This window comes from Ipomoea nil, unplaced genomic scaffold (assembly GCF_001879475.1).
Source record: "Ipomoea nil cultivar Tokyo-kokei standard unplaced genomic scaffold, Asagao_1.1 scaffold1596, whole genome shotgun sequence".
NCBI classification, from domain to species: Eukaryota; Viridiplantae; Streptophyta; class Magnoliopsida; order Solanales; family Convolvulaceae; genus Ipomoea; species Ipomoea nil.
The window spans coordinates 1,134,033-1,206,121 of NW_017618024.1; the positions used below are offsets into that span (position 1 = coordinate 1,134,033).

The window sequence follows — 72,089 nt, forward strand, 5'->3', positions numbered from 1 at the left end:
TCGATCCCGGGCATATCTTTAGGCCCCCATGCAAAAATATCGGTATACTCCCGGAGCACGGCCAGAACTTCCGCTCGGAGCTCGGGAGTGAGGGCTCGGCCAATCTTAATCTTCCTGTCAGGGCGGTCCTCGGACAGGGGAACTTCTTCAACTTTTTCGGAAGGCTCAGGCTGCTCCTTCCGTTCCTTAGCCTCCTCCTTGGCTATGGTGTTCACCCGGGAAGACGGACCTGAGTCACGTCTATTGACCGCTCGGGTGTAACACTTCCGGGCGGATTGGACATCGCCACGGACCACGCCGACCCCGTTGGGGGTGGGGAATTTCATGCATAGGTGAGGCATAGAAATTATCCCACCGATCTTCATAATGGCGGGTCGGCCTAAGATAATGTTGTGGACGCAATGGAGGTTGACCACAACAAATTCCAGCTCCGTTTGGATCGACTTTGGAGGCGTGCCGATCTCGACCGGGAGCGTTATTTTTCCCTCGGGGTAAATAAGAGCCCCGGTAAATCCTGACAGTGGTACACCGACCGGAGTCAGCTCCTTCCTGTCAAGGCCAAGCTTCTCAAACACGTCCAAGTATAGGACGTTCACGCTACTGCCCGTGTCAACCATAACCCTTTGGACATCCGTCCCCTTGACGTCAATCGTGACCACGAGCGCCTCCATGCCGTGATCACTGCTGGTGGGTTGGTCCTCGAGGGTGAAGGTTATGGGCTCCATCTTCTGCCTCTTCCCGGTCTCCCGGGAATCCACTACTGCGACCGGGCAATTTGTCCTTGGTCGGGAAGCGTCTTCCAGCCCACCAAAAATGACATGGATGGTAGGTTTTTCGGACGGGCGGCTACCGGATGGAGGGTCAGGGTCCCGTCGGTCGTCATGACGATCGTCCCTTCGATCGTCTCTTCGGTCCTGGCCCGACCGATCAGAGCGGTGATGAGATCGTCTGTGATCCCTCCGATCGGTATTCCTCTTGTTTTCCTCTCTCTTTCCCACACACTTGTCCAATTTTCCCAAATTGAGCAAATCTTCCAATAATTGGCGCAAGTGGGTACACTCCTCGGTGTCATGCCCGGCGCATCGATGGTAAGCACAATGCTTACTCTTGTCAGGGCCGTCTCGATCGGGATGGGGGAGTTTGATGAGATTGCAGGACTGAGCGTACTGCATGGCCTCCGCCGCGGACCGGTTTAAGGCCGTAAACTCGCCAGGCCTGGTGCGGGATCGGGGATGGTCATCTCCCGACCGATGTTCCGCCCGGCCGGCCGGTTTACGGGACGAAGAGCCGACCTCCTGCAAGCGCTTGACCGCATTCGCCTCACCTGCGTTGGCGTAATCAGTGACCCTTCGGAGGGCCTCCTCATATGTGGTCGGGGGGTGGAGGATAAAATCCTGGTAAAGATACCCCGCCCGGAGGGAGATGTGAAGCATGTGAGTGGCGGTCGCATCATCCATGGGCTCGACCTCCCCAACTGCTGCCTTCCACTTGACGAGGAAGTCGGTCAAGCTTTCCCCTTCGAGCTGCTTGGCCTTTTCGAGGTACATATAGGACTTCCTCACCACTTTGGAAGTAATGAACTTCCGTACAAACTTGATCGCCAGGGTCTCAAATTTGTCGATTGACCCCGGCTGAAGGGTTCGGAACCATTCTGCCGCCCGACCGGTAAGCGTTGAGTAGAAGGCCCTGCACATCACGGCGTCTGAAACGCCCTTCAGCATCATATTGCTGAAGAAATCATTCACGTGAGCCTCAGGATCTGTCCGACCGTCGTAACTCTTCTCTCCCGAGACCTTTAAGTCGAGCGGGTAAGGCTGAGCCATTACCGCTGCTGTGAAAGGCGTCTGGTGTAGAGTCGATCGGTCGGCCGGGGGTGCTGTGGGATACGCACTCCTGAGCTGCGCAACTTCAGCCTGGAGGTTGTAGAGCAATCCTCGGGTTTCGTTGAGCTCGGCGGCCTGAACGGCTTGGGCTGTATCCCGAGCGCGTCGTCGCCGGTGAGATCTCGACCCGCTATACCCGGATGAAGCCTCATGGCTAGCTTCCTGCATTTGTACGTCTTCTTGCCCGCGGTTCGGGTCTTGGGGTCCCAAACGCTGGCGCATCTCTGGTCGGAGACGATCGAAAGCTACCGCTCGGGCAACCTCTTCAGGGTCCTCCGCTTGAACGGCCTGAGCTGGTGCCTCCATCGCATCAGCACCCCCCGACCCCAACCGCGAATGAGCCGAGCGTCGAGCCTGGGAAGTGGACTGACGCTGCGGCTCTACTTGTGCGGTCGGTTGTACTGGAGGGGCGGCGGCTGGAGCTGTATATGCAGGCGTATATGGTGGATAACCAACCGGGGAAGTGTAGCACATCGGTTGGCCTGGCCAGTACCCATACGGTGGAGGTGGGACCGGGTACGGATACTGAGCGGGATACATCATCGGCTGCTGCTGGTATGGCAGACCGGGTGGTGGGTATCCCGGCTGTATGTAATTCACCGGCTGCTGGGCGGCCGGGTACGTATTTGACGGATGCGGTGGTGAGTGGTTGAGGTTGAGGTCCATCGTCTGACCCTGCTGTTGGGTAGCGTAGTGGTCGGAGGAGCTCGCCGCGTCCGCCTGGTCGTCGGCGAAGTTGTTGTGTGCCCACGGATACATGTCGATATGGTGATCGGGTGCTCGTCAAGACGTTGGTTTCTTGGACGGGCCCCCACAGACGGCGCCAAAATGATACTGCTAATTCTACGTAAGCAATATAAAATATCACGAGACCAATTAAAGCAAGTAAAATCTTTATTGATCCCGGGAAAGGCCCTAAGTACAATCTACTTGGTTGTTCTGAGTACCGACTGACTGCGGTCGGGATTCTCTAACAACAACCTATCGATCGTCCAAAAGTCCTCTACACTGTAGCTACTGTGGGCATTTATAGCCGCTATGCCGGGGACAAGATTCCTGCCGCTCGGCATGTCTTCCACGTAGCCACCACGTGTCATCTTCCCGGGTGCCCTGTCTGTCGCCATGAAGAGCCGCCATGCGTCCTCTCGCGTCCTTGTACCAGCTCTTTCGTCGAAGGGCTACCGCTCGGTGGTTGACATCAGCGCTCGGGCAACTCCCGGCCATTCCCGACCGGGGTCTTCATGGAAAAAGCCCGACCTGCCACCTGAAAAGATCATAAGAGAAAGAAAAAGGCAAGTCGGTCGTGGTGGAGCTTATGTCGGTCGGGATATTCCCTACCAGAATATATATTTGATATATAGAATCCCTATAGATTAGGCAGTCTTAGGGATTTAGGGGATTTAGGAAGGTAGGGTATATGGAAACGTGTTTCCTATATGTAGTCTTCTAGTACCTATTTATAGAGCTTTGTATTCTCTACTCCAAATGAGAGTTTGAGACAATATACGGCATGACATTAGAATATTCTCTCATTCACTTTTGTAACATGGTACCAAAGCCAAAACCCTAATATAAACCCTAGTTACCGCCGTCGCCGTCGCCACCGCAGTTCGTCGTCAGAGTTCGCAGCCGCGTCTGTCTACCTCAGATCCGACATATCTTTGTGGTTTTCTTCCATTTTTTGCACCACAGACCTTCTCAGATCATCTTCGCGAGTCTACGCCTAAAATTCGGTCGCCGTCTGCCGCCGCACGCGCCAATGCAGTCGCCGAGATCTGGGTTTGTTTTCCGGCCAGATCTCCCTCCTCCGATCTCCGATCGAGACGCCGTTGCCACCATTGGACTCGTCTCGAGGAGACACACTTCTGGCAGTGTTGTTTGTTTTCAGATCCGCCGTCGGTCACCGGTCAACGGTCAGTCAACACCGATCAACGGTCAGTCAACGCCGGTCAAACAGTCAGGTTGTATCGTACACCTTCCAGCTCCCTATTTGTGTGTTTTCTGATCTATTTGGGTTTAATTTTTGGTGGATATGACTGAGAATAAGTCTGTGGTTGTAACTGATATCGTTCCTGTGAATTCTAGAATCACGAGTTGTAAGCTTAATGACTAATTACTTGGATTGGATTCACTTCATTAAACTTTATCTCACTAGTTTGGATAGGAATGACCACCTATCCAAATCTTTGGCTGACCAAGAGGGTGCTTGGGTACGGGATGATGCCAGTTTGTTTCTACAAATCCGTAATTCCATTGATGAGGGTATTGTTGGGTTCATTAGTCATTGTGCATTCGTTAAGGAGTTGATGGAGTATTTGGAATACTTGTACTCTGGGAAGGGGAATATCACTCGTGTTTATGATGTTTGCAAATCTTTTTTCCGTGCCGAAAAACATGATTTGTCTCTCCCTGCATACTTTATGGAATTTAAGAAGACTTTTTAGGCACTTAATCAGCTTATGTCATTCACTGCTGACATTAAAGAGCAGCAAAACCAACGTGAACAATTGGCTGTTCTGAGTTTTTGGCAGGTCTCCCTTCTGAGTTTGACACGGCTAGGTCTGCAATTCTTAGTAGCTCTACAATCTCTTCTCTTGCTGATGTTTTCCCATGTCTGAGTCGATCGGCGTAATCACACCCAAGTATGCATGAGGTGATGGTCCCACTGGACAGTGCTCTCGTTGGTCAAATTTGCACAATGGAACCAGTCGCAACTCTAGGCACACTTTAAGCGGTATTGTGTGTAACTATTGCCATAAGTCTGGGCACCTGAAGAAGGATTGTAGGAAGCTTTTGAATAAGAACCGGGGGAACAATTCTACACATGTTGCATCTACATTTGATACGTCTGCCAAGACGGTTGGTTCTTATTCGTCTACCAAGATGGTCTCAATCTCAGCTGATGAGTTTGCTAAGTTTTCTCAATACCAAGAGTCTCTAAAACATTCATCCGCACCGGTCACTACGATTTCTTAGTAACACCCCCGATTTTTCACAACTTTTTAAAACCAATTAAAGCTTAGTAAAGAGATAAAGTCTATGCATCAAGATAAAAGTAAAGCGGAAGCTACAAGATAAGTACGGGAGGTTATGCCACACCTATACATCTATAGGTGCACATGCTAAGCTAAACCAACGTATAAGTCAAGTTTATACAAAACCATGGCTCAAAGGCCGAAAGTATAATAGAAACAGTCATAGGGAGCTACACTATCAAACAAACTGCTAGCGCGCTCTCCAAAGGCTACTCATAACCTGTAAAGCAACATAAAGATAGGGGATGACACCCGGTCAGTGAACATTGCTGGTAACCCATCAATATGCGTAGCATATTTAGATAGTATAAGTCAAAACCATTTTCGAAACGGAATACAGTATATTATCATTTCAAAAGCCAAGAGAGAAGTCAACTTCAAAGACTCTTTCACACTCTCAAAGGAAAAAGGGAAATCAACATCCCATGACAACAACAAGACAAGAATAACAACTGTAAACAATACAACTTGAGATGTATTCTACTGATCACAAAGTAGAATACATCAAGACATGCTCATAACAAAGAATACACATTCACACATTGGCAACTACATGCCACAGTGACAACTACATGTCACAAGATTCACACGGTTCCAACCTTATGCCCGGTTCCAACCTTATGACTACCCCCGGCCTTATTACAGTTCCAACCATTACCTCCGAGTAACCCCTATACTTCTGAGTCCAACCTTATGCCTCCGGGAATCGTCGTTCACCCACCAACAACCACCAACATTTCCACCAACATATCAGTACACGAGGATACAGTTCATATCACACAACCACCAACATATGAGCCTTTGCTCAGGTAACAACCACCAACATATAAATCATGGCCACACGAGGACTGCAATAGTACCTTGAAGATTAAGGCCCCACAACCTAAATCGTGCAGTCAAGGTACAATGACTACATACGTTTTCATATAACAAGAATCAATCAATGGATCAGAACAAAGATATGAAACCATACTCAACAAGGAAGGATCACAATCCGACACCAAAACGATGGTCAACACAAGTTGCCAATCTCAGAAGGAAAGGACAAACCACACACACTAACATTTCAACATCAAACTAGCATGCTCGTCAAACGGGTAAACCAAAAGTAGTTCCTTAGAACATACACGACTCACATCAATCCAACGAATCACAAAGTTGGACCACAAGCACGATTCAAGACACCAAATCCTACATGGATTCCTAACATACCGTTCTAGACATACGAAACATCAAGAAGACACTCAAATAGCCCAATAAAACAACATCCGGAGGTTAAAACATCTATACCGAGTCAAAAGAATCACGGGGAACAAATCCCCAACAACATCAATATGTGTTCCCCGCGGGTGGGGCCACTGGTGGACAACCACCCGTGGTTCCGCCTGTGGGTACGAGCTCACATACCACTTGTACCCCGCGGGTGGGGCGGCGGGTGGAGCTCTGCCCGCCGTTCCGCCCGCGGGTACCGACCTGAACCCAAAATAATCCCTTCGGGGATTTTCAACAACAAGTCCAAATTCAAGTCCAAAACACCCAAAATATCACACAATACAACAATATGACTTGAACCCAAGAAATAGCCAAGCAATGGCATACAAGAACCCTAAGAACAAGCTCTAAACATGCATTACCACAAGACAATGCATCAAATCTCACATTTCAACACAAGAATCACAAGTAGAAGCCAAGAAATCATCATATAAGTAAGAAAATAGGTTTTGTAAAGCATTGGTTACCTCATTCGCTTAACATCCAAAAACAACGCCAACTTAGGCTCAACTCATAAAGCCAAGCCACCGGAAACCTGTGGATTAAACCGGATCTTCACTTTATCAAAAGTACTAATCAAAAAGGGATTTGGACTCTAGTTCCTCCCTAAATTACCCACAAGTCTAACCATCCTATTATTAATTAATCACACTAGTGCACTAATAGATAAACCCCAAAACCAAGTATTAAGGTAAAACAAAAGGTAACTTAGTGTCTTAAATAAGAATTGAACATTGGCCACACACTAACACAAGCACCCATCTTACCACTAGACTAATACTACACTTAAAAACCTTACTTAACAAAAACTAATCTAATACTAAACTAAACAACAAAAACAAAGAAAGAAGCTCACCATCTGCCATCTTCTGCTTCTTCTTCTTCACGTAACAGAACCCGCGGGTGGAACACAGGTGCTACCACCATCCTAGCCAACTGCCCGCAAGGTACACCATGTTGCCGGAGTTCGATCCAAATCTACACCTTCGTCGTCGCTGGAAGAAGATGAAGACCGGAGGAGGAGGGAGCTGCTGTGTCAACCGTCCGTCGAACCCGCCGCCGAAGATGCTCTGCCCACTGAAACAGAGGACGTCGGAAAACTAGAAGAAGGAGAAGAGAAGCTCGCCGGAGCTGTTGCTTGCTTGACCCGCCGCCGTCCACCGTCGGAGCTCTACGCAGCCAACACGTCTGACCACCGCCACCAAACCGTTGGTTACATGGGCTTTGTTCGACACAAAACTGACCCCAAGGTTGTCGCCGGTGGTCTTGTAAAGGAGCGAGGAAGTCACCCAACACCATCGTCGTAGCTGCTCCAACTGTTTTTCTTTCCGGTTGACGCCTGGGCGAGAAGAAGAACGTGAAGGGTTTGTCTCGCTGCTGAGGTTCGAAGGAGGTAAGGGAGGCAATGATACAATACACACATACACACTATAGGTAGGGTTGTTAACACTAGGTTGGGCTTAGGCTAGACTTGGGTTGGGTTAGGGCTCAAGACCACAATTTGGGTTGGGTCACTCTTTTGAGTCAAGGGTCATTATTAGGCTTTTAGGAATAAAATCATTTTGGGGCTTGACATATTTTGTACAAAAATAGGTAGACCCGAGCACGTTTTCAAATAATTAGGCATATATAAATATTTTTATTAAAATATTTAATATTGGGACTATAGTTTATTTTTAGGAAAATACGGGGTGTCACATCCTCACCCCCTTAAAAGAAGCTTTGTCCCCAAAGCTGGAAAATCATTTTGGGGATAAGAGTGTCACAAAAATACGATAATATATAGAGAAAATATTTTATGGGCAACTATATATGCTAAGTTTTGGAAAGGTTCAGTTTGGTAAGGAAAGGACGATGAAAGTTTTAGGTTCCTAACTTGAGGACGACGTTAAATAGGATTAGGATCAAAGTCATCAAAGTTGCAACTTAGGAAATAAGATTGCCACCTTGCACAGAATCGTTTGGAGTGAGGGATCAAGAACGAGGTTTGAAAGAATTTGAAAGGATTTCCTAAGGAAAGGGTACTAGGTTTAGGCTCAAGGATAGCATAGATTAGAAAGGAAATCAAGATTTTCAAGGTTACAACTTAGGAAAACGAGGTTGTCACCCTATACAGAATCAAATTAAGAAGGTAACAAGAACGGGATTCGAAGAGATAGGAAGGATTTCTCGAGAAGAGGCAAAGATTTGACGAGGGAAAAAGATGAAGATCGGCCTAAAGAGGGTTAAGGATTCTCGGCTTCAGGCGAAAACTTTGGCTTAACGCTTCGATCACTGCACTTTTGACAAACTAAAGGTTCCTTACCTTGATTCTGACACGTTCTAACGCTAAGGTCTCTATCGGACTTCTTCATAAACTGAGATCACAAACATCTTCACCCCAAACCCTTCTTCAAACACTGGTTTCTTCTTCAACTTTGTTACAGTCGAGCGAAATCCACACGGTGCACCACAAAAGTACTCCTCCAAAGTACTCCAAGACTTTGTCCAACTCGGTGGCTAAACCAAGCTTTAGGCTACTTTTCCCAACTCTTCCCAAGATCTCACACGGACTAGGCAACTGTGAGTTGACTTGCTTCCCTTATTGGTTTTCATCATTGCGTCAGAAACAAAACTCTTAGCAAACTGCCTTGATCTTTTTAGAGATTCGACTTGTTGTCCGTCCTTGTTAAGACCATTATCGGTTAGAGCGCTGACCAACGCTTTCCTCTTTCTTTAAGCGCACTAGGTTGTCTGTTCTTGTCACCCTAAGACTTTGATGATTTTACAAACCAAACTTCCTTCTTTATTGTACCTGAAGATCATCGAGGTCTAAGCACCCACGTATTCCTTGCACCTTCCTTAGCGTCATGAACTTTGGCACTCTAAGTCTCACAAAATCTTGTAAGGAGTCTTGGGTAAACCCAATTGATAACTATCACTGTAAGAAGCTTGCCTTGACCTTGGGGCACATTCCACGGCCTTTGTAGTTCCACAGCGCATGTCCCCAACTTGCCTTCTTGGTTTGTACGATCCTTTTCCGTTAACCATTTCTTAGCAGATTGAATTATAGAGCTCAACTGCAACCTTAAGCCAAACGCAAACGATAGAACTTTTTCGTAAACTGAAGTCTTTACCAAGGTCAACATCTGGAGGCCTTACATGGTTCCTTGCCCAACGATTTGCTCATGTCCTTACTAGAGGCTCAGTAGGTCGAGTCTTGTTCACCGTTGATAACCTTGCAATCTTCGTAAGGTAGTCGGCTACAAACGCACTTGTCTTTACTTGTCTTGTTTAACGGTAAGTCTTCCCTGAAAACTTTGTTGCCGCACGAACCTGTCTTACCTATGAAGATCCAACATTAGAACTCGTCATTGAGTTCATTCCTGTGAGTATTATCCTTTTACTGTTCAATCTTCCCATACAAGATTAGCTACTTCCCGTTCTTTCCTTACTTTAGTCAAGGATATGTCTCTTACTAAAAATCATCAGCACAGAGTCTTACTTGCAACTTAGGGACACCCGGTGATCAAATCCGTCTTTGCTTCGCTTTTGTCGGTTTGAGTTTTCTGGCTGCCCTAACGTTTGGTTGCAACACAGTTACGTCTTCTTTTCTTCTTATGTCAAACTCCTTCCTTTAAGTCTTCACGTTAACCACCACTTTCAGGGAGTGTCGGCTGGGTACAAGCTACCCTCCTTTACCAACTACTACTCAACATCTTCACGTTTCGCAGGGTCAGACGACTTGCCAACAACGATGTTCTTCCCTTCCATGTACCTTAAAGGTCCAAGCTTTCCCTTCCTAGTCATCTTGTTCCTTACTGATCCCTATATCATTGCTTCGAACTTGCCCCTTCTTTATTTCTTCGAAGGTAGGTAGAACTACTTCCTTGTTGAACGCCTAGAACTTACACTTCAACTCTGGAAGGCTTCTAACACGTTGGCCCATGAACAACGACCTCTTGGCGTGGGTTGACTTCTTCTTAGAGCGTCTGCGACCGCTCTTGACCCCCCCCCCCCCCCCCTCGTGCGTGAGGGTCTTCAAGTCTTGATCTTCAAACTCTAATCAGCGTTTTGTTTCTTAACGGACTTCTGCCGCACAGAACTTAGACTTCAACTCTAGGATTAGCGTAGAACGGATGACGATGTCGTAAGAGAGACGACGCCACTTGCTCGAACGAGGATTGATGTAGTTGACTCCAGGTTGCGAGTAGAGTAATCCATTTTCTTTGTGTTGCCCACGTGCCCGGCTGCAATCACCACGACTTGACTACCTTGTAACAGCAAACCTTCGAGTCTTCTTTCTCTTAGCCACAGTCTTCGTCAAGACTTCAACGAACCCAGAACGAGGAGACTTACCGAGAAGGTTCACACCAACCAAGAACAACGGCCACAACTACTAGAGCTAACAACAGAACAAGATAAAAGAACTACACAGATAACAAAAGATAGCTCACAACCTCACCGCAAGTCCTAAGAGTCCTACACTTAGGTACTTAAACACTTAGAGTCTTCACTAAGAAACTTAAAGTCTCAACTTACAAGTACTAACCTAAGCTCAACTCAGGTTCTTAAGGTCCAACTCTTAACATCCTAGGTTCAAACCTAGGCTCTGATACCAACTGTAACACACCTGATTTTTCACACATTTTTAAAACCAATTAAAGCTTATTAAAGAGATAAAGTCTATGCATCAAGATAAAAGTAAAGCGGAAGCTACAAGATAAGTACGGGAAGTTATGCCACACCTATACATCTATAGGTGCACAGGCTAAGTCTAAACCAACGTATAAGTCAAGTTTATACAAAACCATGGCTCACAGGCCGAAAGTCTAATAGAAACAGTCATAGGGAGCTACACTATCTAACAAACTGCTAGCGCGCTCTCCAAAGGCTACTCATAACCTGTAAAGCAACATAAAGATAGGGGATGACACCCAGTCAGTGAACATTGCTGGTAACCCATCAATACGCGTTAAATAGCATATTTAGATAGTATAAGTCAAAACCATTTTCGAAACGGAATACAGTATATATCATTTCAAAAGCCAAGAGAGAAGTCAACTTCAAAGACTCTTTCACACTCTCAAAGGAAAAAGGAAATCAACATCCCATGACAACAACAAGACAAGAATAACAATTGTAAACAATACAACTCGAGATTTATTCTACTAATCACAAAGTAGAATACATCAAGACATGCTCATAACAAAGAATACACATTCACACATTGGCAACTACATGCCACAGTGACAACTACATGTCACAAGATCACACGGTTCCAACCTTATGCCTGGTTTCAACCTTATGGCTACCCCTGACCTTATTACAGTTCCAACCATTACCTCCGAGTAACCCATATATTTCTGAGTCCAACCTTATGCCTCTGGGAACTGTCGTTCCCCCACCAACATTTCCACCAACATATCAGTACACGAGGGTACAGTTCATATCACACAACCACCAACATATGAGCCTTTTGCTCAGGTAACAACCACCAACATATAAATCATGGCCACACGAGGAACGCAACAGTACCTTTAAGATTAAGGCCCCATAACCTTAATTGTGCAGTCAAGGTACAACGACTACAAACGCTTTCATATCACAGGAATCAATAAATGGATCACAACAAAGATATGAAACCATACTCAACAAGGAAGGATCACAATCCGACACCAAAACGATGGTCAACACAAGTTGCCAATCTCACAAGGAAAGGAAAAACCACACACTCTAGCATTTCAACATCAAACTGGCATGCTCGTCAAACGGGTAAACCAAAAGTAGTTCCTTAGAATATACACGACTCACATCAATCCAACGAATCACAAAGTTGGAACACAAGCACGATTCAAGACACCAAATCCTACATGGATTCCTATCATACCGTTCTAGACATACGAAATATCAAGAAGACACTCAAATAGCCCAATAAAACAACATCCGGAGGTCAAAACATCAATACCGAGTCAAAAGAATCACAGGGAACAAATCCCCAACAACATCAATGTGTGTTCCCCGCGGGTGCGGCCAAGGGTAGACAACCACCTGTGGTTCCGCCTGTGGGTACGAGCCCACATACCACTTGTACCCCGCGGGTGGGGCGGCGGGTGGAGCTTTGCCCCCCGTTCCGCCCGCGGGTACCGACCTGAACCCAAAATAATCCCTTCGGGGATTTTCAACAACAAGTCCAAATTCAAGTCCAAAACACCCAAAATCTCACACAATACAACAATATGACTTGAACCCAAGAAATAGCCAAGCAATGGCATACAAGAACCCTAAGAACAAGCTCTAAACATGCATTACCACAAGACAATGCATCAAATCTCACATTTCAACACAAGAATCACAAGTAGAAGCCAAGAAATCATCATATAAGTAAGAAAATAGGTTTTGTAAAGCATTGGTTACCTCATTCGCTTAACATCCAAAAACAACGCTAACTTAGGCTCAACTCATAAAGCCAAGCCACCGGAAACCTGTGGATTAAACCGGATCTTCACTTTATCAAAAGTATTAATTAAAACTAATTATGCACATAGGGGGATTTGAACTCTAGTTCTTCCTTAAATTACCCACAAGTTTAACCATTTAAACTAGGCATCCTATTGTTAATTAATCACACTAGTGCACTAGTAGATAAACCCCAAAACCAAGTATTAAGGTAAAACAAAATATAACTTAGTGTCTTAAACAAGAATTGAAAATTAGCCACTCACTAACACAACCACTCATTTTACCACTAGACTAATACTACACTAAAAAACCTTACTTAACAAAAACTAATCTAATACTAAACTACACAACAAAAACAAAGAAAGAAGCTCACCATCTGCCATCTTCTTCTTCATCTTCACGTAACAGAACCCGCGGGTGGAACACGGGTGCTACCACCATCCTAACCAACTGCCCGCGAGGTACACCACGTCGCCGGAGTTCGATCCGAAGCTACACCCTCGTCGTCGCCAGAAGAATATGAAGACCGGAGGAGGAGGGAGCTGCTGTGTCAACCGTCCGTCGAACCCGCTGTCGGAGATGTTCTGCCCATTGAAACAGAGGACGCCGGAAAACTAGAGGAAGGAGAAGAGAAGCTCCCCGGAGCTGTTGCTTGGTTGACCCGCCGCTGTCCACCGTCGGAGCTCTGCGCAGCCAATACGTCCGACCACCGCCACCAAACCGCTGGTTACAAGGGCTTCGTTCGACACAAAACTGACCCCAAGGTTGTCGCTGGTGGTCTTGTAAAGGAGTGAGGAAGTCACCCAACACCATTGCCGTAGCTGCTCCAACTGTTTCTCTTTCCGATTGACGCCTGGGCGAGAAGAAGAATGTGAAGGGTTTGTCTCGCTGTTGTGGTTCGAAGGAGGTAAGGGAGGCAAGGATACAGTACACACATACACACTATAGGTAGGGTTGTTAACACTAGGTTGGGCTTAGGCTAGACTTGGGTTGGGTTAGCGCTCAAGACCACAATTTGGGTTGGGTCACTCTTTTGGGTCAAGGGTCATTATTAGGCTTTTAGGAATAAAATCATTTTGGGGCTTGGAATATTTTGTATAGAAATATTGGTTCACAAAAATAGGTAGACCCGAGCCCGTTTTCAAATAATTAGGCATATATAAATATTTTTATTAAAATATTTAATATTGGGACTATAGTTTATTTTTAGGAAAATACGGGGTGTCACAGGGGGAGTATGCGTATCCAATCTCAAGCTTGTTCTGTCACTTTGCATTCACCCGTTGTTCTTGGGATTCGTGGCGTTCGAAGCTTTCGTTTCAAAGGAGTGTCCTAAATGGACTTGAGCTATTTGTTATTTAGTTATTTTGGGTTATCACTCATTTGTGTAACAAGTTGGGCATTATTAAAATATATGCTCCAACTTGAGGGGGAGTGTTATGGAATATAGAATATATATTTGATATATAGAATCCCTATAGATTATGGACAATATACGACATCACTTTCGTAACAGTTGGCATAACATAGCCCGCAAGGCCTGTCAATTTCCGGACGACATTCGTGCCCGCGTACACGAGTTTAGGCTTGGATCAAGCCTTTTCGATCTCAGTTTGGGATTTGATTTGCACCCCCCCCCCCCCCCGCCCCTCCTGCGCGCGAGAGAGAGCCTCTATGCTATACAATTCAATAAGCCTTAAAAGAGCTCTTGTATAAATAGTGGGGCAAATCCACTTCCAAAACCAACGTGGGACAAAGGCTTCACTTTTTCCCTTCATTTTTCCAACTCAAATGGGTCTACTTTGAGAATCAATATCTCATTCACCCATTATCCGTTTTGAGCGTACAATATATCAATCTCTTCGTCTCACTACGAAGAACCTGAATCCACTTTAACCCGACCCAAATCGGGAGTGGACCCCACTGATATTTGTACCACAAAATGGCTACTTAAAATGTCATTTTATGCCAATTTATGCTATTTTTTCCAACAAACATTTGATTAACCAATAGTTGATCTTTAGTTATTATCTTAGTTTTTTTTTTTTCTAAAATTTGATTGAGGTTGAGGACACATGTTGTTGTCACTATCTACACATATGTTGTAGCTTGTGACGGCAACTATTCATCTATTATTGTTATATTATGTTTAATTTTTTATTTTTATTTTACAATAGACTTAAAACATATTCAAAGCCTATAATAGAGTTTTTTTTTAAACTACATGTGTAACACCCCGTATTGTTGGTTTAGCTTCCGCATTATAAGAAATTTTCCTTTTATTTCTTTGGTTTTCTGTATTTAGAATTTGGGGGTGTTACAGTTGGTATCAGAGTCTAGGTCGAGCCTAGGATGTTAAGAGTTGGACCTTAAGACCCTAGGATAGAACCTTAAGATTGGAACTTTAAGACATTAAGGATTGACCTTAAGAGCTTAAGCTAATCAGGATGTTTAAGTTGTGAGATTTCTAGGATCCGTGGTGACGTTGTGCGTTTGTTCGCTCGTTTGAATTGTGTTTTAAGTATCTTGTTGCTTCTAAGTTGTGCATGTGGCTATTGCACCCAGATGGTGTGCATCTCGTGTTAAGTGCTTTATTTTGGATTTAATAAGGACTTGGCTAAAAATAAGAGAAGTAGAAGATGTCTATTGATACAAAGAAGTGAGGTAGTGATGTATGCATCTAGACAATTGGACAACCTGAAGAAGAAGATTGATCGTCTATTCGCGGTTTGGAGTCAGCTGTAGCAGTATCCATTCAAGTGAAGTAGAGTCATACCTCGTGCGGTATCCTTTATCAGATCTACACTAACCTCAGGAGTTGAAGTGTATCTCCACGCAACTGAAGTCAGATACGAGATGAAGAAAGCAATTGGAGCTTGAAGATTTAAGACGTGTCAGAATGAAGGAAGAGGACCATCAGTTTGTCAAAGTGTTGTGATCAAATCGTCAAACCGAAGAAATCGCTTGAAGTTGAGATTCCTTATTCCTCTTGAAACCGAATTTATTTCTTTTCCTTGAAGAACCAAATACCCTTTTGTTGAGAAATCATTTCTATCTTTTCAACCCCCGTTCTTGATACCTCATCTCAAATGATTCCGTGCAAGGTGGCAACCTTATTTCCTAAGTTGTAGCCTTGATAACCTTGATTTTATTCCTGACCAACGTTGTCCTTGAGTTTAAAACTTAAACCCTTCATTCTCTTTTCCTATTGGACTGAATCTTTTCCAAAATTAAGCGTATTTTACCCTAATGGTCCGTTTGGAAAGCAGGAAAATGACTTCTGAAAAATGTTTTCTGGAAAATGAGTCATTTTTCGGAAAACATTTTCCTTTCCAGTGTTTGGTTGCATTCTGGAAAACTATTTTTGTGTGTTTGGTTCATTTTCTGAAAAATGAGTAGAATTGTATAATTAAACATTTTAATTATTTTATTTAGAATATTACAACATGTATAGTAATATATAATAATATAATAATATTTTTAAATATAATAAAGAAATAACTAATAATATATCGAAAATATTATGGTGGTGGTGGTGGTGGTGGTGTAGTGGTAGTGTGTTATTTGTTATATAATAATAATAATAATAATAATAATAATAATAATAATAATAATAATAATAATAATAATAACAACTGGTGGTGGTATGATGGTGGTGGCAGTGGTGGTAGTGGTGGTGGCGGCGACGGTGGTTGTGGTGGTATGGTGGTGGTGGTGGCGGCGATGGTTGCGGTGGTATTGTCGTGGTGGTGGCGGCGATGGTAGTGTGGTGGTGGTGGCGGTGGTTGCGGTGGTATGGTGGTGGTGGTGGTGATGGTGGCGACGACGATGGTTGCGGTGGTATGGTGGTGGTGGCAGCGGTGGTGGTGGTGGTGGTATGGTGTTGATGGTGTTGGTGGTGGTAGTGGTTGCAGTGGTATGGTGTTGGTGGTGGTAGTGGTAGTGGTTGCAGTGGTATGGTGTTGGTGGTGGTAGTGGTTGCGGTGGTATGGTGTTGGTGGTGTGGTCGTGGTCGTGTTGTGGCGGTGGTATGGTGGTGGTGGTGTGGTGGTGGTGGTGGCGATGTGGCGGTGGTATGGTGGTGGTGGTGGTGGTGATGATGATGGTTGTGGTGATATAGTTGTGGTGGTGGTGGTATGGTGTTGGTGGTGGTAGTGGTTGTGGTGGTATGGTGTTGATGGTGGTAGTGGTGGTGGTGTGATGGTGGTGGTGTGGTGGCGGTGGTTGCGGTGGTATATTGGTGGTGGCGACGGCAGTAGTGGTGGTGGTATGGTGTTGATGATGTTGGTGGTGGTGTGATGTTGGTGTAAAAGTTGGAAAATGACTTCCCCCAAAAAAATGGGAAGTCATTTTCCTCCAAAACAAGCCTATTTTCCAAAGTCAACGAAAAATGGTTTCCATTGACTTGATTTTCGAAGCACATCCAAACAATGGAAACTTGGAAAATGATTTCCAGAACTCATTCCAGGTTTCCAAACACACTCTAAATGTTTTTCCTCTATTTACTACCATACCAGTTTTGACTCTTTATCCCAAAATGATTTTTAGCTTCGGGGACGAAGCTCCTTTTAAGGGGGTAGAGTATAACACTCCGTGTTGTTGGTTTAGTTTCCTCATTATAAGAAACTTCCCTTTTTATTTCTTTGATTTTCTGTATTTAGAATTTGGGGGTGTTACCATAATAGAGTCTCTTTAATGACATGCATATTAAATACAATCGTTATACCCTACACCACGGCGCGCGTAGCACTGTGCGCCGCGCGCCTCCCAAAACAACGTTGTTTTGGGTCGTTTTGGGAGGCGCGGTAGGAAGTTGCTGTGATTATGTATATTTGTTCACACAATTATGTATATTTGTTCATACAATTATGTATATTTGTTCATACAGTTATGTATATTTTTTATACAATTATGTACATTCCTTTTTATACAATTATGTACATCCGAATCAGAAAATTTGTGTGTATTATGTTAAGAGTTGATGTGTATTATGTTAAAAGTTTAGGTTTATTATGTATTATGTTAGATTATGTGTATTATCTTTTAAAAAGAGTATGTATATTTTGTTATATAATTATGTACATTCATGTATACAATTATGTGTATTCTAGTATAACATTATGTACATTTTTTAACAGGGTTTTTTTTTAAAGAAAAAATAACTGTCATACACTGGGGCGAGAAATTTCAAAAAAATAAAATTAAATTAAAACGACGTCGTTTTGCATCTGGACGCACAGTGCAATGCGCGCCGTGGTGTAGGATATAAATTGCCTATTAAATAGGCCTATAAAATATTTCATGTCATGTAGGCCTATTTTACAATCATCATTATTGAGCCTACAAAAATCTTACTTACAGAATCAAGTTTAAGTTTTTAGGCTCAGACTTAATTTGTCAAAACTTGGTCAAACCTAACCTATTTCCATCCCTATATCCATCCCTATTAAATAAACCACCAAACTACTTTTAAAAAATTCAATTACACCTTCAAATTAAAATTTAAAAAAGACCATATTGGCCCTTGGTGCCATTTGTGAATATCTCAATGAATTGAGTGCAACTAATGTGTATTATGCAATAATTTTCGATAACTTTGGGTTTCTATCCCCTACTTTAGTCTGATTTCATTTACCCACCCTTCTTTCGAGTTCTTGCTTATGACACAATCTCAAACGTCGGTCCTCTTTGGTAAAATAGTTAGCTTAGACCAATTTTAGCTTATTTGACTACTATTAATTGTTTGACTTGATTTAAAAATCAATATAAGTGTTTGGTTAATTAGTTTTTTGTACTCCAAAATGCTAAAATTCAAAATGCTACTTAAAGTAATTTTTTCAATTAGTTTTTTGAAAAAAAGAAATTATACCAAATAACTATCAGCTAACAGCTAATTTAGCAAACACCTTTCTATGATTAGATAATATTATTAACTAGTTATACCTTCTAATTAACCCAATCAGTCAATAACCTTTTACCAAACTGGGTCGTCATGCAATAAATGCTCACATCTAAAATCTAATGCGCTATGCGCACGTTTAATAGCTTTAACGTGGTTAAAATAGCTTGCAATTAACCACTCCAACAAACCAACCGGCCAAGTGGTCAATATCTATTAAGAGATGTCCGCACTTCATTTGGTTATCCATCTTACCCACCTAACAACCACTAAATTATTATACTATGGACAATGATTAACTTACCAGGTAACCTCCTGATAATCCTAGCCCTCTGGTACAGACTGATATGCCTGTAGAGCTCAGACATGCAAGTGGTGGGTTTAATAGATGAACAAACTGCTACTTGGGACTCACATATTTTAGCAGATTTATTTAATGAGGAGGATGTGAGTAGGATACTGAGGATACCTGTCAGTCCAGGATACGAGGACTCATGGTATTGGCCCGATGACCCCAATGGGGTATATACGGTTAAGAATGCCTACAGAAACATTATGGGTATTTATGATCACTCACCCGGGATTTTGAGAAGTGGACTAAAATGTGGGGAATGAAGATACCCCAAAATGGAAGACTTTTTTTATGGAGAGCAATTTGTGATGTTCTTTCAACAACTAACAACTTGATTATAAAGAGGGTGGAAGTGAATCCCACATGCCAAATGTGTGGGCTGGCACATGAGAATGTTATGCATACATTCATCAATTGTGATTATTCTAAACATGTTTGGAATATTTTAGGATTGCCAATAACAAATATTGTTATCAACTCATTCCCCGAGTGGCTAACGATTGTGCTTACAATGTTCACAGAGGATCAAAGTGCAGCCGTAGTAGCATTGCTTTATCGCTTATGGAGGTGCAGAAATTCAGCCGTATGGGACGGCACATTGCCACACCTTACGGCGGCTTGGAGGCAGGCCACGGCGGCACTACACTCCTACCAGCAAGTAGCGCGCCGCGGCTCGTCAGCTCCCACGGCAGCAACGGCGGCACTATCCCATGATGCTATGTGGATGCGGGATACCGGGAAGACACGGGGGAGGCTGCATACGGTACTGTGTTGCTGTCTCCAGAAGGATCTTTCTTAGCGGCAAAAAATGGAAGACTACCGAATTACTTGTCGCCGTTTATGGCGGAGACTTTGGCATGTAAGGAAGCTCTATCCTGGCTATTAGAGAAGAATATAACAACAGTATCCCTTCAAACAGACTGTTTACAGCTCAGGAATGCTATACGACAGAAATCAACTATCATAATGTCCTATGTTGGAGTAATAGTAGACCAATGTAGGAATTTAATTTCATCTTTTAATTATGTCTTGTTAAATCATGTTTCTAGACAGATTAATGCGCATGCGCATACGTTAGCTTCGTTAGCTTTTATTCAGGATCAAGCTATGTATTGGGATTATATCCCCCTGACTGCATTGTAGCTTTGATTCATTAATATAATCATTCATTGGTTGGTTTTCAAAAAACTTACCAGTTAATCTAAATTATTATTTTTCAACTAAAGTTTACTTTCTTGTTTTCTTTTTTATACAAATAAAATTAATATATAAAATATATATCGTTAAAAATCTCTAATTAATTTCTTTTAAATATCACATATTAATATTTTTAGTTTAATGTTTTAAATTAACATACAATTATAGTAAATCACTACATTAGATTCATTTTCAATAAATACTACTTTATTTTGAAAATACTCTAAGTTCATTTTTAGAATACTAATGCAAATATATTATTATACTAATAGACATTAAATAATTTCATTAAGCAAATTCAATATCCTCTTCACAAGACTACAAGTTCATTTTCAAAATACCACATTTCACAATTTTAATGCAACCTCATTATAATGATGTGAATCTCGAATAGATTCATCAATGAAACGCTGCAACTTTATTTTCAAAATATTGAAGGAAATAGACCAGACTTACCTTGAACCTCTGTCTCTCTTTCGGCGAAGTTGATGATGATGCTTTCCGGCGGCGTGGCGGCTACAATGGATCCAGCGAAGGCAGCTTCATCCTCTGGTTCCCTCTCGATGTTGTAGCAGTGGTTAGTGATGACGGTAACCAACAGTGGCGGCGGCTAGATCTCCCTGACGAGTTGCTCTCTCAACGAGCTTCCGGTGACCCCTGTTTTTTTCTCAACGAACAGAGCAGGAGGCAACGACGAACTCTTCTCGACGTGCTTTCGTCCAATGAAGGTTGTATACTGACATAACTAATGAAATGACTATTTTAGCCCCTATACTAACACCTAACTATCTGAAGGTTAACGGAAGGACTAATGTTAAAACTAATATAAAAGTCAAGTGTCTTTTTCGTCCAAATTAAAATACGATGACCAATTTTGAAAAATCACAATAGTCAGAAGACCATTGCTTGAATTAACTCTGAAACAAAATATAAATGGGGTGCAACCAACTGTGTTTGAACCTACAAACTTCCAAGTTGGTAACATAAGCACTAACCAGCTAAGATATTCATTTCTTGTATATAAAGAGGTAGCATATCATGTTATACATATTCAAATGAAGAGCGATGTGACAAGTAATGAGGGGTGAAGATGAGACATATGTATGGCTAAGATGAGAGACTAATGAAGACCACACACTTATCGAGCCATAAAAAGGTCTTCAACAATATATAATCACTAAATCACCCCTTTAGACATCCCTTATATCGTTATAATCCTCCTATACTAGCTTGGTTGTCACTTGTCCAAACTTTCTATAGGAATGCCTAGGTTCGATTATTGTATATAATCTTTTGGATCTAGCGCCTCAAAGAATAAAATTACTATTATCCTACCCCCATTATGTACATCCTATCTATATCCGATTTATGGTGGACTCGATGCTGATAAAACCATCACAAAAAAAATAAGAATAATGTGTAAATGATAGTATGCAAATTGATGTCACCTTAATGAACCTACAATATTATTATAATGAACTTACAGTATTATTATAATAAACTTACAGTATTATAATAATGAATTATTACATTGATATTTTTAAATTGACCTACAATATTATAATAATAAATCTATAATATTATAATAATGAAACATAGTCCATAATATCATTTTCCACAAGCCCACAACCACTACCCCCAACAAACTATTCACCAATCATTATTCTATGAATCATGATCCACACAGCTGTGTTAATCATAAATAAAAAAATACATTTTTATATAGTAAAAGTACATTATTTGTGTACCTAAATTACATTATTTGGATAAAAAGTACATTTTTATGTAGTAAAAGTACATTATTTGTGTACCTAAATTACATTATTTGAAAGTAAATTATTTAAGTATTGAAAGTACATTATTTTGTATATACAAATACTGCACTTTTAGTATATTAAAAAGGTAAAATGACACATCCCCCCCCCCCCCCCCCATCCCTAAATTATAGGCATATAGCACTTTTTTCCTTGAGTTATTTATGTATACACATTTTCCCTTTATTTATTTTAAAAGTGGTCATTTTTCTCCAATTGATGTTAAATAGACATTTTTGCCCTTAAAATTATTATTTCATTTATTTTTTTCTCCAATAATTAGGGATGCTTATATTATTGAATTTAGACTATTTTAAAATAAAGAAATAGAATTTACAAAAATAAATAAATAAATAAATTTTGAACCGGCGATTCAAACTGAAACTAGAAACAGAATAAATGTGAATCGGAACCGAACAGATTTATCATTTACAAATGGTGTTTATAAATATGTTTGGTTTCGGATCTCATTTATTCTTATTCCAGTTTCGGTTTGAACTGCCGGTTCAAAATTTATTTATTTATTTATTTTTGTAAATTTTATTTTCTATTTTAAAAATAGCCTAATTAAACATTTTTTTTCCTGATTCTGAACCATTACAAGAACTTCCCTTACTATTTCAATTTGGTTGCTATAGTGTTCGGTTCGGTTCAAATCGAACCGTAGTCATCCCTACATATAAGAAATAATTTATTGAAAAAGAAAAATAAATGAAATAACAATTTTAAGGGTAAAAATGTTCATTTAATATCAAAGGGAAAAAACTTGTCACTTTTAAAATAATTGAGGGGGTAAATGTGAATACATGAATAACCCAGACGGGAAAAAAGTGATATATGTCTATAATTCAGGGGTAAAATGGCATTTTCCCTATTAAACATGTATCTTGCATTCATGATCCACAGACAAATTTGTCAATATTCACCCGGCAATTTATATCGTTGACCAGGGTTTACAGTGCAATACACATAATTTGACTTTCATAATGTACAGAAATCATGTTTATAATGTACAGAATTTATGTTCATAATACACATACACATAAACACTATTTAAGTATTTAATGAAGACACAAACACTTAACATAATACACATGATTCATATTCATAATGTACATAATTCATGTTCATAATGCACATAATTCATGTTCATAATGCACATAATTCATGTTCATTATATCATATTTATGTGTGTGTATTATGAACATAAATTATGTGCATTATGAACATAAATTATGTACATTATGAAGTCAAATTATGTATATTAGACTGGGGTCCACCTAGTCCACGATATAATGATCCAATCATTATACCCTGCACCACGGTGCACATAGCACTGTGCGCCCCGCGCCTATCAAAACGACGTCGTTTTGATAAGTTGTGTGGGGAGTCGACGCGACAGAGTGTACGTGTATTATGTTATACAATTATGTACATTATGTTGTACAATTATGTACATTATTTTATACAATTATGTACATTCGAACACACGATTTTTTTTAATAGTTAAAAGTTTATGTACATTCTCATATACAATTATGTAAATTTTAGTATACAATTATGTACATTTTCAAAATATGATTTTTTTAAAACAAGTTAACAGCAAACACAAAAAAGAATTTTTTTTTTTTTTTTAAAGTGCAAAACGACGTCGTTTTGCACCAAGGCACACAATGCAATGTACGGTGTACGATATAAATTGCCATAACGATCCAATCATTATTGTGTGTATCATGGCTCACACAAGTTGTGTAGACCATATTTTGTCTACTATAAAATAATGTATATTCAATACAAACATAATGTACATTCAATACAAAATAATGTACATTGTATTCAGAGAATTTACATTATTTTTATTCTGATTGTACATTATATTATATAATGTACATTCAGTATAAAAATAATGTACATTTATTATATTGAAAATATATTTTTTGTTATGGTCAACATAACACTGTGTGGACCATAATTTGCCATAAAGATCGTATTCACCCACTTTCAGGTCATCCATCTCCTAGCCCAAGTCCAAAATCATGCTTAGGCCCGAAAATTAATTTCAAGTGTAAAAAATCTCCAAAGATGCCATTGCCATATTAGCAATTGTTATGCTATGGACTAGGGTCCATATTAAATTGTGAATCCTGAGCCAGAAGTTTTAATATATTTTATATTTGTATTTAATCCTGAGCCAGAAGTTTTAATATATTTTATATTTGTTTTAATAATTTTATATTATGAACATATAGTGATAAAATTATGAACATATGCTCCTATAATGAAGCGGTCTGAATTTTTTTTTAAAAAAATAGAAAATAACGGTGCCACTAATAGTACCGTTATCGTGTTCACAATGCATTCTGGACACAGGTTCATAGCATAACGATTGTATTATTATGGTGGTGCATACGGACTCTTTATACTTGTGTTGGAAATTATTAATTTCACTTGGCCCAACCCAATATTTATTCATCAGATCCAAACCCCAAAAGGCAGCAAATTATGCTGTGAACCCAGGTCCACAAATTATGCTGTGTATTCGTGTGCACCATGCATGATGCATACAGATACAAAAATGACGACGTTTTGGTTAAAAATGCGCGTCCCAGTTAAAAAAAATAATCAGTTTCGATTCCCAGTAATATCATTATGTTGTGCATAATTTGAACTATATATCCGGAATCAATGAACTAAAAATTCGGAATCAATGAACTAAAAATCCAGAATCTATGAACTAAAAATCTAGAATGAATGAACTAAAAATACAGAATGAATGAACTAAAAATCCATAATAAATGAACTAAATATCTATAACGAATGAACTAAATATCCAGCATGAATGAAAAAAAAAAAATCAGTTTCGATTTACGTCTAAATATCCAGAATCAATGAACTAAAAATCCAGAATCAATGAACTAAAAATCCAGAATCTATGAACTAAAAATCCAGAATCTATGAACTAAAAATTCAGAATGAATGAAGAACATAATGCTGGTGAGGGGAATCGAAACTGGAATTTTCTTTTTAAGTGGGACGCGCGTTTTTTGTCAAAACGACGTCGTTTTTGCATCCGTATGCACCATGCATGGTGCACTCGGATGCACAGCATAACGATTGCAAAACGCGTGTTTGGAGTAACGGTGCCGTTAATGACACCATTTCCTCAGCCATTGATAAATAAATAAATAAATAAATAAATAAATACATACATACATACATACATACATACATATTATGTATGTATGTATGTATGTATATATATATATATATATATATATATATATATATATATATATATATATATATATATATATATATATATATATATATATATATATATATATATATATATATATATATATATATATATATGAATATAGAGTTCAAAAATTATGAATATAGAGTTATGAAATTGTGAATATAGAGTTCTGTAATTCTGAATATAGAGTTCTGCAATTGTGAATATTGAGTTTTGTAATTTTGAATATAGAGTTCTAAAATTGTGAATATAAAGTTAAAAAATTAATGAATATAGAGAAACTAATTCTGAAGATAAACGGCAAGTTAACGGCAAGGGAGAAAACACATTTTGGACCTGGGTCCACCTTGCAAGGTGGACCAGGGTCCATAGCATAAAAATCGCCCAAAGGCCATCATTTTGGTGCACATTCCGAGTGTGTTTGGTTGATGGGTTTTGCCCATAAGAATGGGTATGAAAGAGATTGTTATTGTTTGATTGATAGATTTTTAGACCACTACTATGGGATTTGAATACACCATCAATTGAAAAATTCATACCCAAATAAAATAAGGGTTTCATTCCGTTATTCATTCTCAAACACTACTATTAGTAACCGTTCCCATTCCACTATACGACCAAACATGTTAAATACTTTTACCAAAACCCATTATCATTACCAAGTATTTAATACACATTCTAATTCTGATTCTCATGTGCGAATCAAACACACCCTTAGTGAGTTGACACCTGAAAGGCTGAAAAAACATTTGGCACCACACAAAAAGCAAAAAGTCACGGATAAACATTCTTTGAATTTATGGCATGTTTGGTATGCAAGAATTGGAAATCCTTTTCAAAAAAATTCTTTAGTAATCAAAATTACATTTTTTTGGTTAACCATTGAATTAACTCCTACGTCCCCCAAAGAATTGGAATTTCACAACAGATGGGAAAGGAAAAAAGAAAGAATTTACAAATTTGTCCTTTATTATAATTTTTTAGTGTCGTCGACTATGTTAAAATGTAGTATCTATTCATAACTACGTTCCCATTAAAAATCTTTCTCAACCTATTAAAGCACAAAGAGTCAATAATGCCCTCACTGGAGATCGAATCCATGACCAGGGCCCCCAAATTTTAGAGGGTTCAATATTTAATTTTTACCTAACTAGTTTAGGAATAAAAACTAAAAGGTTTCATTTAAACTTAAAGGGTTCTGTGGAGGAATGGTAGGAACATGTGCTTATTGCACTTTAGTAACTTAGAGGTCAATGGTTCAAAATTTCAACACTTGAGCACTGCTCCAACTTTGAATATATATTTTTTTTGCCTTGCGCGTTGCGCACACTATTATTATAATTATAATTGTAATTTATTCCATAATATGTTTTTTGTTTTTTTTTCTACCCTTTTTTTTTAATCATTTTGCATTGCGAGTTTGCACACACTATTATTATTATTATTATTATTATTATTATTGTAATTTATTCCATAATATGTTTTTTTTGTTTTTTTCTTTGGGCACACCAACATTATACCACTTTATTATTATTATTATTATTATTATTATTATTATTATTATTATTATTATTATTATGGTATTAATTTTAAAGATTGTGATTTTGATAGGGCCTCATTTATTTATCCGAACGGGGACACAAAAATCTAAAAACCGGCCCTGTTCATGACCTCCCACCTCTCATTTGGGATAGTCACTTCATGCCACTAGACTAAATGATCTTTGACTACTACCCCTAATTCTCTCCTTCCAACCAAATGCCTCATTACGCATTCAAAGAATTGTCAAATTAATCTTCTTCACATATTATCTGCGAAATATATGAATATGTGAACCATTTGAAAGATTCTTTAAATGTTTGTCACAATAAATTTATCTGTTTATACTGGAAGTGTCATTGTTTTCATATAATGCGGACAAAAAGCAGAAGAGGGATACTGTTGGACCCGGTTAATGAGGAGAATTAACGTTAAAAAAATGGCAATATGAAAGGATAGAAGAATATTGCTAATGCATAAAGGAAAAGCAAATAGTATAAAAATTGTGGTCTACACGAGAGGTATATATGTCAAGCTCAAGTGAATAATGGAACGAAGACGAAGTGTGTGGTTGATATTATATACATGGATAATTATATTTTTTGTCTCTCAATTGTTATTTATTATGCAATTTAATCTCTTATTTTTAATTTTAGTTATTGTAGTATTTAATTATTTTACTATACTATATTGTAAATATAATATCTCAAGGTGTAAAACAATCAATTTAATCCCTCAATTATTTACTTATATTTTCTTTCTTTTCAAAAAATTGAACGGCAAAATTGAGTGTTTTATATCTTGAATGACTAAATTTAATATGGTAAAATAATTGAGGATCATATTGATTAAAATTGAAAATTGGGAACTGAATTGCATAATAGCGAACAATTGAAGGGTTTTTTTTGTTTTTTTTTTTTTTTTTGCTACTGACTCTATTACATTGTAGTATCTGTTCAAACGTACTTTCTCAACCTACTAAAGCACAAATGATCTCATGACCTCCCACATGGGAGAGGTCACTACATGCCATCTGAGCACAAGGTGCTTGGCCAACAATTGAAGGACTAAAAGTGTAATTATTCTTTATTTATAATAATTGATGTATCTTAGTGCTGCATTATAATTATTGTAAGTCAAGCACGCTTAACCACAGAGTTCTTTGCCTATCTTGTTGTCATATCCTACTTAAAATCAATTAGTGATAAGTAGGTGGACATTAACCATTTAACCACATCCCTCAATGGTAAGCCATAGCGCCACATCTCGAATCGAGCAAGGGCTGAACTCGCCCAACCTGGCCGACGCCCAACAATCCCCTCCCAGTACCTGCCGCAACCTTTGATTACCAAGCCCAGTCGCGCAGCATGCCTGACTCGGTCCTTAGCCTCCGCCCCCATTAATAATAAATTTTGAGATGTAATAATTATTCATCTGCCAAGTTGGTCGTACAGTTGACGTAAATTGGTAACTAGTAACTACAAAGTCCCAAGTTCAATTTCCCGTAAAAACTATCTATTAGTTTTCTTGGTTTGAGCCAATTAGCTATGAAGGGGACATGGGACCCTAGGGGGTCCATTTTATTGGGAAAATATTGGTCCAAGTGGGGGTGAAGGAAGAAGGCTGGCCCATTTTATTGGGAAAATATTGGCGCAAGTGGGGGTGAAGAAAGGAGGTTGGCCCAAGTCTTATTGGTCTAGGAAGACAAGCATGCATGGTGGCCCAAAAGACACAAAGGAAGAGAGAGAAAAGGTTACCGGGGCAGAATGACCTGTGGTCGGCCGGCCCCTGACCGGTGGATTGGCCCGCCGTGTTGGAAACCAGGTGGCTGGGCGTGGCCAGCAGGGGGTGCGCGTCTCGTCACCCCGGCGTCGCCCCACCGGCTAGAGTTGGAGTAAAATGGAACAAAAGAAGGCGAGAGAAAAGGTTACCGGGGCAGAATGCCCTGCGGTCGGCCGGTGGGTTGGCCCGCCGTTTTGGAAACCCGGCGGCTGGGCGTGGCCAGAGGGGGGGGGGGGGGTGCATGTCTCGTCACCCCGGTGGCGCCCCACCGACTAGAGTTGGGGTAAAATGCAACAAAAGAAGGCGCTGCCGGCAAGTTTTAAACCCACGCCCTCTCGTACAACAACACACATCCAAGACAATCAAACTACATCATCTTATGTTCATTGAAGTGCTATAACGTATATTTATGCCCTATATTCTGGGCCGGCAGATTCATTAACAGGCCACGACCGGCCATTGGCCGGCCGGCGGCGTGACCCGCCGACCACCTTAAGCCGTGGCGTGGCCGGGCAGGGTGGTGCGCCCTCGGGCACTTCAACGGCGCCCCCTGTTCTCGAGGCGGTGCGTTGTGGTGTTCGAAATGGTGCGATATGATGTGGAGGGGTACGGTACGACATTGGGGGTTGGTAATCGACCCTTCAGGCTAGCGCATGGCTAGTAATGTGAGCCCATCGGACTTCCCATGGCATGGCGTGAATAGCGGGGACCATGCAGCCTCGGGCTCACCATCGGTGCCCCCATCGGCTGGGAGAGGTAGAGAGGGTTGGTAGAGAAGGTGGGAGAGAGTGCGGAGACGTGGGTGAAGACATGAGGCATGCATGGGACACGTGGAGCATGGATACGGATGGCTAGTTGATACCGTACACTTGTCATCAATCCAAAAGGCCCTTCGCACTATATAATGCATCCTTCCCTCCCTTCGATGGGGAATCATCTAAGCACGACAGACACACTGATCTAGTGGTCTCTGGTCTATACTCTCAACCCAGCTACCTGTGCTCGATTCCTACCAGTAACATAGTTAGCTATAACCCATTCCTTGGGCCGTCATTCTAGGCCTCGGGCTTTGTACGTACTATTTTGGGCTTAGCGCCCCGGGTAATAAAGCTATTGTTTTCCTACCCCCGTTTTGTATCTCTATACCCGGTTTATGGTGGGCCTAGTCCCAATAAAACCATCAAGCTATATATAGAGTCGAGAGTTCTTGGTTGGGTAAAAAATGAAAGAACAAGAAAGAAAGAAAGAAAAAAAGAAAAACAACGTGTAACCTCAACTATAAACATAAGTTAAATGTGTAACATAAGTTACTAGACAAACAAAATACAAATTGCAAATCTATACTGTAAATATAATTGAAGCATGTGCTTTATCTGAACAAAAGTCTAAGCTGATATTTGGATTTCATATTTATGTTTATATATTATATACTTAACACGTCCTCTCACGTGTGCGACCGATTTTGAACCCAATGATCTTTGGCATGGGGTTGCCTCTAATGGCAATTTATATCGTGGACCAGGGTCCACATAGTATTGTGGACCCTGGATCAAAACGACGTTCTTTGATATTTAAGTTTTAACAGATTCCGTAACTTTTCGTTTCTTATGTTTCAACCCAAATTTTAATTTATTTTAGATGCAGAATTCTTATGCGTAATGTACAGAATTGTGTAACATGATGTACATAAACGCATAACATGAGATACATACACATGTTTTCTGTTTTACTTATTCTCATATCTGATTTATATAAATAATTAATGTCATATAGGCACATAATTGCATAATATAAGACATAAACTCGTAAGATAAGGCATACAATGTGTTTTGTGTTATACAACTACTAATCAATTTCATGTACAGAAATCCTTATGCTTAACGTACAGAATTGTGTAACATGATGTACAGAAACCAGTGTTGCAAAAATCACGCCTAGGCGTTAGGCGGCGCTCGGCCGCGTCGAGGAACGAAAAATCGGCCTCCTCCGCGGTCGGCGGCCGAACCCCGGTTTTCAAAAAAAAAAAAAAATAATAAATCGGGCGCCTAAGGGGCGCCTAACGTCTTTTTCAACACTGACAGAAACACATAACATGATGTACAAAAATGCATAACACGAGATACATAAACATGTTTTCTATTTTACTTATTCTCAGATATGATTTATGTAAATAATTTATTTCCTATAATCACATAATTTCATAATACAAGACATAAATTCGTAAAATAAGACATATAATATGTTTTGTGTTATACAACTACTAATCAATTTCAGGTTCAGAATCTTTACGCTTAAGGTATAGAATTTCGTAACATTATGTACAGAAACGCATAACACGATGCACAGAAGCATACCTTACAAAAAAAAAAAAACTCTGTAACGCGAACTAAAAAACAAATGGTCTCCTTTAAAATTAAAGTTCAAAACGACGTCGTATAGGATTAGGGTCCACAGTATAACGATTAGCCTCTTACACCAAATTGAAGCATGTGCTCCATCTCAACTAAAAGCCCAAACTGATAACTAAAAGGCTCCATCTCAACTAAAATTCAAAAAACTGCTCAAAATAGCTTTTTCGATAAGCTTTTTGAGATAGTCATTTTTTATGTAATCAGCTATCAGCTAACAACTAATTTACCAAACACTTTTCTACAATCAGCTAATCTCATCAACTAGTCAAACCTACTAACCCAATCAGCTAATAGCTATCAGCTAACAACCATTTACAAAACACCCACATTATATGCTCAACAAATATTCAATCAAAACAGAATTTAAATCAAAATATGGACTTTGAAATTATATTATTATTATTATTATTATTATTATTATTATTATTATTATTAGTATTGTTGTTGTTATTGTTATTGTTGTTGTTGTTGTTATTGTTGTTGTTATTGTTGTTGTTGTTATTCTTGTTATTGTTATTCTTATTATTGTTATTATTATTATTATTGTTGTTGTTATTATTGTTATTGTTATTGTTATTGTTATTGTTATTGTTATTGTTATTGTTATTGTTATTGTTATTATTATTATTATTATTATTATTATTATTATTATTATTATTATTATTATTATTGTTGTTGTTGTTGTTGTTGTTGTTATTATTATAATTATAATTATAATAATAATAATAATTATTATTAGACAAAACTAACTAAGACACCTTTCAAATGGGTTGAAAGGCAAACTGAATCACTTGACTTAATCCAAAGTGATTTGTGTGACTTTAAATCGATACAAACAAGATGTGGTAATAAGTATTTTATCATGTTTAGTGATAATAGCACACGTTATTGCTATGTGTATTTGCTGAAAAGCGAAGATGAAGCATTAGAGAAATTCATTCTTTATAAGAATGGAGTTGAAAACCAACTTAATCGTAAGATTAAGAGGGTTAGAAGCGATAGAGGTGGTGAGTACGAAGCACCTATTAGTGACTTCTGCGCAAGTATAGGTATTATACACGAGTGTATGACACCTTACGCACCTCAATCAAATGGTGTTGCCGAACGAGAGAATCGCATGTTGAAAGATATAATGAATGTGATGCTTATAAATTCAGGCCTACATCAAAACATGTGGAGTGTGACAATTTTGACAAGTAATTACCTTTTAAATACGGTACCCCACAAGGAGCTCGATAAGACTCCTTATGAGCTGTAGAAAGGTAAGAAGCCTTCCTACCAATACCTCAAGGTGTGGGGGTGTTTTGCCAAAGTGTTGGTGCCAACACCTAAGAAAATAAAGATAGATTATAAAACGGTGGATTGTATCTTTATGAGCAATGCACATAATAGTAGTGTTTATCGGTTCTGAGTACATGAATCCCATAATCCAAATGTACACAATAACACAATAATAGAATTAAGGAATGCATCATTCTTTGAAAATTTATATCCTTGTAGGTCCAACGAAGGACCTAGCACCATGTACCTTCTTTATGGTCATACTTTTGTAAACATTAGGTGGATATGATGTGCATTTTAAATCTTGGATGTGTTGTTGTTCATTCTACTTTGCATTTGTGGAAAAAGGGGTGTTATAGGCTCAATTGGTTGAAAATGTTTGGAATCACTCCAACACTGTGTGAGATTTGCATAGCGCCCAAGCAGGATTATATTCATTTGCATGCTTGTTTGGGGTTCAATCTACCACTTCCATGGACCTAGGTCAATGATCTCTTGAAATGGGAGTGTACACGGGATGGTTTGTAAAATGTAAGGTGGTAAGACCCGGAATGAACTTTCTCGGTGTGCCACAAAGCAAAAGGTGAGATTTTTTCTTTTGGTGAGTTGTGTGATTCCCTACCCCCCAATGAAAAAGGCATGAGGGGATGCAAAAAGAGTCAATGGAAAAAGCTAAAAAAGACTTTAAGCTATCCTTACTTGAGAGGGAAAAACATGAGGTGAGCCGTCTCGTAGGATTCGAGTAACCATTGCACAAACTTCAAAAAAGTGTAGAGCTCTACGTGAAGGCGGTTAACTCGATGAGCTATCCTAGAGGTGATTAGAAAAAAAGAGAGAAACTCACGCTAAGACAAAAACGCGTGGAGTAACTTGTGTCACACCATCACACTTGACTAAATGGGTCTTTGGGGGCCAAATGTGGCAACGTTAGAGAGCTCGTGTGCATCGTTCTCATTAGTGGGCTCGGCTCTGTAGGCCTGTAGAATTTGAAGATTGAATCATTCTTTTCGTTTGTGGATAAGTGTGTTGAGAGGTGTCCCTTGAATAGCCAAAATAAAGGAGTGATCTTGGGGTCTTTGGTTTACTTAAATTTTGATCTAATTGAGGGTGCAACACTCATTTCACTATATCTTCAAGGTAGGGGGAGGAACAACACATTCTTAACTTCTTTTGCATAGCTTGTCTACACAACCATTAGAAGGGTATGATTGCTTTGAGTGTACTCAACACTTATATTTGCTTGTATTTTCTTTGTCTTGCTTGAGGGAAAGCAAGGTCTAAGTGTGGGGAGATTTGATAAGTGTTAAGTCTTAATATTATTATGTGCACAATTGATATCAAACTCATATGATTTCATGTTAATTGGAAGCAAAGTATGTGCTTATTTTATTCATTTGTGTCATTGAGGTGATTTTGAGGCATTGGTTGTAAGTTCATGTAAATTGGAGCTCAATTGGATTTGTTTTGAAGTCATCGTGACACAAAGGCCAGTTCCAGGAGTCATGAGAGGTCAAGAAAGTGAAAAAGAGCGAGTGGAAGTATCATGACATGACTCGGGGAACCAAAGGAACAAAAGAGATGAAGAAATATGCATTTTTAAGTGAAGAACATGGGTCACACTGGTGGTCACTTTGTGTCAGCCAGCATGACATCATTATGCTTTGCATTTTTCCCTTTCAGGCGACGTCTCGGTATTTTGAGCATATCTCGAGCTAGGAGTATTGAAATGAAATGATTAAAGTGGCATTGAAACAGAAACTCAAAGGGCTACACATTTTATGAAAACGATAAAGGCTAGTTCAGAAGTCTACAAGGTGAAAAATGACCTAGAAATCAAAACTGCTGCGCAGAGTGGGTGGTCACAATCGAGGTCATGGCGTGAACTCAATCGTGACCTCTGGAACCTGCGAATTATGCTGAAAAGTCATAGTGGATTTCACACTGTGAGGTAGATCGTGACCACAAACCCATAATCAGTTTAACTTGTATTTTTTACGCGATTGGAGAGGTATAAATGGCCCTAGGCGGTTCTTTTTATGGATGATTCATTTTCCAGACTCTCTCCAATTGACATAGCCGAATTGTGGAATTTGGAAGTTCACCAAATGGATGTGAAAACCGCTTTCTTAAATGGCGAGTTAGATGATGAAATCTATATGGAACAACCCGAAGGGTGTGTTGTTCCAGACCAAGAAAAGAAAGTGTGTAGATTGGTTAAATCATTATATGGTTTAATGCAAGATCCTAAACAATGGCACAAGAAGTTTGACCATGCGATGTTAACCAATGGGTTTAAGATAAACGAGAGTGACAAGTGTGTCTACGTCAAGGAAACGATACACGGTTATGTCATTCTTTGTTTATACATAGACGATATACTCATCGTTGGTAGTAACCATCGAATGATCAAGTCTACCAAAAACATGTTAAATGCGAGATTTGACAAAAAAGGATATGAGTTTGGCTAATATAATCCTCGGGATTAAAATCATTAGAAGACTTGATGGTCTTATGTTAAGCCAAACTCATTATGTTGATAAAATCCTTGAAAAATTAAACAAGGATGATAATCAAGTAGCTAGGACACCATTTGATACAAACATTTTACTATCAAAGAATCACGGAGAGTGTATTTCTTAAGTAGAATATGCTCAAATTATTGGTAGTTTAATGTATCTAATGAGTTGTACTATGACAAACATTGCCTTTGCGATTAGTAAACTCAGCAGATATACGAGTAACCCCGTGATATGCACTAGAAGGAAATTGTGAGGGTTATGAGATACCTAAGGGGTACTCGTGTTTTGGACTGCACTATACAAGATACCATGTTGTACTTGAAGGGTATAGCGATGCTAACTAGATATCGGATATTAAGGACTCTAAGTCCACGAGTGGCTACGTGTTCACGTTCACAGTTGCAGCCATTGCATGGAAGTCCTCTAAAAAAACTTTGATAGCTAGATCCACGATGGAATCTGAGCTGATAGCCTTAGATAAATGTTCTGAAGAGGCTGAATGGCTACGACATTTTCTCAAGGATATTCTTAGTTGAGAAAGACATGTACCTCCAATATGTGTACTATACATTGCGATAGTCAAGCCATGATTGGTAGGGTACGAAGTCATATGTATAATGGTAAGTCTAGACATATATGTCATAGAAATAATATCATTAAACAACTTCTCACAACTGGTGTTGTCTTGGTTGACTATGTGAATTCAAAATAGAACGTTGCGGATCCATTAACTAAAGTGTTAAATAGAGATTTGACTGAGAAGTTTACACGAGCAATGGGTCTAAAGCCATTGGAATAAAGTTCTATAGTGGATACCTAACCTAGCTGACACCTAGGTTTAATGGGACAGCTAAATTATGGAACGAAGCGTGTGACTATGGGGTTCTCGGACTCCCTGCCATTCCTCATTAGAATAGTGACTCTCGCACGAGGCTAACACGATGATGCTTTAATGATTCGAATGTCAGTTGACATGTGTGAGTATGCGAGATACTCAGAAAAGAATCACCTATGTGAGAGAGAAGTAGGGTCGCTTCAACAGAGAATTGATTGTGCTCAATTCTTTAGAAACTCTTGCAGAACCAGGAATAGTGACCCATGACCAAAACGGGCACATAGTCATGAGAACAGAACATGGTTAGGAGGTTCCTGTGTGGGATATATCATCGTCTACACAAACGGCAGTCGATTCAAAGACATCACATTCTATTGTACAGCCAGTAGAATAAATATATCAACTGAAGGTTCAAAGGGTAACACCTACCTATCCTATGTAGGGTTCGACCGTTGAACACAGTGGAAGGCACATTTTTTGATTCCCAATATGGTGATAGTAAAAATATTTAGATTATGGACAATGGTGCAACACACATCTGCCTTTCGATTTAATTTAGTTCCAGTAAGTTAGTTGGTGAAAGATTCCTTGTACAACGTATTGTTTCGTCCTGATAAATGTGTTATATAGGAACTAGCTTCTGGGAAAACGATTGAAACAACTAAGCTTCAAGAGGGACTGTATGTTGTTTCTATGTCTTCCTTTACTACTTCGTCTTGTATTCGTAAGAATAATGATCAACCTAAACAATTTGATGCTTAGCATGCTAGTTTAGAACATGTTTCTAATATGAAAATAGAACTTCTACATGATTTTGATTCCATAATCACTATTTCTTCTAATTTGGTGTGTGATTGTTGTCATTTTGCTAAGCAAAAAAGATTGGTATTTCCATTTAGCATTTCATATATAACTAAATGTTTCGACTTTGTGCATTTTTACATTTGGGGGGCTTATAGGATTCTCACCACGTATGGACATTGTTATTTCTTGATTGTTGTAGATTACTTTAGTAGAGCAACATGTGTGTACCTTATGAAAGGAAAACACGAGGCAAGGAAATTACTCCAAATTTTTTACGTGTTGATTTTTAACCAATTTGGTAAGTCTATTAAGGTTATTCACACAGACAATGGTAAAAAATTTGAGATGCTAGAGTTTTATAAAGAGAGGGGAATGATTCACCAAAAATCTTGTGTATACACACCACAATCTTGTGTATAACCAATTTGAGTGTAAGTATATATGGACATATTTTATCAGTTGCTAGGGCATTGAAATTTTAGGTTGGGGTTCCTAAACCCATTTGGGGGGACTGCATTCTTCATGCAACATATATCATCAACAGGTTACCATCCAATGCTATTAATAATAAGAACCCCTATCAGATTATGTTATCCAAAGTCCCACAGTACAACCTTATGAAGGCGTTTGGATGCTTGGCATATGCTGCAGTCAATGTTGCAGAAGGCGCTAGGCGCTAGTCGGCGGCCGATGGCGCCTTGCGCCTAGGCGCCTCCTAGGTGGTCGATTAATTCCAGTATATCGTCTTCACTTTTCCCGCTTAGAGTTGTGAGTTGTTAGACTGCTGTAATCCCACAAACAAGTCAACTACATCTCCTAGATGGTTAGTTAAGTGCATGGCTTGAGGAATATAGAAGAGGAGCAACCGAACAGGCAAAAAAACCACTTGGCCGAGTTAGGCACCGAATCGACCTAGTTGTGTGCCGACTCAGTCGAGTTGGGTGCCCAACTCGGTGCTTAGGGCACCTAGCCGACCATCCGACTAAAAGTGGCCTAGGGCTGAAATTGCCTAGGCCAATTTTTACAACACTAGTTGTAGTTGTTGGTGGTCACCAAACTAAGTTCTCTCCAAGGGCCAAGAAATGTATCTTCTTGGGATTTCCTAATGGTGTCAAGGGATATAAATTGTATGATCTTAGCACGAAAGAAATGTTTGTCACCAGGGATGCATGCTTTTATGAGGATGTATTTCCTTTCTCTCAACCTGAAACTGTACAAATAAATAATCCCCTACTAGTTTTTCCAACTCAGTTAATAGCCAGTTTGCAAGAAGATGATTTACGTGTTATAGTCCCAACTCGTACTATAGTACTATAGTAGACTATTGAAGTCCTAGATCATGTTGTTGATATTTCAATTCAAACTGCAAATCAAAATTTTGAAACTCTAATATATAGTTCAAATGTAACACTCCGTGTTACGGCCTCTAAACCAAATTAATTAATTTATCACCCATCCTAAAAAGGGAATTAAAATCCATTAAATTGCTAAAAAGGGGTCCACCATGGTCCGTGGGCCTTTATCCTTAAAGCCAACCCCTTAGTCCTATAAGAAATAGAATTAGCAAACCCATGCCACTTAGACCCTAATTAGGATTCTTAATTATATAAATAGGGACATAGGAGGCACCTAGAACTCACACCATAATAATCTCTCACCACACAAGAAGTTCCAAGAAATAAATTCCAAGAAATCTCTTAGGAGAAATCAAGAAAGAAGAAATCTTAAAGAAAGACCCTTCATAGCCAAGGAAATTAATTAAGGCTAAGAGGTAACCCATGTCTCAACAAAACCTATTTTCTTTGCTATAATCTCCTTCCTTGGCTTCTTTCTATATGCTTGTGTCTTGATTAATTCCTCTATGTTAATTGTGATATATTCTTGATGATTGATAAGATGATTTATGTGTATTCTTGATAATCTTGATGATCTTGATGTTGAAAAGAGGTTCTTGATATTGATGTGATGATTCTTGACGAATCTTGATATTTCTTGATGTTAAAGATAATTTGTGATTTTGAGGGTTTGGGAGGAATTAGATCCCTAGGGTGGATTGGGAATTTGTGTTTTAATGTTCTTGATATAGATTTGCGTGGGAATTCGCATGTTCGGGTGTTGTTTATGTTTAGAAGTCGTAATAGGATAAGTTGTTGGTCCCAAAAGAGGTAAGGTGAAAGTCTAGAGGGGGGGGGGGGGGTGAATAGACTTTCAAACTTTTTCGCACAACATAACAAAAGGTAAGCCAGAGATAAACCAAGACTCTTAACTAGATTGTTAGAGTCAGGTGCACAGCGGAATTAAATAAACGATAGGTGTGTGTGTAGATCGTGTCAAGATTATTGACGTGAGAAGCAAGCAAGAGCGGTAAGTAAAGAAAGCAGTAAAGAACACAAGGCAATTTATAGTGGTTCGCGAGGTGATGTAATCCTCCTACTCCACTTGCTCTTTTCTCCAAGAGCTAATTCACTATATCCACCACTTCTAGGTTCCAAGATACAATGAATTCCGTGATCTAGTGCTTTGATCACCAAGCCCACACTAATCACGCCCAGTGCCTCCAACACTGCTGCTTCGGGTTTCACGTCGCCGCGTTACTTTCCCAGGATTTCACAACTCCGTGCTACTTTCCCCCCGTCTTCTACGATCTGGTAGAAACGTATCTTCCGTGATCTGGTGCTTTGATCACCAAGCCCACACCAATCACGCCCAATGTCTTCCCGACACTGCTGCTTCGGATCTCACAGCTCCGTGTGACAATCCAGGATTTCACAACTCCGTGTTACTTTCCTCCTTTCCCTTGTTTTGCTCCAAAACAAGTTTTGCCTTGCTTCCAACTTTGAGATTCTGTAGATGATCTTCGTTGATGCACTTAATCTCTTGAAGTTGATGAAGATTTCAACACTCTTGGATATTTCTTTTCTAAGCTCTGTATCACTCTGAGTGTTTATCTCACAAAAGATATATCAATTTAAGCTCCTGAGATGGAAAGCTTTCTTTGAATTTTGTATGCTCTGTTTAGCTCTGTATTCTTGCTCTATTGCTTCTTGCTTCTGCTATTTGCTTCTTGCTTCTGCTTTCCTCATCTTCAATCTTCATCTATTTATAGCTGGTAATGAGAATCCGTCCGTTGGAAAGAAACGGTCTCATTTTCGAATTTTGCTTAGCTGTATAGCCTTTTGTTAGAAGATAAGATAACGTTGCAGATCTTGTCAGATATTAAGCCTTTTGTCAGAAGAGAAGATAACGTTGCAGATCTTGTCAGATATTTCAAATTGAGCTTGAGGTTTCAGCAAAAATGGCGTCCCATGAATCTCCATCTGGTGTAGATCACGCCTCTTGGGATTTTTATCTTCAAAATATATTCTCCAATATAATCCCTTACTAGTTAGACTAGTATTTTTGCTTCTGCAACTTCTTCTAATATCTTCCTCTGTTTTTCGTTTTTGCTCGTTTTTGCTTCTGCAACTTCTTCCAATATCTTCCTCTGTTTTTCGTGTATTTGGGTTTGTATACGGGTTTGTATACTGCTTCCAGACTTCATCTCTTCAATTGACTTGGAAAATGAAATCTCTATCCCTTGCTAGATTTGTCAATTGAATTCTCATCCCTTACTTGATTTGGAATTGCAATCTCATCCCTTGCAATCTATATCTCCAATTGAATTGAAGCCTTGTAAATCTCATCCCTTCAAATTGATTTCCCTGTACCAATTTGAACTTCAATTCTTTCTGATGAAATTGCATCCCTATTTCAATTTCGGGGTTCCAATTTGTTTGGGATACCAATTTGAGACTTGGAAAATGAAATCTCTATCCCTTGCTAGATTTGTCAATTGAATTCTCATCCCTTACTTGATTTGAAATTGCAATCTCATCCCTTGCAATCTATATCTCCAATTGAATTGCAATCTATATCTCCAATTGAATTGAAGCCTTGTAAATCTCATCCCTTCAAATTGATTTCCCTGTACCAATTTGAACTTCAATTCTTTCTGATGAAATTGCATCCCTATTTCAATTTCGGGGTTCCAATTTGTTTGGGATACCAATTTGAGAAACTGCATCCCTTCACTTTTAAACTTCATCCCTTAGTCAATTTGGAAATCTCATTCCCTTTGACTTTGTAAATTGCATCCCTTAGTCAAATTGGAAATCTCATCCCATTGACTTGCAAATTGTATCCCTTCGGCCAAATCATCGCCTCTAACTTGATCAGATGGAATTTTAACTTGGCTTCTTTAAAATATGTGGGATGTGAGATTCGAACCTGTGACCTTGCACATAATATTTCAAGCTTCTACCTTCTCGTCTGTACAACCTATTGGTTATTTTCTTGTTCCACTTGGTGTACTCCTTTCTCCATTTATATAGCTCATATGGTGTCTTGCTATACTGCTTATGGATCATGCTTCGATTTTGAGTATAACAGGCAGTGTTGATAGCTTCCGCCCAATATCTTTTCGGGAGACCGGCTGCACTAATCATCACTCGTGCGGCTTCTTTAAGCGTCCGGTTTCTTCTTTCGGCAACACCATTTTGTTGTGGTGTTCTAGCGGCAGATAATTGATGAGAAATTCCATGTGAATTGCAAAAAGCTTGTATAACTCCATTCACGAACTCGGTTCCACGATCGGTTCGGATTTTTGATATTTGCAATTCTTTCTCATTTTGTAGTTGCTTCAACAGCTTCGGAAACACTTGTTCAACTTCATTTTTCTTCTTGAGAAACACGGTCCAAGTGTACCTGGAAAAATCATCAACAACAACAAGAGTATATTTCTTACCACTTACACTTATTGGATCAACCGGTCCAAATAAGTCCATGTGTAGCAAGCTTAGCGGTCTTGATGTTGATTCGTGCGTCTTAGACTTGAATGATGATTTGATTTGCTTTCCGCGTTGGCATGCATCACACACTTGGTCCTTCTTGAAGATAATACTTGGTAGTCCTTCAACTAGATTTTTCTTTGCAAGCTGATTGATGGTCTTGAAGTTTAAATGGTTGAGCTTTCTGTGCCATTCCCAATTTGCTTCATTCGAATTTCTGGCCATTAAGCATACTGAATCTTTGCTTGTGCTCCAATCAACAACATACATGTTCTTTCGCCTTTTTCCAGTGAGCACAACTTCATTTGAGAGCTCATTTTTGATTAGGCAATTATCTTTGGAAAATTCCACAAGATAGCCTTTATCACAAAATTGACTAGTGCTCAACAAATTGAATTTTAGGCCTTCAACAAATGAAACATCTTCGATCTTCAAACCATTTCTTTCAATTGTACCAACTCCTTTTGTAGTTCCATAATTTTGATTTCCTCCAAATATAACTTTTGGTCCATCGATTTTCTTGAAATTCACTAGACAAGATTTATTTCTAGTCATGTGGCGTGAGCAACCACTGTCGATGTACCAAACATCCTACAAAAAAGATTAGTTGGTTTTAGGTACCCATACTTGCTTGGGTCCTTTGCTGTTAGTAATTTTTGGTAACCAAACCCACCTTGATCCTATTGAATTAAGATAAGGCGGTTTGTAACCATTTGAAACACGATAATCATAATTAACTTTTGAAAACATTTTTGGCGCCGGGTTTTGAAAAACTTTTTTATACTTAGGCACCTGGGAAGAGGATTGTTGCTTTGGTTTATAAGAAGCATTAAAACAGGATTTACACAACCAATCCTTTTGAGTGGAATAAAATCTTCCATCTCTATTTCTAGAAAAGCTTCCCTCTTTTCTAAAAATTCTTTTTGCACGTGACTCTTTGGCATATCTTTGCTTGAAGAATTTTTGTTGCTTTGCCGTATTATTGAACTGTTTCGGCCTTTCAACATTCAACTTTGCTTTTGTTTGATAGCCAAGTCCTTGTCTCATTGTGCTATACTGACTTTTAACAAATTTTACTACTTGCACTTTATTGGTTAAAGGCGTAGTAGAATTAGTCGGTTTCGGAGGGGTTTGAGAACATGTGGAGTCATAACCGATTCCGGTTCTATCTCCTGATGGCTTTTGCATGTTTACCATTTTATCCATGATTTTGGACGAATTAGTAAACGTAGCAATAGTAGCCCGAAGGTTATGTTCTCTAACCTCTCTTGATTTACACTCTTCTTGAAGTTGAATATTTTCACTCTTCAAGTTACTCACTTCAAGTAAAGCATCTTGCAATTTTTTATTCATCTCTTCTTTTTCAAGAATTAGAATATTATTGTGCTCCTTGAGTTGAGGATGAGTGAGCATAATCTCTTGACAATCTCGCATTAGACTGCCAATAGATTCACGAGAAAAAGAGGAATTAACAGAATTGAAAGAATTAGATGTTACCTCTTCTTCCTCTGCTCCAAGAGCCATAAAGCACTCTTCACTTGAACTCAACTCAATTGATTTGCATATTAGAGCCGTGTCATCTTCCGAACTTGAGCTTTCATCACTTGATGACAATTCATTCGACTCATCATTTTCATTTGGTTCATTGCTAACGAGAACTTTTCTTTTGTCGCGCTTGAACCTTCGATCTTTGCTTTCGGATTTATTCGGTGTAGATTCAACATTTATGCCTTGATACTTGCTAACGATCGGATATGGATAATTTATTTTGAAATGTCCGGGTTTGCGGCAATTGTAGCATAAATTGTTTTCTTCGACTTTCTCTTCTTGTGTCGTGCGAGAGACGAATTTTCCACGAGCAGAATTTTTGTTGTCTCCTTTTCGCATGAACCTTTTGAATTTTTTAACAAAAAGAGCAAATTGTTCGTCAGTTATAAAATCAATATTATCTACTGACCTGGAGGTTGACGGTTGTTCGGCCATTAGAGCTGGATTTCGAATTTCATGAACTTCATCATCTTTGGCCTTCATTTCAAACTCATATGCTTTAAGATCACTAAATAATTTGTCGGTTGACAATATTCTTAGATCTCGGTGATCTCGCATAGCCGTAACCTTCATATCCCAAGTAGATGGTAAGCCTCATAGAACTTTGAGATTAATTTCCTTTTGGCTAATATTTTTGCCAAGGTCATTAATTTCTCCAAGGATTTTGATCATTCGAGCTTCCATATCAACAATGGATTCGTTTGAGAGCATTTTGAAGTCCTCGAACTTCTTCATAGCAATAGTGAGCTTGTTATCTTTTTCTTGTTCATCTCCTTCTCCGATCTTGATGAGAGTATCCCAAATTTCTTTTGCACTTGTACATTTTCGCACTTTTGGGAATATTGTATCATCAATGGCTTTGAACAGAATATCTTTGGCAATGTTGTCAAGATTGTTCCTTTTTCTATCATCCGGCGTCCATTCCGGTTTTGGCTTTGGTACGAATTGTTGAGCATCCGGTGATAGAAGAAAAGCCGTATTTACTTTCAATATTTCGATCGGGCCAGTGGAAATAACTTCCCACATTTCATCGTGTAAAGCTGATAGATGAACCTGCATACGAACTTTCCAATCATCAAATTTATCAAGTGAAAATAACAGATTTTGAGCTAAATCTTTATTCATCTTCTCGATGGATACGAGAGACAAATAATCCAATTTACACACACTGGGTAAGATGGATCTGCCTAGCAGTCAGAAACAAGGTTGACCCAAATAGACAACCTGCTCTTGATACTAATTGACTCAAATAGGCTAACAGGCCTTGATACCAATTGTTAGTATCGATTAAAGACAAATTCTGACTCGGATAGGCACCAGCTCTGATACCAATTGTTGGTCCCAAAAGAGGTAAGGTGAAAGTCTAGAGGGGGGGGGGGGGTGAATAGACTTTCAAACTTTTTCGCACAACATAACAAAAGGTAAGCCAGAGATAAACCAAGACTCTTAACTAGATTGTTAGAGTCAGGTGCACAGCGGAATTAAATAAACGATAGGTGTGTGTGTAGATCGTGTCAAGATTATTGACGTGAGAAGCAAGCAAGAGCGGTAAGTAAAGAAAGCAGTAAAGAACACAAGGCAATTTATAGTGGTTCGCGAGGTGATGTAATCCTCCTACTCCACTTGCTCTTTTCTCCAAGAGCTAATTCACTATATCCACCACTTCTAGGTTCCAAGATACAATGAATTCCGTGATCTAGTGCTTTGATCACCAAGCCCACACTAATCACGCCCAGTGCCTCCAACACTGCTGCTTCGGGTTTCACGTCGCCGCGTTACTTTCCCAGGATTTCACAACTCCGTGCTACTTTCCCCCCGTCTTCTACGATCTGGTAGAAACGTATCTTCCGTGATCTGGTGCTTTGATCACCAAGCCCACACCAATCACGCCCAATGTCTTCCCGACACTGCTGCTTCGGATCTCACAGCTCCGTGTGACAATCCAGGATTTCACAACTCCGTGTTACTTTCCTCCTTTCCCTTGTTTTGCTCCAAAACAAGTTTTGCCTTGCTTCCAACTTTGAGATTCTGTAGATGATCTTCGTTGATGCACTTAATCTCTTGAAGTTGATGAAGATTTCAACACTCTTGGATATTTCTTTTCTAAGCTCTGTATCACTCTGAGTGTTTATCTCACAAAAGATATATCAATTTAAGCTCCTGAGATGGAAAGCTTTCTTTGAATTTTGTATGCTCTGTTTAGCTCTGTATTCTTGCTCTATTGCTTCTTGCTTCTGCTATTTGCTTCTTGCTTCTGCTTTCCTCATCTTCAATCTTCATCTATTTATAGCTGGTAATGAGAATCCGTCCGTTGGAAAGAAACGGTCTCATTTTCGAATTTTGCTTAGCTGTATAGCCTTTTGTTAGAAGATAAGATAACGTTGCAGATCTTGTCAGATATTAAGCCTTTTGTCAGAAGAGAAGATAACGTTGCAGATCTTGTCAGATATTTCAAATTGAGCTTGAGGTTTCAGCAAAAATGGCGTCCCATGAATCTCCATCTGGTGTAGATCACGCCTCTTGGGATTTTTATCTTCAAAATATATTCTCCAATATAATCCCTTACTAGTTAGACTAGTATTTTTGCTTCTGCAACTTCTTCTAATATCTTCCTCTGTTTTTCGTTTTTGCTCGTTTTTGCTTCTGCAACTTCTTCCAATATCTTCCTCTGTTTTTCGTGTATTTGGGTTTGTATACGGGTTTGTATACTGCTTCCAGACTTCATCTCTTCAATTGACTTGGAAAATGAAATCTCTATCCCTTGCTAGATTTGTCAATTGAATTCTCATCCCTTACTTGATTTGGAATTGCAATCTCATCCCTTGCAATCTATATCTCCAATTGAATTGAAGCCTTGTAAATCTCATCCCTTCAAATTGATTTCCCTGTACCAATTTGAACTTCAATTCTTTCTGATGAAATTGCATCCCTATTTCAATTTCGGGGTTCCAATTTGTTTGGGATACCAATTTGAGACTTGGAAAATGAAATCTCTATCCCTTGCTAGATTTGTCAATTGAATTCTCATCCCTTACTTGATTTGAAATTGCAATCTCATCCCTTGCAATCTATATCTCCAATTGAATTGCAATCTATATCTCCAATTGAATTGAAGCCTTGTAAATCTCATCCCTTCAAATTGATTTCCCTGTACCAATTTGAACTTCAATTCTTTCTGATGAAATTGCATCCCTATTTCAATTTCGGGGTTCCAATTTGTTTGGGATACCAATTTGAGAAACTGCATCCCTTCACTTTTAAACTTCATCCCTTAGTCAATTTGGAAATCTCATTCCCTTTGACTTTGTAAATTGCATCCCTTAGTCAAATTGGAAATCTCATCCCATTGACTTGCAAATTGTATCCCTTCGGCCAAATCATCGCCTCTAACTTGATCAGATGGAATTTTAACTTGGCTTCTTTAAAATATGTGGGATGTGAGATTCGAACCTGTGACCTTGCACATAATATTTCAAGCTTCTACCTTCTCGTCTGTACAACCTATTGGTTATTTTCTTGTTCCACTTGGTGTACTCCTTTCTTTCCATAGATGCTTGATCTTCAAGATAGCTTCATGCAAACTTCTAGTCACGTTCTTTCTTCTTCGGAATTTCTTGAGGGATTTTCTCAAATTTCATACGCATACATCTTCCTCTTCTGTTTGCCATTTTCTCTTGACAAATTCTTGATTTTTGGCTTGATATCTTCTTCATCCATTTCCTCAACTAATGAATTTATTTTTCCCTTTCTTGGTCTAAGACTCGACTAGTCTAATAAAATAAAATTGGGGATCTACGAATTACAATATGGCTTATCAAAATCTATTACAATTTATTCCTAACAATTTCCCCCCTTTTGATAATGCCATAACCTATACTCAAACATTGGCTTTAAGTCATTGAAAAATATTTTTATTTTTACTCAATTTTATTTCGACAAAGCCAAGATGAGTTTGATAAAAATAATTCTAGGGAAAATAAAACTTTGTGAATTAATTTAGACAAGTCCTATACGCATCCTTGATTAAATTTTTAATCAATTTTTTTATCTTTATCAAAATTTTGCATGCGTTTAACAACTCTTGTCTTTTGATTCACCAACTAATTACATGATAGCCAAAAAATAAATCAAAACAGACTTAGATCAGACCATGAGAAATTTTTATTCATATTAGTCGATTTGAGGAAATATTATTGTAGCCAAAATCATAGAAATTCAAAACATCATATTCTTGAGGAATTTATGCTTGATTACCTTCTGGGTTTCTTGACTCCCATGTCAACTTTCAATATATCCTTGATATGTTCTCTCTTCTTGCAGATATCATTCTTGAACTTCTCACATTCAAATTTCTTAGTCACATTCCCAGCCATGTAGTGTCCAAAGGCCTCTTTAATGTTGGTGCCCGGAAGAGCTCCGGCTTCCCACCAAATTATGCATTCTTCAAAGCTTCTTTGGAATCCCAGACTTTCACCATTGTTCTTGGTATAGTCTCTGAGCTCATACCACATTTCGGTTTGCTTTCGTTTCGCTTCTTCTTCTTTATTTTTGTCCGAAATCCATTGAGCTTGATCAGCTTTTGGCCATCTTTTCACCATACTCGGCACATTCTCGGATGTCCAGACTTTCTGTGGTGTTAAGGTTCCTTTTGAGCATTCGAACCAATCTCGAGTTTCGGCCACTTTTGATGAACTTGATCCAAGACTCGGATTTGCAAATTGAGCGAAACCAACTTGGGATTGTTGACCACATCCTCGTCCACGGCCTTTCGTAGGTGCGGCGGTCTGAGCTGGTTGTTGTGACTAATTTCCAATGATGAATTCATGTTGTTGTAAAGCCAGATGATTGAGAATTTCTTCCCCCCTTATGGCATTATCAATCAAAAAGCCAAGGGATTTGGAATCTTGCTCTTGATTGGCTTTAAAAATCTTAACTCCATCATGTGTTTTGAGAGAAACATCCTGCAAAATAGACAATTTATTAGCCATGGAGGATAATTCCACCTCAAGGTGATTTATCCTTGTTTCTTGATCTTGTATGGCTTTGATTTGTCTCAGGTGTCTTTCACTGTTGATTTTCTCTGTGGCTTCTCGTTCCTTCTTCATCAGCTGGATGATCTCCAATAAACCTTCAGTGAGATCTCCTTTCAAATGTCGTTCGGCTCTTTCAATTTTTGTCTGCAAAGTGTTTTGATACTCCAACAACTCCTTCAAATTTGTTCGTGTGTTCTCAAAATGTTGTAGAGAGAGATGCCCTTGCTCGGTGAGAGTACTTCCGATTTTCTGACACACCATATCACTTGATTCAGTGACTTTTGCAAACAAAGAAACCAATAAATCATCTTCATCTTCTTCTCGGGTTCGGCCTCCTTGCATATTCAAAGAGTGTAGACTCTTGAATAAATTCCTTCTTGAATCTCCAAGAACCAGATTTTCGGTGAGTTGCAAATTCTCTTTTGGTGATTCGGCTTCTTCAAGATGATTTTCCACTTCTTCTTCAATTACCTCTGTTCTTGAAATAAGCTCTGCATTTAAAGTAGCTTCCAGAGAGGTATTTTGAAGTGACAATATATGGGTGTTATCGTGTACTGGCACTTCATGTGAATATTCCCCCCCAATTGATGGTCTGATTTCACCATCAATTTGGTCTCTAAATTCATCCCTTGTAGGGTCCATAGCATTTATATCAATGTTGGTGGGGGTCACATTTGATATCAAAAGTTCAGCACAGTGAACTCTGACAGGAATAGACTCATGCGTTTCAGAAGCTGAAATTGGTACCTCAACAAGTGTATTTCCTTCATTCGCCCTTTCTCCAAAATTTTCAAGAAAATCATTGGCTATATTAATTGAAGTATCACCTGGATGTCCATGAGTGTCAGTCAACGATCTGTGTAGAGCAATCTGTAGCCTCATTTCATTCTCTTTTTCAATATCATTTGGAGAGACTTGATTGGCATCTTCTTGAGTTGCTGCGGCCACTCGTTTTCCTTTACTGTTCTTTTCTTGAAGCTTCAGCCTATAAACTTGATTTGCATCCATGTTTAGTGCTTCAAGCATTGAGTTGGTTCCTAGCTATTCAAAGGCTAATTCTTCACTTTGTATCAACTCTGAATCAACTTTGGAGATAAAAGAGTGATATCTTTCAAGTCTCCATTCCTTCCATGCTTGAACTCGGTTTAATTCCTTCATCAGTTCCGGATCATCTCGAGTTTGTGTTTTGTCGAACACAATGGGCTCAACACGAGCATCAACTGCAGATTGATTCGAGATTCTCCTTTGCAAGTCATTGGAAACTTGCACTTCAACTCCTGCAAACTCCATTTGGGTGGTATCTTCTTCAGTTGGCATTACGGGTATGTCCACTTCATGAGCTTCAGACTCTACCACTTCCTGAAATGGAATAAGTGCTATAGCCGAGCTTACTGCTTCTTGATCTCTGTTGCTTGGGTTGCTCGAACCCATGTGTGCACTTCCTGCGGATGGAGTTTTACTGTTTCTTTTTCGAGAGCTCTGAGGTGTGGTTGTAGAACCACCTCCTTCTAATCCTTTCCTTCGATTTGTTTTCTTGCCATAGTCAGGTCCAAATTTTCTGAAAAGAGTTCTGTAGATTCCAACATTTTTGTGTCTTCTGAGAGGCACATTCTTCTTTCTCAGAATTTCTCCAACAATAAGTCCATACCCAACTTTATGCAAAAAGTGATTTCCTTCAAGTGGTCTGCCATGAGGTTTTGCATTGTTTACAAAGAATAATAGGCGATTGAAGATGTATTTTGCCCAGTTGAATTTTATTCCTTGCATGATTCCGTTCATCAGACTCACGGATGTTCCAGATAAATCATCCACACTTCCAAGCTTATTGTCCAGAATCTTGTACATCATCTCTATGAGCATATCATATTCTGGTTTCAGCACGTTCTTTGGCTTGGTTGAGTCGTGAATCACAGGTGCTTTTGGACCGCGAATTTCGTTCCAGAAGGATTGAGTATCATAATGGTGAGTTTCTGGCATTAGCTCCGAATAAGGAAATTTGAAGCACTCCTTGATGTCTTTTTCACAAATTTGAACATCTGTTCTTCCAACTTTGGAGTGAATCACGTTGTTCTTCACAGTGGCATGCAAATAGAATTCGGTCACATCTGTTTCAAAAACTCCAACATATTTGTAGGTGAAGAAATCGTATAGTCCACAATCCTTCAAAGCATTGAGAATCTTCTTTGCTAATTCTTTGTTGACGGCTCCAAAAATGAAAAACTCTGGATTGAGTGTCATCCCATCGGTCAATTGTTGTTGTAGAGTAAGCAGATTTTTGGGTTGCATGGCTTTGGTTCCAGACATGGTGTTCGCCGGTGAGATTGAGAGCTTGAGAGAGAGAGATTTCTGATCTTGGTAGAACTGGAAAAATTTCGTCTGAGAGGAATATGAAAGGTTTCGTATGGTTTAAGAAGGATTATAGAAGAGGTATAAATCTCAGATAGAAATCTCAATTGAGACCTTTAGAATAGGTGTGGTGACAAGGCACTTTTAAGGGTGGAGGTGTCTTTTGGTTAAGGTGTTACTAGGAGAGATAAAAAGGTTATCATTAGCAGACAAGGGCATTAAATGCCTCACAGTCTCTTAGGTACTCTATATACGTAAGGTGTATAGAGTAAGATGATTATGAATGGACACCTCTGATTATTTTTGAAGATTTGAGAGAGAGGTTGGATTTGGGGAGGAGATTTACGAGAGAGAGGATCTGATTTTGTGAGAGAGGGTGAGATTTTTGTGGGATGTAATTTATGAGTGGGAGATCAAGAGGTGTAGATTTGAAAGGTGAAGAGTTTTAATGGGATTGGGTTTATGGGGTAGAGGTTTAAGGGGTGGAGGTTTCAATCCAATCTGATCTCTTCATTTTTCATCTCAAAAATACACGTTAGATGTATCATTTATAAAAATATAATCAGATAAATATAATCACACACAAATTACATATAATCATACACAAATATTTCGGGTAACTCACACAAAATTTTGAAACATATATGAATATTAAAAAAATAAAGCAATTAAAACACATCTATATATAAACAAACATATATACGGTAAACTCCTAATCACAATAGACATAGATTTAGGAAATTAGACAAATTTCAATTAGACACCAAAATTAAACATACATATATACCGGTAGTTTCTAAAACACACAAATAATCAAATAATCAAATATTTAGAAACTAGCCAATTATTTTAGATACCAATTAACATAAACTAATTAAAAACATTTAGTAATTAAATCATAACATCACAAATAGGCACGGCATTTTTAACATAAACAAATAAATCATAAAACACGTATTATGCCATGACTACAATTAAAAACACATAGATATGCGATTAAAACAAATAAATACAAATTTTCGAAAAATGAATTGCATGGCACATATTTTCACGTTAAATTTTACATGCAATTTTATAAGTAGATACTAAACACGTTGAACTAAATTATTCATGCAACTTTCGAATAAATATATAAACGTATATATTAAAAAAAAATTATATGAGCACAAGTATCAATTTAAATCATGAGATTAAGTCCAATGATACTTAGCTCATTTCAAGCATTCCCAACTCATGCCTTAAAGTAGAAAATCTCGTTTCGCATAAAGGCTTCGTGAGAATATCTGCAACTTGGTTCTCCGTAGGGATATACTCGATTTTTAGATCTTTCTTTTCAACATGATCCCTTATGAAATGATGTCGTATGTCGATATGTTTGGTTCTTGAATGAAGCACTGGATTGTGGGTGATAGCGATTGCACTTGTATTGTCACAAAATATGCTAACATCGTCGCAATTCACTCCATATCCTTCAATTGTTGCTTCATCCACAAAATTTGAGCACAACAACTTCCTGCAGCAATGTATTCGGCCTCGGCGGTACTAGTTGCGATGGAATTTTGCTTTTTGCTAAACCAAGAAACAAGCCTTCCTCCCAAGAATTGACACGTTCCGGAGGTGCTTTTTCTGTCTATTTTACAACCTGCAAAATCCGCATCTGAAAAACCAGTTAGCGTAAAATCTGTACCTTTAGGATACCACAATCCAACATTGATTGTGCCCTTCAAGTATTTTATGATTTTCTTTGTTGCGGTGAGGTGGCTTTCTTTTGGATTTGCTTGGAATCTTGCACACACTCCCACAGCATAAGAAATGTCCGGCCTGCTTGCAGTGAGGTATAGTAGTGAACCAATCATTCCTCTATACTTCGTTTGTTCGACATCTTTTCCATCTTCGTCTTTGTCTAGCCTTATTGATGTACTCATAGGAATTTTGATCGATGATTTTCCATCAAGGCCAAACTTCTTTATCAAGTCGCGGGTGTACTTTGCTTGATTGATGAATATTCCTTCCTTCAATTGTTTGACTTGTAAGCCCAAGAAATAATTCAATTCACCCATCATGCTCATTTCAAATTTATTCTGCATAAGCTTCGAAAATTTCTCACACAAAGAATTGTTAGTGCTTCCAAAAATAATGTCATCAACATATATTTGCACTAATAAAATATGATCACCATCTTGAATTCTAAAGAGAGTTTTGTCAACAAGGCATTTGGTGAATCCACAGCTTATCAAGAACATTGACAAGGTATCATACCAAGCTCTAGGTGCTTATTTCAACCCATACAATGCCTTTTTAAGTTTGTAGACTTTATCACCTTCGCCTTTTACCTCAAAACCTGGGGGTTGTTCGACATAAACTTCTTCTTCGAGTAGTCCATTCAAGAATGCACTTTTCACGTCCATTTGATAAACGGTGAAATCTTTGTGTGCGGCATAGGCTAGGAAAATCCTTATTGCTTCGAGTCTGGCTACCGGTGCAAAGGTTTCATCAAAATCTATTCCTTTTTCTTGAGAGTATCCTTTTGCAACGAGCCTTGCTTTATTCCTAACAATCACGCCTTCTTCGTTTGCTTTGTTTCGGAAGACCCATTTAGTTCCTACAACATTGTGGTTCATTGGTTTTGGAACAAGTTCCCAAACGTCATTTCTTTTGAATTGATCGAGTTCCTCTTGCATGGCGTCAATCCAACTTGGATCATTTAGAGCTTCGTCCACTTCTTTTGGTTCAATCTGAGATAGATAACATGTGAACAATGCTTCCATGGTAGATGATCTTGTTTTCACGCCATCTCGAACATTTCCGATCACTAATTCTGGTGGGTGATTTTTGAGGCATCTTAAGTCTGGTTCAAATGGGTGCATGGTACTGGGTGGATTTACTGGTTGAGAAGAGGTAGCACTGGTTCGAATTTCTGCTTCATTCTGTAGATTTTCAACTTCTCCAGTAATTGCATCCAAGGGCTGATTTGCAATTTCCACTTCAACTTCATTCCTGGGTTGATTAGCAATTTCAATACCAATTGCATCCCTGGGTTGATTTGCAATTTCAATACCAATTGCATCCCTGGGTTGATTTGCGATTTCAATACCACTTGCATCCCGCATTTCATTTCTTACTGGATGAGAGATGGGATTTTCTAGAGAATTAATTTCCAACTCATCCATTCCCTGCAAAATATTTTCTTCACACGTATCATCAGTATCACAAAAATCAATATGACACTTGTTACCATTTTGCTCAATATTTTCGCCATTTTCGTCCAGAGCATCAATATTGACGTGTGATTTTTCATCAAATACCACGTGTATGGATTCTTCAACCACCATTGTTCTTTTGTTCAACACTCTGAATGCTTTGCTGGTAGTCGAATATCCTAGAAAAATTCCTTCATCTGCACGCTCATCAAAAGCTTTTAGATGCAATTTATCATTAATATGAATAAAGCACTTGCATCCAAAAATATGAAAATAACCAATATTTGGTTTTCTCCATTTATATAGCTCATATGGTGTCTTGCTATACTGCTTATGGATCATGCTTCGATTTTGAGTATAACAGGCAGTGTTGATAGCTTCCGCCCAATATCTTTTCGGGAGACCGGCTGCACTAATCATCACTCGTGCGGCTTCTTTAAGCGTCCGGTTTCTTCTTTCGGCAACACCATTTTGTTGTGGTGTTCTAGCGGCAGATAATTGATGAGAAATTCCATGTGAATTGCAAAAAGCTTGTATAACTCCATTCACGAACTCGGTTCCACGATCGGTTCGGATTTTTGATATTTGCAATTCTTTCTCATTTTGTAGTTGCTTCAACAGCTTCGGAAACACTTGTTCAACTTCATTTTTCTTCTTGAGAAACACGGTCCAAGTGTACCTGGAAAAATCATCAACAACAACAAGAGTATATTTCTTACCACTTACACTTATTGGATCAACCGGTCCAAATAAGTCCATGTGTAGCAAGCTTAGCGGTCTTGATGTTGATTCGTGCGTCTTAGACTTGAATGATGATTTGATTTGGCTTTCCGCGTTGGCATGCATCACACACTTGGTCCTTCTTGAAGATAATACTTGGTAGTCCTTCAACTAGATTTTTCTTTGCAAGCTGATTGATGGTCTTGAAGTTTAAATGGTTGAGCTTTCTGTGCCATTCCCAATTTGCTTCATTCGAATTTCTGGCCATTAAGCATACTGAATCTTTGCTTGTGCTCCAATCAACAACATACATGTTCTTTCGCCTTTTTCCAGTGAGCACAACTTCATTTGAGAGCTCATTTTTGATTAGGCAATTATCTTTGGAAAATTCCACAAGATAGCCTTTATCACAAAATTGACTAGTGCTCAACAAATTGAATTTTAGGCCTTCAACAAATGAAACATCTTCGATCTTCAAACCATTTCTTTCAATTGTACCAACTCCTTTTGTAGTTCCATAATTTTGATTTCCTCCAAATATAACTTTTGGTCCATCGATTTTCTTGAAATTCACTAGACAAGATTTATTTCTAGTCATGTGGCGTGAGCAACCACTGTCGATGTACCAAACATCCTACAAAAAAGATTAGTTGGTTTTAGGTACCCATACTTGCTTGGGTCCTTTGCTGTTAGTAATTTTTGGTAACCAAACCCACCTTGATCCTATTGAATTAAGATAAGGCGGTTTGTAACCATTTGAAACACGATAATCATAATTAACTTTTGAAAACATTTTTGGCGCCGGGTTTTGAAAAACTTTTTTATACTTAGGCACCTGGGAAGAGGATTGTTGCTTTGGTTTATAAGAAGCATTAAAACAGGATTTACACAACCAATCCTTTTGAGTGGAATAAAATCTTCCATCTCTATTTCTAGAAAAGCTTCCCTCTTTTCTAAAAATTCTTTTTGCACGTGACTCTTTGGCATATCTTTGCTTGAAGAATTTTTGTTGCTTTGCCGTATTATTGAACTGTTTCGGCCTTTCAACATTCAACTTTGCTTTTGTTTGATAGCCAAGTCCTTGTCTCATTGTGCTATACTGACTTTTAACAAATTTTACTACTTGCACTTTATTGGTTAAAGGCGTAGTAGAATTAGTCGGTTTCGGAGGGGTTTGAGAACATGTGGAGTCATAACCGATTCCGGTTCTATCTCCTGATGGCTTTTGCATGTTTACCATTTTATCCATGATTTTGGACGAATTAGTAAACGTAGCAATAGTAGCCCGAAGGTTATGTTCTCTAACCTCTCTTGATTTACACTCTTCTTGAAGTTGAATATTTTCACTCTTCAAGTTACTCACTTCAAGTAAAGCATCTTGCAATTTTTTATTCATCTCTTCTTTTTCAAGAATTAGAATATTATTGTGCTCCTTGAGTTGAGGATGAGTGAGCATAATCTCTTGACAATCTCGCATTAGACTGCCAATAGATTCACGAGAAAAAGAGGAATTAACAGAATTGAAAGAATTAGATGTTACCTCTTCTTCCTCTGCTCCAAGAGCCATAAAGCACTCTTCACTTGAACTCAACTCAATTGATTTGCATATTAGAGCCGTGTCATCTTCCGAACTTGAGCTTTCATCACTTGATGACAATTCATTCGACTCATCATTTTCATTTGGTTCATTGCTAACGAGAACTTTTCTTTTGTCGCGCTTGAACCTTCGATCTTTGCTTTCGGATTTATTCGGTGTAGATTCAACATTTATGCCTTGATACTTGCTAACGATCGATATGGATAATTTATTTTGAAATGTCCGGGTTTGCGGCAATTGTAGCATAAATTGTTTTCTTCGACTTTCTCTTCTTGTGTCGTGCGAGAGACGAATTTTCCACGAGCAGAATTTTTGTTGTCTCCTTTTCGCATGAACCTTTTGAATTTTTTAACAAAAAGAGCAAATTGTTCGTCAGTTATAAAATCAATATTATCTACTGACCTGGAGGTTGACGGTTGTTCGGCCCATTAGAGCTGGATTTCGAATTTCATGAACTTCATCATCTTTGGCCTTCATTTCAAACTCATATGCTTTAAGATCACTAAATAATTTGTCGGTTGACAATATTCTTAGATCTCGGTGATCTCGCATAGCCGTAACCTTCATATCCCAAGTAGATGGTAAGCCTCATAGAACTTTGAGATTAATTTCCTTTTGGCTAATATTTTTGCCAAGGTCATTAATTTCTCCAAGGATTTTGATCATTCGAGCTTCCATATCAACAATGGATTCGTTTGAGAGCATTTTGAAGTCCTCGAACTTCTTCATAGCAATAGTGAGCTTGTTATCTTTTTCTTGTTCATCTCCTCTCTCCGATCTTGATGAGAGTATCCCAAATTTCTTTTGCACTTGTACATTTTCGCACTTTTGGGAATATTGTATCATCAATGGCTTGAACAGAATATCTTTGGCAATGTTGTCAAGATTGTTCCTTTTTCTATCATCCGGCGTCCATTCCGGTTTTGGCTTTGGTACGAATTGTTGAGCATCCGGTGATAGAAGAAAGCCGTATTTACTTTCAATATTTCGATCGGGCCAGTGGAAATAACTTCCCACATTTCATCGTGTAAAGCTGATAGATGAACCTGCATACGAACTTTCCAATCATCAAATTTATCAAGTGAAAATAACAGATTTTGAGCTAAATCTTTATTCATCTTCTCGATGGATACGAGAGACAAATAATCCAATTTACACACACTGGGTAAGATGGATCTGCCTAGCAGTCAGAAACAAGGTTGACCAAATAGACAACCTGCTCTTGATACTAATTGACTCAAATAGGCTAACAGGCCTTGATACCAATTGTTAGTATCGATTAGAGACAAATTCTGACTCGGATAGGCACAGCTCTGATACCAATTGTTGGTCCCAAAAGAGGTAAGGTGAAAGTCTAGAGGGGGGGGGGGGGTGAATAGACTTTCAAACTTTTTCGCACAATATACAAAAGGTAAGCCAGAGATAAACCAAGACTCTTAACTAGATTGTTAGAGTCAGGTGCACAGCGGAATTAAATAAACGATAGGTGTGTGTGTAGATCGTGTCAAGATTATTGACGTGAGAAGCAAGCAAGAGCGGTAAGTAAAGAAAGCAGTAAAGAACACAAGGCAATTTATAGTGGTTCGCGAGGTGATGTAATCCTCCTACTCCACTTGCTCTTTTCTCCAAGAGCTAATTCACTATATCCACCACTTCTAGGTTCCAAGATACAATGAATTCCGTGATCTAGTGCTTTGATCACCAAGCCCACACTAATCACGCCCAGTGCCTCCAACACTGCTTTCGGGTTTCACGTCGCCGCGCGTTACTTTCCCAGGATTTCACAACTCCGTGCTACTTTCCCCCCGTCTTCTACGATCTGGTAGAAACGTATCTTCCGTGATCTGGTGCTTTGATCACCAAGCCCACACCAATCACGCCCAATGTCTTCCCGACACTGCTGCTTCGGATCTCACAGCTCCGTGTGACAATCCAGGATTTCACAACTCCGTGTTACTTTCCTCCTTTCCCTTGTTTTGCTCCAAACTCCTACTCCACTTGCTCTTTTCTCCAAGAGCTAATTCACTATATCCACCACTTCTTGGTTCCAAGATACAATGAATTCCGTGATCTAGTGCTTTGATCACCAAGCCCACACTAATCACGCCCAGTGCCTCCAACACTGCTGCTTCGGGTTTCACGTCGCCGCGTTACTTTCCCAGGATTTCACAACTCCGTGCTACTTTCCCCCGTCTTCTACGATCTGGTAGAAACGTATCTTCCGTGATCTGGTGCTTTGATCACCAAGCCCACACCAATCACGCCCAATGTCTTCCCGACACTGCTGCTTCGGATCTCACAGCTCCGTGTGACAATCCAGGATTTCACAACTCCGTGTTACTTTCCTCCTTTCCCTTGTTTTGCTCCAAAACAAGTTTTGCCTTGCTTCCAACTTTGAGATTCTGTAGATGATCTTCGTTGATGCACTTAATCTCTTGAAGTTGATGAAGATTTCAACACTCTTGGATATTTCTTTTCTAAGCTCTGTATCACTCTGAGTGTTTATCTCACAAAAGATATATCAATTTAAGCTCCTGAGATGGAAAGCTTTCTTTGAATTTTGTATGCTCTGTTTAGCTCTGTATTCTTGCTCTATTGCTTCTTGCTTCTGCTATTTGCTTCTTGCTTCTGCTTTCCTCATCTTCAATCTTCATCTATTTATAGCTGGTAATGAGAATCCGTCCGTTGGAAAGAAACGGTCTCATTTTCGAATTTTGCTTAGCTGTATAGCCTTTTGTTAGAAGATAAGATAAAGAAAGATAACGTTGCAGATCTTGTCAGATATTTCAAATTGAGCTTGAGGTTTCAGCAAAAATGGCGTCCCATGAATCTCCATCTGGTGTAGATCACGCCTCTTGGGATTTTTATCTTCAAAATATATTCTCCAATATAATCCCTTACTAGTTAGACTAGTATTTTTGCTTCTGCAACTTCTTCTAATATCTTCCTCTTATTCTGCAACTTCTTCCTCTTCCTCTGTTTTCGTGTAATAATACTGCTTCCAGACTTCATCTCTTCAATTGACTTGGAAAATGAAATCTCTATCCCTTGCTAGATTTGTCAATTGAATTCTCATCCCTTACTTGATTTGGAATTGCAATCTCATCCCTTGCAATCTATATCTCCAATTGAATTGAAGCCTTGTAAATCTCATCCCTTCAAATTGATTTCCCTGTACCAATTTGAACTTCAATTCTTTCTGATGAAATTGCATCCCTATTTCAATTTCGGGGTTCCAATTTGTTTGGGATACCAATTTGAGACTTGGAAAATGAAATCTCTATCCCTTGCTAGATTTGTCAATTGAATTCTCATCCCTTACTTGATTTGAAATTGCAATTGTTGAATTGCAATTGAATTGAAGCCTTGTAAATCTCATCCCTTCAAATTGATTTCCCTGTACCAATTTGAACTTCAATTCTTTCTGATGAAATTGCATCCCTATTTCAATTTCGGGGTTCCAATTTGTTTGGGATACCAATTTGAGAAACTGCATCCCTTCACTTTTAAACTTCATCCCTTAGTCAATTTGGAAATCTCATTCCCTTTGACTTTGTAAATTGCATCCCTTAGTCAAATTGGAAATCTCATCCCATTGACTTGCAAATTGTATCCCTTCGGCCAAATCATCGCCTCTAACTTGATCAGATGGAATTTTAACTTGGCTTCTTTAAAATATGTGGGATGTGAGATTCGAACCTGTGACCTTGCACATAATATTTCAAGCTTCTACCATCTCGTCCGTACAACCTATTGGTTATTTTCTTGTTCCACTTGGTGTACTCCTTTCTTTCCATAGATGCTTGATCTTCAAGATAGCTTCATGCAAACTTCTAGTCACGTTCTTTCTTCTTCGGATTTCTTGAGGGATTTTCTCAAATTTCATACGCATACATCTTCCTCTTCTGTTGCCATTTTCTCTTGACAAATTCTTGATTTTTGGCTTGATATCTTCTTCATCCATTTCCTCAACTAATGAATTATTTTCCCTTTCTTGGTCTAAGACTCGATAGTCTAATAAAATAAAATTGGGGATCTACGAATTACAATATGGCTTATCAAAATCTATTACAATTTATTCCTAACAATTTCCCCCTTTTGATAATGCCATAACCTATACTCAAACATTGGCTTTAAGTCATTGAAAAATATTTTATTTTTACTCAATTTTATTTCGACAAAGCCAAGATGAGTTTGATAAAAATAATTCTAGGGAAAATAAAACTTTGTGAATTAATTTAGACAAGTCCTATACGCATCCTTGATTAAATTTTTAATCAATTTTTTTATCTTTATCAAAATTTTGCATGCGTTTAACAACTCTTGTCTTTTGATTCACCAACTAATTACATGATAGCCAAAAAATAAATCAAAACAGACTTAGATCAGACCATGAGAAATTTTTATTCATATTAGTCGATTTGAGGAAATATTATTGTAGCCAAAATCATAGAAATTCAAAACATCATATTCTTGAGGAATTTATGCTTGATTACCTTCTGGGTTTCTTGACTCCCATGTCAACTTTCAATATATCCTTGATATGTTCTCTCTTCTTGCAGATATCATTCTTGAACTTCTCACATTCAAATTTCTTAGTCACATTCCCAGCCATGTAGTGTCCAAAGGCCTCTTTAATGTTGGTGCCCGGAAGAGCTCCGGCTTCCCACCAAATTATGCATTCTTCAAAGCTTCTTTGGAATCCCAGACTTTCACCATTGTTCTTGGTATAGTCTCTGAGCTCATACCACATTTCGGTTTGCTTTCGTTTCGCCTTCTTCTTCTTTATTTTTGTCCGAAATCCATTGAGCTTGATCAGCTTTTGGCCATCTTTTCACCATACTCGGCACATTCTCGGATGTCCAGACTTTCTGTGGTGTTAAGGTTCCTTTGAGCATTCGAACCAATCTCGAGTTTCGGCACTTTTGATGAACTTGATCCAAGACTCGGATTTGCAAATTGAGCGAAACCAACTTGGGATTGTTGACCACATCCTCGTCCACGGCCTTTCGTAGGTGCGGCGGTCTGAGCTGGTTGTTGTGACTAATTTCCAATGATGAATTCATGTTGTTGTAAAGCCAGATGATTGAGAATTTCTTCCCCCCTTATGGCATTATCAATCAAAAAGCCAAGGGATTTGGAATCTTGCTCTTGATTGGCTTTAAAAATCTTAACTCCATCATGTGTTTTGAGAGAAACATCCTGCAAAATAGACAATTTATTAGCCATGGAGGATAATTCCACCTCAAGGTGATTTATCCTTGTTCTTGATCTTGTATGGCTTTGATTTGTCTCAGGTGTCTTTCACTGTTGATTTTCTCTGTGGCTTCTCGTTCCTTCTTCATCAGCTGGATGATCTCCAATAAACCTTCAGTGAGATCTCCTTTCAAATGTCGTTCGGCTCTTTCAATTTTTGTCTGCAAAGTGTTTTGATACTCCAACAACTCCTTCAAATTTGTTCGTGTTTCTCAAAATGTTGTAGAGAGAGATGCCCTTGCTCGGTGAGAGTACTTCCGATTTTCTGACACACCATATCACTTGATTCAGTGACTTTTGCAAACAAAGAAACCAATAAATCATCTTCATCTTCTTCTCGGGTTCGGCCTCCTTGCATATTCAAAGAGTGTAGACTCTTGAATAAATTCCTTCTTGAATCTCCAAGAACCAGATTTTCGGTGAGTTGCAAATTCTCTTTTGGTGATTCGGCTTCTTCAAGATGATTTTCCACTTCTTCTTCAATTACCTCTGTTCTTGAAATAAGCTCTGCATTTAAAGTAGCTTCCAGAGAGGTATTTTGAAGTGACAATATATGGGTGTTATCGTGTACTGGCACTTCATGTGAATATTCCCCCCCAATTGATGGTCTGATTTCACCATCAATTTGGTCTCTAAATTCATCCCTTGTAGGGTCCATAGCATTTATATCAATGTTGGTGGGGTCACATTTGATATCAAAAGTTCAGCACAGTGAACTCTGACAGGAATAGACTCATGCGTTTCAGAAGCTGAAATTGGTACCTCAACAAGTGTATTTCCTTCATTCGCCCTTTCTCCAAAATTTTCAAGAAATCATTGGCTATATTAATTGAAGTATCACCTGGATGTCCATGAGTGTCAGTCAACGATCTGTGTAGAGCAATCTGTAGCCTCATTTCATTCTCTTTTTCAATATCATTTGGAGAGACTTGATTGGCATCTTCTTGAGTTGCTGCGGCCACTCGTTTTCCTTTACTGTTCTTTTCTTGAAGCTTCAGCCTATAAACTTGATTTGCATCCATGTTTAGTGCTTCAAGCATTGAGTTGGTTCCTAGCTATTCAAAGGCTAATTCTTCACTTTGTATCAACTCTGAATCAACTTTGGAGATAAAAGAGTGATATCTTTCAAGTCTCCATTCCTTCCATGCTTGAACTCGGTTTAATTCCTTCATCAGTTCCGGATCATCTCGAGTTTGTGTTTTGTCGAACACAATGGGCTCAACACGAGCATCAACTGCAGATTGATTCGAGATTCTCCTTTGCAAGTCATTGGAAACTTGCACTTCAACTCCTGCAAACTCCATTTGGGTGGTATCTTCTTCAGTTGGCATTACGGGTATGTCCACTTCATGAGCTTCAGACTCTACCACTTCCTGAAATGGAATAAGTGCTATAGCGAGCTTACTGCTTCTTGATCTCTGTTGCTTGGGTTGCTCGAACCCATGTGTGCACTTCCTGCGGATGGAGTTTTACTGTTTCTTTTTCGAGAGCTCTGAGGTGTGGTTGTAGAACCACCTCCTTCTAATCCTTTCCTTCGATTTGTTTTCTTGCCATAGTCAGGTCCAAATTTTCTGAAAAGAGTTCTGTAGATTCCAACATTTTTGTGTCTTCTGAGAGGCACATTCTTCTTCTCAGAATTTCTCCAACAATAAGTCCATACCCAACTTTATGCAAAAAGTGATTTCCTTCAAGTGGTCTGCCATGAGGTTTTGCATTGTTTACAAAGAATAATAGGCGATTGAAGATGTATTTTGCCCAGTTGAATTTTATTCCTTGCATGATTCCGTTCATCAGACTCACGGATGTTCCAGATAAATCATCCACACTTCCAAGCTTATTGTCCAGAATCTTGTACATCATCTCTATGAGCATATCATATTCTGGTTTCAGCACGTTCTTTGGCTTGGTTGAGTCGTGAATCACAGGTGCTTTTGGACCGCGAATTTCGTTCCAGAAGGATTGAGTATCATAATGGTGAGTTTCTGGCATTAGCTCCGAATAAGGAAATTTGAAGCACTCCTTGATGTCTTTTTCACAAATTTGAACATCTGTTCTTCCAACTTTGGAGTGAATCACGTTGTTCTTCACAGTGGCATGCAAATAGAATTCGGTCACATCTGTTTCAAAAACTCCAACATATTTGTAGGTGAAGAAATCGTATAGTCCACAATCCTTCAAAGCATTGAGAATCTTCTTTGCTAATTCTTTGTTGACGGCTCCAAAAATGAAAAACTCTGGATTGAGTGTCATCCCATCGGTCAATTGTTGTTGTAGAGTAAGCAGATTTTTGGGTTGCATGGCTTTGGTTCCAGACATGGTGTTCGCGGTGAGATTGAGAGCTTGAGAGAGAGAGATTTCTGATCTTGGTAGAACTGGAAAAATTTCGTCTGAGAGGAATATGAAAGGTTTCGTATGGTTTAAGAAGGATTATAGAAGAGGTATAAATCTCAGATAGAAATCTCAATTGAGACCTTTAGAATAGGTGTGGTGACAAGGCACTTTTAAGGGTGGAGGTGTCTTTTGGTTAAGGTGTTACTAGGAGAGATAAAAAGGTTATCATTAGCAGACAAGGGCATTAAATGCCTCACAGTCTCTTAGGTACTCTATATACGTAAGGTGTATAGAGTAAGATGATTATGAATGGACACCTCTGATTATTTTTGAAGATTTGAGAGAGAGGTTGGATTTGGGGAGGAGATTTACGAGAGAGAGGATCTGATTTTGTGAGAGAGGGTGAGATTTTTGTGGGATGTAATTTATGAGTGGGAGATCAAGAGGTGTAGATTTGAAAGGTGAAGAGTTTTAATGGGATTGGGTTTATGGGGTAGAGGTTTAAGGGGTGGAGGTTTCAATCCAATCTGATCTCTTCATTTTTCATCTCAAAAATACACGTTAGATGTATCATTTATAAAAAATATAATCAGATAAATATAATCACACACAAATTACATATAATCATACACAAATATTTCGGGTAACTCACACAAAATTTTGAAACATATATGAATATTAAAAAAAATAAAGCAATTAAAACACATCTATATATAAACAAACATATATACGGTAAACTCCTAATCACAATAGACATAGATTTAGGAAATTAGACAAATTTCAATTAGACACCAAAATTAAACATACATATATACCGGTAGTTTCTAAAACACACAAATAATCAAATAATCAAATATTTAGAAACTAGCCAATTATTTTAGATACCAATTAACATAAACTAATTAAAAACATTTAGTAATTAAATCATAACATCACAAATAGGCACGGCATTTTTAACATAAACAAATAAATCATAAAACACGTATTATGCCATGACTACAATTAAAAACACATAGATATGCGATTAAAACAAATAAATACAAATTTTCGAAAAATGAATTGCATGGCACATATTTTCACGTTAAATTTTACATGCAATTTTATAAGTAGATACTAAACACGTTGAACTAAATTATTCATGCAACTTTCGAATAAATATATAAACGTATATATTAAAAAAAATTATATGAGCACAAGTATCAATTTAAATCATGAGATTAAGTCCAATGATACTTAGCTCATTTCAAGCATTCCCAACTCATGCCTTAAAGTAGAAAATCTCGTTTCGCATAAAGGCTTCGTGAGAATATCTGCAACTTGGTTCTCCGTAGGGATATACTCGATTTTTAGATCTTTCTTTTCAACATGATCCCTTATGAAATGATGTCGTATGTCGATATGTTTGGTTCTTGAATGAAGCACTGGATTGTGGGTGATAGCGATTGCACTTGTATTGTCACAAAATATGCTAACATCGTCGCAATTCACTCCATATCCTTCAATTGTTGCTTCATCCACAAAATTTGAGCACAACAACTTCCTGCAGCAATGTATTCGGCCTCGGCGGTACTAGTTGCGATGGAATTTTGCTTTTTGCTAAACCAAGAAACAAGCCTTCCTCCCAAGAATTGACACGTTCCGGAGGTGCTTTTTCTGTCTATTTTACAACCTGCAAAATCCGCATCTGAAAAACCAGTTAGCGTAAAATCTGTACCTTTAGGATACCACAATCCAACATTGATTGTGCCCTTCAAGTATTTTATGATTTTCTTTGTTGCGGTGAGGTGGCTTTCTTTTGGATTTGCTTGGAATCTTGCACACACTCCCACAGCATAAGAAATGTCCGGCCTGCTTGCAGTGAGGTATAGTAGTGAACCAATCATTCCTCTATACTTCGTTTGTTCGACATCTTTTCCATCTTCGTCTTTGTCTAGCCTTATTGATGTACTCATAGGAATTTTGATCGATGATTTTCCATCAAGGCCAAACTTCTTTATCAAGTCGCGGGTGTACTTTGCTTGATTGATGAATATTCCTTCCTTCAATTGTTTGACTTGTAAGCCCAAGAAATAATTCAATTCACCCATCATGCTCATTTCAAATTTATTCTGCATAAGCTTCGAAAATTTCTCACACAAAGAATTGTTAGTGCTTCCAAAAATAATGTCATCAACATATATTTGCACTAATAAAATATGATCACCATCTTGAATTCTAAAGAGAGTTTTGTCAACAAGGCATTTGGTGAATCCACAGCTTATCAAGAACATTGACAAGGTATCATACCAAGCTCTAGGTGCTTATTTCAACCCATACAATGCCTTTTTAAGTTTGTAGACTTTATCACCTTCGCCTTTTACCTCAAAACCTGGGGGTTGTTCGACATAAACTTCTTCTTCGAGTAGTCCATTCAAGAATGCACTTTTCACGTCCATTTGATAAACGGTGAAATCTTTGTGTGCGGCATAGGCTAGGAAAATCCTTATTGCTTCGAGTCTGGCTACCGGTGCAAAGGTTTCATCAAAATCTATTCCTTTTTCTTGAGAGTATCCTTTTGCAACGAGCCTTGCTTTATTCCTAACAATCACGCCTTCTTCGTTTGCTTTGTTTCGGAAGACCCATTTAGTTCCTACAACATTGTGGTTCATTGGTTTTGGAACAAGTTCCCAAACGTCATTTCTTTTGAATTGATCGAGTTCCTCTTGCATGGCGTCAATCCAACTTGGATCATTTAGAGCTTCGTCCACTTCTTTTGGTTCAATCTGAGATAGATAACATGTGAACAATGCTTCCATGGTAGATGATCTTGTTTTCACGCCATCTCGAACATTTCCGATCACTAATTCTGGTGGGTGATTTTTGAGGCATCTTAAGTCTGGTTCAAATGGGTGCATGGTACTGGGTGGATTTACTGGTTGAGAAGAGGTAGCACTGGTTCGAATTTCTGCTTCATTCTGTAGATTTTCAACTTCTCCAGTAATTGCATCCAAGGGCTGATTTGCAATTTCCACTTCAACTTCATTCCTGGGTTGATTAGCAATTTCAATACCAATTGCATCCCTGGGTTGATTTGCAATTTCAATACCAATTGCATCCCTGGGTTGATTTGCGATTTCAATACCACTTGCATCCCGCATTTCATTTCTTACTGGATGAGAGATGGGATTTTCTAGAGAATTAATTTCCAACTCATCCATTCCCTGCAAAATATTTTCTTCACACGTATCATCAGTATCACAAAAATCAATATGACACTTGTTACCATTTTGCTCAATATTTTCGCCATTTTCGTCCAGAGCATCAATATTGACGTGTGATTTTTCATCAAATACCACGTGTATGGATTCTTCAACCACCATTGTTCTTTTGTTCAACACTCTGAATGCTTTGCTGGTAGTCGAATATCCTAGAAAAATTCCTTCATCTGCACGCTCATCAAAAGCTTTTAGATGCAATTTATCATTAATATGAATAAAGCACTTGCATCCAAAAATATGAAAATAACCAATATTTGGTTTTCTCCATTTATATAGCTCATATGGTGTCTTGCTATACTGCTTATGGATCATGCTTCGATTTTGAGTATAACAGGCAGTGTTGATAGCTTCCGCCCAATATCTTTTCGGGAGACCGGCTGCACTAATCATCACTCGTGCGGCTTCTTTAAGCGTCCGGTTTCTTCTTTCGGCAACACCATTTTGTTGTGGTGTTCTAGCGGCAGATAATTGATGAGAAATTCCATGTGAATTGCAAAAAGCTTGTATAACTCCATTCACGAACTCGGTTCCACGATCGGTTCGGATTTTTGATATTTGCAATTCTTTCTCATTTTGTAGTTGCTTCAACAGCTTCGGAAACACTTGTTCAACTTCATTTTTCTTCTTGAGAAACACGGTCCAAGTGTACCTGGAAAAATCATCAACAACAACAAGAGTATATTTCTTACCACTTACACTTATTGGATCAACCGGTCCAAATAAGTCCATGTGTAGCAAGCTTAGCGGTCTTGATGTTGATTCGTGCGTCTTAGACTTGAATGATGATTTGATTTGCTTTCCGCGTTGGCATGCATCACACACTTGGTCCTTCTTGAAGATAATACTTGGTAGTCCTTCAACTAGATTTTTCTTTGCAAGCTGATTGATGGTCTTGAAGTTTAAATGGTTGAGCTTTCTGTGCCATTCCCAATTTGCTTCATTCGAATTTCTGGCCATTAAGCATACTGAATCTTTGCTTGTGCTCCAATCAACAACATACATGTTCTTTCGCCTTTTTCCAGTGAGCACAACTTCATTTGAGAGCTCATTTTTGATTAGGCAATTATCTTTGGAAAATTCCACAAGATAGCCTTTATCACAAAATTGACTAGTGCTCAACAAATTGAATTTTAGGCCTTCAACAAATGAAACATCTTCGATCTTCAAACCATTTCTTTCAATTGTACCAACTCCTTTTGTAGTTCCATAATTTTGATTTCCTCCAAATATAACTTTTGGTCCATCGATTTTCTTGAAATTCACTAGACAAGATTTATTTCTAGTCATGTGGCGTGAGCAACCACTGTCGATGTACCAAACATCCTACAAAAAAGATTAGTTGGTTTTAGGTACCCATACTTGCTTGGGTCCTTTGCTGTTAGTAATTTTTGGTAACCAAACCCACCTTGATCCTATTGAATTAAGATAAGGCGGTTTGTAACCATTTGAAACACGATAATCATAATTAACTTTTGAAAACATTTTTGGCGCCGGGTTTTGAAAAACTTTTTTATACTTAGGCACCTGGGAAGAGGATTGTTGCTTTGGTTTATAAGAAGCATTAAAACAGGATTTACACAACCAATCCTTTTGAGTGGAATAAAATCTTCCATCTCTATTTCTAGAAAAGCTTCCCTCTTTTCTAAAAATTCTTTTTGCACGTGACTCTTTGGCATATCTTTGCTTGAAGAATTTTTGTTGCTTTGCCGTATTATTGAACTGTTTCGGCCTTTCAACATTCAACTTTGCTTTTGTTTGATAGCCAAGTCCTTGTCTCATTGTGCTATACTGACTTTTAACAAATTTTACTACTTGCACTTTATTGGTTAAAGGCGTAGTAGAATTAGTCGGTTTCGGAGGGGTTTGAGAACATGTGGAGTCATAACCGATTCCGGTTCTATCTCCTGATGGCTTTTGCATGTTTACCATTTTATCCATGATTTTGGACGAATTAGTAAACGTAGCAATAGTAGCCCGAAGGTTATGTTCTCTAACCTCTCTTGATTTACACTCTTCTTGAAGTTGAATATTTTCACTCTTCAAGTTACTCACTTCAAGTAAAGCATCTTGCAATTTTTTATTCATCTCTTCTTTTTCAAGAATTAGAATATTATTGTGCTCCTTGAGTTGAGGATGAGTGAGCATAATCTCTTGACAATCTCGCATTAGACTGCCAATAGATTCACGAGAAAAAGAGGAATTAACAGAATTGAAAGAATTAGATGTTACCTCTTCTTCCTCTGCTCCAAGAGCCATAAAGCACTCTTCACTTGAACTCAACTCAATTGATTTGCATATTAGAGCCGTGTCATCTTCCGAACTTGAGCTTTCATCACTTGATGACAATTCATTCGACTCATCATTTTCATTTGGTTCATTGCTAACGAGAACTTTTCTTTTGTCGCGCTTGAACCTTCGATCTTTGCTTTCGGATTTATTCGGTGTAGATTCAACATTTATGCCTTGATACTTGCTAACGATCGGATATGGATAATTTATTTTGAAATGTCCGGGTTTGCGGCAATTGTAGCATAAATTGTTTTCTTCGACTTTCTCTTCTTGTGTCGTGCGAGAGACGAATTTTCCACGAGCAGAATTTTTGTTGTCTCCTTTTCGCATGAACCTTTTGAATTTTTTAACAAAAAGAGCAAATTGTTCGTCAGTTATAAAATCAATATTATCTACTGACCTGGAGGTTGACGGTTGTTCGGCCATTAGAGCTGGATTTCGAATTTCATGAACTTCATCATCTTTGGCCTTCATTTCAAACTCATATGCTTTAAGATCACTAAATAATTTGTCGGTTGACAATATTCTTAGATCTCGGTGATCTCGCATAGCCGTAACCTTCATATCCCAAGTAGATGGTAAGCCTCATAGAACTTTGAGATTAATTTCCTTTTGGCTAATATTTTTGCCAAGGTCATTAATTTCTCCAAGGATTTTGATCATTCGAGCTTCCATATCAACAATGGATTCGTTTGAGAGCATTTTGAAGTCCTCGAACTTCTTCATAGCAATAGTGAGCTTGTTATCTTTTTCTTGTTCATCTCCTTCTCCGATCTTGATGAGAGTATCCCAAATTTCTTTTGCACTTGTACATTTTCGCACTTTTGGGAATATTGTATCATCAATGGCTTTGAACAGAATATCTTTGGCAATGTTGTCAAGATTGTTCCTTTTTCTATCATCCGGCGTCCATTCCGGTTTTGGCTTTGGTACGAATTGTTGAGCATCCGGTGATAGAAGAAAAGCCGTATTTACTTTCAATATTTCGATCGGGCCAGTGGAAATAACTTCCCACATTTCATCGTGTAAAGCTGATAGATGAACCTGCATACGAACTTTCCAATCATCAAATTTATCAAGTGAAAATAACAGATTTTGAGCTAAATCTTTATTCATCTTCTCGATGGATACGAGAGACAAATAATCCAATTTACACACACTGGGTAAGATGGATCTGCCTAGCAGTCAGAAACAAGGTTGACCCAAATAGACAACCTGCTCTTGATACTAATTGACTCAAATAGGCTAACAGGCCTTGATACCAATTGTTAGTATCGATTAAAGACAAATTCTGACTCGGATAGGCACCAGCTCTGATACCAATTGTTGGTCCCAAAAGAGGTAAGGTGAAAGTCTAGAGGGGGGGGGGGGTGAATAGACTTTCAAACTTTTTCGCACAATATAACAAAAGGTAAGCCAGAGATAAACCAAGACTCTTAACTAGATTGTTAGAGTCAGGTGCACAGCGGAATTAAATAAACGATAGGTGTGTGTGTAGATCGTGTCAAGATTATTGACGTGAGAAGCAAGCAAGAGCGGTAAGTAAAGAAAGCAGTAAAGAACACAAGGCAATTTATAGTGGTTCGCGAGGTGATGTAATCCTCCTACTCCACTTGCTCTTTTCTCCAAGAGCTAATTCACTATATCCACCACTTCTAGGTTCCAAGATACAATGAATTCCGTGATCTAGTGCTTTGATCACCAAGCCCACACTAATCACGCCCAGTGCCTCCAACACTGCTGCTTCGGGTTTCACGTCGCCGCGTTACTTTCCCAGGATTTCACAACTCCGTGCTACTTTCCCCCCGTCTTCTACGATCTGGTAGAAACGTATCTTCCGTGATCTGGTGCTTTGATCACCAAGCCCACACCAATCACGCCCAATGTCTTCCCGACACTGCTGCTTCGGATCTCACAGCTCCGTGTGACAATCCAGGATTTCACAACTCCGTGTTACTTTCCTCCTTTCCCTTGTTTTGCTCCAAAACAAGTTTTGCCTTGCTTCCAACTTTGAGATTCTGTAGATGATCTTCGTTGATGCACTTAATCTCTTGAAGTTGATGAAGATTTCAACACTCTTGGATATTTCTTTTCTAAGCTCTGTATCACTCTGAGTGTTTATCTCACAAAAGATATATCAATTTAAGCTCCTGAGATGGAAAGCTTTCTTTGAATTTTGTATGCTCTGTTTAGCTCTGTATTCTTGCTCTATTGCTTCTTGCTTCTGCTATTTGCTTCTTGCTTCTGCTTTCCTCATCTTCAATCTTCATCTATTTATAGCTGGTAATGAGAATCCGTCCGTTGGAAAGAAACGGTCTCATTTTCGAATTTTGCTTAGCTGTATAGCCTTTTGTCAGAAGATAAGATAACGTTGCAGATCTTGTCAGATATTTCAAATTGAGCTTGAGGTTTCAGCAAAAATGGCGTCCCATGAATCTCCATCTGGTGTAGATCACGCCTCTTGGGATTTTTATCTTCAAAATATATTCTCCAATTGAATTGAAGCCTTGTAAATCTCATCCCTTCAAATTGATTTCCCTGTACCAATTTGAACTTCAATTCTTTCTGATGAAATTGCATCCCTATATCAATTTCGGGGTTCCAATTTGTTTGGGATACCAATTTGAGAAACTGCATCCCTTCACTTTTAAACTTCATCCCTTAGTCAACCCTTCACTTTTAAACTTCATCCCTTAGTCAATTTGGAAATCTCATTCCCTTTGACCGGAAATCTCATTCCCTTTGACTTTGTAAATTGCATCCCTTGAAATGATCAGATGGAATTTTAACTTGGCTTCTTTAAAATATGTGAGATGTGGGATTTGAACCTGTGACCTTGCACATAATATTTCAAGCTTCTACCATCTCGTCCGTACAACCTATTAGTTATCTTCTTGTTCCACTTGGTGTACTCCTTTCTTTCCATAGATGCTTGATCTTCAAGATAGCTTCATGCAAACTTCTAGTCATGTTCTTTCTTCTTCGGGATTTCTTGAGGGATTTTCTCAAATTTCATACGCATACATCTTCCTCTTCTGTTTGCCATTTTCTCTTGACAAATTCTTGATTTTTGGCTTGATATCTTCTTCATCCATTTCCTCAACTAATGAATTTATTTTTCCCTTTCTTGGTCTAAGACTCGACTAGTCTAATAAAATAAAATTGGGGATCTATGAATTACAATATGGCTTATCAAAATCTATTACAATTTATTCCTAACATAAGTTATACGTGATTCTTGCTTGTAATCCATTAATTTACTACGTGGTGTCGTTAATTGCGTTTAAAAGTGTCTAAGCATGGTTTAGGGTTCCACAAAGGATCCCGGGACGTAATTGTGATGAAAAAGCCAGTGGGGGGGTA

The 72,089-nt window shown here is 38.7% G+C and overlaps 1 long non-coding RNA gene across 1 annotated transcript; it reads left to right on the plus strand.

The window, feature by feature from the left end:
• The first annotated feature begins 25,016 nt into the window (after window positions 1-25,016).
• Window positions 25,017-49,051, plus strand: LOC109190954. Its single transcript, XR_002055834.1, has 3 exons — window positions 25,017-25,027; window positions 33,663-33,778; window positions 49,041-49,051. It is a non-coding gene; the product is annotated as an uncharacterized LOC109190954 (long non-coding RNA).
• The last annotated feature ends 23,038 nt before the right edge of the window (window positions 49,052-72,089 follow it).